The following is a 63,860-nucleotide window of genomic DNA, read 5'->3' as shown; positions in this document are numbered from 1 at the left end:
GCTTAGCACCAGGGGTGGACTGTGGGAAAATCTTTTACCAAACTGATGCATTTAAGATGCATCAGATTACAAAAAACATGCAACTGGAAATGGGTTAATGATAAATAATGTATGAATGTATGAATCTATTAAATTTCCCTGGTTATGAGTAGAAAATCAAGAAGAAATACATCAAATCAAAAATAAATACAACAATATTGAATGCAAAAGTTAACATTCTTAGATAACAGCTTTTTAACATCTGACACTAACCTGAGATAAAACATCTGACACCTTCCATGCATTGGAGAAAACAAGAAACAGTGTGCTGCAAGTTACACAGATTGATCCTTAAAGGGCAACTTACCCGTAAATAAACTTTTTTTCCCTCCAATAAAGATGGTTGTCTTATTGTGCTGTCTACAACCTGGTCATTATATTGACAAATTAGAGCATATTTGATGAAATCCTGAGGGCTGTTTCTCCAAACCAAGATAGAGGATTAAACCAGGATTTTCCAGATATTCTGGCTGAATTGAGCCTCGACTTGGTTCACAAAAGCAGTAACACATCAGTTACCACAGCGATTTATTCTGTGCAGCCAGGTTTAGTCAATACTGGTGCCTCATCGGTTCAGTCAGTGGTCACACTGACCAGACACCAATGTGATTTGTCAGTGATTTTGTATTTTGATATTTTTTTATTAGCATGCATTGTTACAGTTGAACTGTGTATTTGAAGACTGATGTTCTAAGTTTTACAGAGAGACTTTTAATAGACTATTGCAGGTGTTAAGGGGATTAGGGAATGGCTAATAAAGAAACAAAGGTGTGGTCAATAAAGTCTGGTGTTACACAATTTTCCACGAAATTCTGTGATTCTAGGGTGTTGTTTTGAGGACTCCTCCAGAACAAACATATTTCCCCTCAAGTGCACAAAATACACAATCTCACAGCTCCAAAAGGAAAAAAAATGCACAAACTATAAGGCTTGGTGACCTAATAATTGTTAATGGAAGAATATTGTTATGTCATTGGATATATTTTATAGACCATTTCATTGCATATCAGACAGGACCGTTGCAGTTAGGGTGCAAGGCACTGTGTGAACTTGAAATATGATGCCCTGCTCTTTGATATGAATGCACACAGATCGCATATTACCTTAATCTATCTCTAGATAGATTAATAGATAGGCTAAAACATGGATGGATGGATGGGATATTAAACTTTAAAACTTATCAGAAAAAAAGTTGCCAGCTTTTAAAGATCGACACTTTCTTTAAGCTGATAAGAAGTGCGTTATTAATCATTTGCCTAAAGTTAAATATTGTTTCAGGCTTTCTGAACCTTGTGTGTCAGGAGGGGCTCTCCGCTGTGTTTTTCTTGTGTGACTCATTTCTACACTATAGCTTTACATTGCGCTCTTCTCAGTGTGAAACTGAAAAATAACTTTGGTGAACTTCACAAAAAGCTCTCAGAGAATCCCCCTTCTCTGGCCTCACCCATTTAGAAACTGCTCCCCAGTCTTTGTAGTAGTTTTTGCTTTACTTTGACATAGTTTTGTGTATGCATCAAAATTTTTCGTTTTATTTTACGAGCGCAGCTGCTCATGAAGTGAGATGCATATTTTGATTGACAGTGGATGCAGCTCTCACTGACGAGGACAGCAGCTTTGCCTTCTTTATTTCAGAAAAGTGCCTGTCCAATAAGTTTTTGACTTTTCCAAATCTGACCCAGTCACACGTGGGACATTATTTGAGTTTGTGGGACTAAAATGAAAAATGAGGCACAGTCTCGCACAAATCGGGACATCTGGTCACTCTGAACCAGGCATCACCAGCCTTTTTGAAACTGTAAGCTACTTCATTGGTACTGTGTCATAAGAAGGGCTATCAAGACTGACCTTTGAACTACAAGAGTCCAAACTCACCTTAACTTAATGTTATATGAACATGTTTTTAATGCTTTTGTCATTTTTAAACCTATGTAAATACAAGTATGATTAAAGAGGAAGAGCAATTGAACAAAATAGCACTGTAGATGCAGCTCACTGGAAGATTGTGCTACTTTTGTGAACAGCCTTCAGGGCACCACATATGGTTCAAGAGGCTACCTGGTGCCCGTGGGCATCATGTTGGACATGTTGGCATATGTTAGACTCATCATAAAATATTTGTCAAGTGCAGCTACTTATTTTTTCCTCGTGAGCCTCAGTGCCCACGCTCCCATAATTCTGTTGTTAAAGCCCACTAGGCTCTGCCACTGTGTCGGTGGAAGTGTCCAGTGATCCCCTCAGTGACATATTGAATTCCTTCTTATTTCCCCCCCCTTTTTCTCAGACTCAGATTCGAGCTTGTGAAATTTAGGTTCTCTTGCAGCTGAAATATTGGCTTCCTCCCTCCTCCTTCCTCATGACGTAATAACCACTGATATATCAATGATACTAACAATAAAAAAAACACTACATTTGTCAGATTTTCTTTTAGATTTGTTATGTGTCCTTGACAGAAACAGACACAATCTTATATAATAAATGCATTTATTAAAAAAGAAAATTGCAGGCACAAGGCCTCCTAGTATCGCAAGGCCCTGTGCAGTTGCACAGTTTGCACAGCCTATGCTACGGCTCTGATATCAGGTATCCCACATTTACTTCTTTCAAATTGTTTAACAGTCTATGCTTAATGTTTTAAACAGAATGTTTATACATTAAACAAGTTTGTTGCCCAGTAGGTCTGCACTTGCAAGGAATTTGACTTGGTGTTGATGGTGCAGACAATATATATATATATATATGAAGTGAACATCATTTTGCAAAGGCTGTCTGGTGCACAGACATATATACGTAGACGCGTCATAGGGCGCAGGTTCACACGTCAACGTCACCGCCATATTGTATGTGGCAGAAAAAAGTTGAGTTCTGTTATTGTGAACGTGGATCAGAGAAGATGCCTCATTCCTGTGCTGCAATAAATACACACACACACGCACACACACACACACACATATATATATATATATATATATATATATATATATATATATATATATATATATATTATTTGTGTGTGTATGTGTTATGAATATAAGGATCAATTTGTTAAATCTAAACATTGTGGTCTTCATTATTTCATAAAACCGTGTCACATGTGAACCTTTAGGAACAGACTTTTTGGGTGAGTATTAAAGAGGTAAAATTAATAAAATTAGGAAAAAAAGGCCTAGGTCAATAAAGTAAAAATAAACAAACACAAAAGTGATAATCTTATGATAAAAACATCATATTATGAGAATTAAGGGGGAACATTTCCAGATTAATCACAGTTTGCAGAATTATTTCACTCCTGGAGTAATAGGGCCAGGTTAGATTATGTTCCATCCATTTTCCAAACCGCTTAATCCCTCATGGGGTCGGGGGGGGGGGGGGGGGGGGGGGGGGGGGGGGGGTGCTGGTGCCTATCTCCAGGCGTTCTCTAGGCGAGAGGCAGGGTACACCCTGGACAGGTCGCCAGTCTGTCGCAGGGCAACACAGACAGACAAACAGGACAAACAACCATTCACGCACACACTCACAACAGTCATGTTTTTGGTCTGTGGGAGGAAGCCGGAGTACCCAGAGAGAACCCACACATGCAAACTCCATGCAGAAGTGTACTTGAACCCAGGACCTTCTTGCTGCAAGGCAACAGCACTACCCACTGAGTCACTGTGCAGCCCGGTTAGATTATTTAAAATGTTTTATTCTTTAGGAGAATAAATTCAGGAGAATGAAGCTAAAGGGATACGAAAATAAACTTGTAATATTACAAAAAAAAAAATACTACGAATACAAAGTATATTCAGAGATTAAAGTCCCTCTGATACTGTTTAAGTGACTGAGTAACTGCAGATTTGCCACATTTAAGATGGCGGACGCTCTGACGCATCGCAGCATAGGCAGAACCCGCCCAATGACGCGTCTACTCTTATATTATGTCTATGTGCAGAGCCCTGAAATGAAGCGTTTATCTGATTCAGGTGGGTTGTACCTGATCTAAAATATGGATGATTACATGAACGTGTATAACTCTGCAGAACGTCCACAAACAGACATTACCACTCTGATAGTAAAAGATAGACATCAGATGTAATGTAGGCCCCATGCAGTAAACGGATAAAAAATGTGGTTCATAATAATTTTATGTAAAACGTGATTTAGGGGAGCATTTTTTAAAAATCACACGGAAAAACCTTTCTTAATCGCTTTATCTTTTTTAATGCCATTCAGTTTTAAAGACCTATTTTTATAATCATAAAAGCAAACGACTGTGAGTATTTGTACATATAGCTGATATACCGTTTTTCTATTCTCCTTTTTTCTATCAAATCCTTCCATAAATGTTTTACTGCCTCTGAATAGCATATCTGCCGAGCTTCACCAGAACGCACCGGAGGAGGAGGGGGAGGGGGAGATGGGGGGCATCAGCGCCATAGATCTCAAGTCACGTGACAGACGTCACGTCATGTGACAGCTAGGAGCGTTCCAGGGTGAAAGTTAAACTGAGCGCGGTGGGAGTTTTGGTAACTGTATCGTTGAAACATGAGCGCTGCATTGGTCCTCTTCACGGTGACCATAGCGGCGTTAGCTGACGCTCTCCATGGCCGCTCACACGCGTCCTTTCAGGTAAAGTTTCACATTGCTCTGTGCACCGTTTAAAACCTGTTCGGAAATCACAGTTCCGCCCCGTTTCACTCCGCCTGTAGAACTTGGTGTTTGCATCAGTGTTGTGCTAGAGCGGTGTTCACGGATGGATATGTAATGCGTTCTTTCTCTATTTGAATGTTTGCCATCATGCATGGATGATCGGTGTCAGCTCTCCTGGTATTTAAGGCCACATCTCAGCCAAACACTCGCCTGTGCGACTTTTTAAACAGAGTCATGCAATATTTTCCAAATAACGAACATTTGCTGTCCGTGTCATTGGTGCTCACAGGCGGGAAAGCCCCCCCAGTTCACCGAGAAGTACTTCACTCAGACCGTGGATCACTTCAACTTTAACAGCATGGACAACGGGACGTTCAGCCAGCGATATCTGATCACAGGTAGGGAGGTTTCTTTAACAAATGGAACAAAGCGAACAGTAAATGCTTTACGGGGATCTGTTCTTCTCTCCTCCAGACGAGTACTGGAAGAAAGGCTACGGTCCCATCTTCTTCTACACTGGGAATGAGGGCGATGTCTGGGGGTTTGCCCTGAACTCTGGCTTCATCCTAGAGATGGCAGCTCAGCAGCAGGCGCTGGTCATTTTTGCTGAACATGTAAGAGAATGCGGTCAAACAGAGTTATAACGAAGTTATAAGCAGCCAGGCTGAGGAGGTTTTGTGGTTCATGTGATGAGGAAAAAGGGGAAATCGATGTTTAAGTCCGACTCGGTTTGTCAGCTGATCTTTAGTCACCAGTGTCACCACAAGTATGCAAGACAGTTTGGCTCACACATGCAGACAGCTTACTGGGGAAAAAAAGCTGGTGGGCTGTAAAAGAACAATTATTGTAAACACCACATAAGCTTTCTTGCTTTTCAACATTTCAGTGACATTGATTATGATTAATCAAGGACATGTTGCAATATATTGTTCATTCATTTAGGAGGCGGTTAAGAAGGTAATTAGTTTAAAGGTATACTATGCAACCGGCGTTGATTTTCCAGCTAGGCTCCCCCCAGAGGGCGAAAGTAAAAGTGCACTGTCATAAAGATGCTCAGCTGTTCTGGTTTCTCCGTCAAGCCAGGCGCGGTTGTTTTGAGCTTAGCAGACAGGCAAACGCAAGGAATACAAAAGTCTAAAAAACGGCAGTACAAACAATGACTAACACAGTGAAAGTATGAACATGCAGTGTTTCCCCTAGGAATTTGCTTACCGGCGGAGCGGGGGGAGACGAGCTTTGCGCCAATGACCGGCTGAGCGGAGCGGGGGGAGACAAGCTTTGCGCGCATATCGAGTTCGTTTATTATTATTATTATTATTTTTTTTTTGGAATGTGGCGAGGCCGTAGCCTGAGAGAAACCCTACAATGTTACTTACAATCACATCAGCAGAAACGCGAGGTCCGCGTCAGCCTTGCAGCCTTCTTTTTCTTTTAGCTCTCGCCATTCGGAAAAAGCTTGCTCGATGTTCACCCGTGTACGACTCCTCTCTCTGTCCAGAGCCCTCTTCCTCTTTCTTGCCTGCTCCGACATGGGCTTTTGCTGTTTTCTTGCTGGTTCCGCCATGATAACTGCACAAATATCGCCACTGCGCTAGGAACGAGCATGCCTTTCACTGGGGGCGTGTAGCAGTTCTCGCCGTAAAGCAAGACCGACTCTCGCGATCTTGCACGAGACTTCTGAGCCTGTGGGTGCGGGCCGAGGGCTCCTGCAATAGCGTACCGCGCACGTGACGTCACCATCTCAAGAGCAACGCCCCTTTTGCCGCTTAGGTAGGGCATACAGGTAGAGAACGCCCGTAGCAACCAGCTATTACACACGCAACAGAAACAGCAATATGACCGACTTTGCAGCCATTAAACTTTCCCAAGACGATGTCCCAGGCGCACGGTTTACTGGTCGCACTGTCAAAGAACACACCAATCTTCAGCTGAAACGATGGCTTGAGTGTCGAGGGCTTAAAAAGACCGGAAAACGGGCCGAGTTGATCGAACGGTAAGCTTTGGGTTTTTTTCCTGTGCGGCGTTCATGGCGTCGTTTGTCTTATTTGAAATGTTTTTGAGTAAGCTATCCTGGTAGCAGGGTATCATGTTAGCGCCTGCTACCATGATAGCCTATATGCTATCATGGTAGCAGGCGCTTCATTATTAACATGTCGGCCACCAAAATACTCTTACCTGTTCACTACTTGATGTCGCTGGAATTGGGTCAGGATGTTCTTCGGTTGGGCCCTTTCCTCCGACAAAATGCTTGCTACATATGTACGTGAATTTGGTAACTTTTTCCGGGTTGAACTGTTGTGTAGGCCGACCGCACCGGTGTACCCAGCGCACACATTTCTCCTTGGCAGTCTTGAAGAAAACATCCTTCATATGCGGCCGATCAGCGTACCTCGAGTCGCTGTTGCACGTTCCATAGCAACAATGTTTAAAAACCATGGTCTTAGATTTGGAAAAAGCAGTCGTTTTACCGAGTAAAACCAAGGGTAACGCACGGCGGACTATGCAAGTTTGCCCTACTGCGTACCACGTGATGTGACGTCATTGTGACGTTACGTTTCTAAAAATAGCTCGCTCTCGGTATGCTATTGCAAGTACGGTATTTCCCCCACAGACCACCAGGGCGGCCGAGTAAACCTTTGTTCAACCTGAAATGACTCATTTAATCATCCAAAACGGTATGGAACACATTAATTAACTGAAGAATGTTGCATAGTATGCCTTTAACTTAACTATTTTGATTACATTATTTCAGTGTGGACAAAAATGCCATTATCAGAAATGATTGACACAAATCCCGGTGACACAGTATTATTTTCCTACCGCATACAGTAATCAGGATGGTAATTAGATAAGAGGTCTGGAAGTCCTCATAATACAGATTAGAAAAAGCCTTTCTGTCCTACCATCATGAATGTAAACGTAGAGTTTACAGTAAGTTAGGACTTAATTTGGACTACAGCTGGGGACAGAGCACATTTTTGCTGGATTTCACCCCTGATTACCGGTCAGGAGATTTCTGGGTCAGTCTGCACTGGTTGTGTTCACTCTCCGAAGCAAGTTGGAAGAAACATCTGCTGGTGTGTGAGGGAGAGCGGCCCGACCTGTCCTCAGTCTCAGGCATTTTCTCAGTCCAATCTGGATGTAGTTGGTCACCGACCCAACTAAAAATGCCTGTTGCTGACACAACTGGTGGACAAAACATCAGCCGTGAGATGTTTCTTTTCAAAAAAAAATTCTTGAAAACATTGTTTGGAACGGTGCTACATTACAAACAAAAATGCAGACATCAGTGGGCATAATGCCAGCTATCTGTTAATTAATAAAATCACGTAATGATTAATGAAAGAGGGAATAAACACACAAAACACATGAATATTTAAGACCAAAATACAGTAAATAATAGTCTTAATGAATAAACCTAATGATTCACATATTGAACATGAAGGTAAAATGCTCTCTCAAGCTGAAAAGTTTCAGTTAGATGTAAAATAAAGTGCTTAAGTTGGGATTTAATTTAAAGAATTGATATTTCATAATAAAATATTTTCCAATTAGCCTCCAGTTATTTATTATAAAGTTGTTCATGATGGCAGTAATAACATGGATATTGTGTATCAGCGCCACTTGCTGGTGTGCTTGTTTACCCTTTAAACTGTTGCCCTCTGGAGTTTGATGCTTTCATTGGGGTTTGGTTGGTTTCATACACCCTGTAGTGTGGTCCCTCTGCAGGTTTAGTTCATAACCCTCAGTCTTTTTGGCATAAAACAAAAACGGTCTGATGGTGTGAGCATCTAACTTTGCCTGCAAGATGAATTCTCACAGTATTTGTGCAAACACACGGGAATCCATCTTGCACCGCTCTGGCTTCAACGGTTTGTGTCTGAACCAAAAACGGTTCGGGCCAATCATGTATCAGTATTGAGGTTTCACTGTGGGACATACCAGTATAAGAAAGCAAGAGCCGCTGAGCCCACAGCTGAACCAACATGGCAGCGCAGGAGGACACACGCGTACCTGCTGCCATCACATCCGTTTTGTTAGAATCCACAATTTCATCTTTGATTGTAGAACAGCAAGAAACGCCTTGACTATTCAATTCAATTCAGTTTTATTTATATAGCGCCAAATCATGAAACATGTCATCTCAAGGCACTTTACAAAATCAAGTTCAATCATATACAGATTGGGTCAGATAATACAGATTGGTCAAAAATGTCCTATATAAGGAAACCAGTTGATTGCATCAAAGTCCCGACAAGCAGCATTCAATCCTGGAGAAGCGCAGAGCCACAGGGAGAGTCGTCTGCATTGTACATGGCTTTACAGCAATCCCTCATACTGAGCAAGCATGAAGCGACAGTGGGAAGAAAAACTCCCCATTAACGGGAAGGAAAACCTCCAGCAGAACCGGGCTCAGTATGAACGGTCATCCGCCTCGACCGACTGGGGGTTACAGAAGACAGAGCAAAGACACAACAAGAGAGACAAAAAAAGCACAGAAGCACACATTGATCCAGTAATCTGTTCTACATTAGATGGTAGTAGTGTGTGATCCGTCTTCTCTGGATGATGTCACAGTTAACAGAACGCCAGACCAGGTGTACCTACTATGAAGATAAAAGAGAGAGAACAGAAAGTTAAAGCAGAAATGACAACACATAATGCATAATTGAAGAACAGTAGAACTCTATAGAGTGAGAAAATTAGATCCTGATGTCCTCCAGTAACCTAAGCCTATAGCAGCAAAACTACAAAGGCAGCCCAGACTAACATGAGCCACTCCAGGCATAAGCTTTGTCAAAAAGGAAAGTTTTAAGATTAGTCTTAAAAGTCGACAGGGTGTCTGCCCCACGGACCAAAACTGGGAGTTGGTTCCACAGCAGAGGAGCCTGATAGCTAAAGGATCTGCCTCCCATTCTACTTTTAGAGACTCTAGGAACCACCAGCAGACCTGCAGTCTGAGAGCGAAGTGCTCTGTTAGGAACATACGGGGTAATCAGAGCTCTGATATATGATGACTAGCTTTCCTTCTTGTGGTTTATCACGCTTACGTTTTAATTAGATACCGTGATTGGCTAAAACCAACCATTGGTAGGTGGGCACTAGGTGTCGCTTCACCCAGTCGGCTTCACCGGGTTGACCCCCCCCCCCATCTTCAAAAAAACAAATGCAACAAGTTTTTTTATAGCCATATTAAAAGTGGCATGTTGAATCATGCTTAAATGACCAGAACACACATATCAAAAAAAATAAAAAAAAATTGCAGTTACAATAACACAACCATCATAACAAAGGTTATGGAAATAAAATTAGAACATAATTTGAATTAAATTGCAATAAAGTTACACACAACATCCATTTTCAGGTGCATCAGTGACTCGGCGAGAGAAAGAAAGAGACGCTCAGATCGCGCAAACCTCCACAGAGAACCTGAAACGTCTCTGAAGCAGAGACCATCCAGGTGGATTCATGGACTAATCTCTGATCGTCTACCTGTGCGTGTGTGTTCTCACTTTATTTAGTTAATGTACCAGCTTCTAAATCTGAGTCTGACTCCCAATTTATGCCGCAAAATAGAAACATGAACATAGAGCTGAGGTGTGTTGCTCACCTCAGCTCCCCACAGCCCCCACCACCGGTTGCCAGTTTCCCTGTTCAGGTCTGAATACGCACTAAAACTGCATCTTTAAAATGAACTGCACCTGTCTGAATCACAATGAAAAGTATTACAGACCTGTGCGTGAACATAGTGAAAAAAACGCATCTACCACCAACTTTCCCACCTGCAGCAGCGGTGTGGGCGCATCATGCGCATCGGTGTTTGTAGCCATTCAGAGTCACAGCACCATGAGCAGTGCTGTTTGTAGGTGCTGCACAATCGATAGAGACTGAGTCACTTAATTTAATCTTGTAAATAAAACTTTAGGCCCGAAATAAAATTCCCTCTACTGACGTAAGTGACGTGAAGTGAGGCGAAAGAAAGAGACATTTTGTTAGTCCCGCTCATTTTCTTCTGTTGCCTCCGATTCCTCTCTTTTTTGGTTCTTCTCCTCCTTCATCACTTACTTTGACCTAAGATGTCTCACCTGCATGACAGTTTCCCTGATTTCAGCCAATTGCGCATTTTTTCAAGAATGATTGAAGCAGAGACCACAGGCCATGTGCGCATATACAGCACAATGCGTATATTTTATCTTAAAATGAAGCGTAGAGGATTTCTTTTAAATAAATTTTCGTGTGAATCTTGTAACGTTCGTTATGACACCCAAGCACCACACCGAGGTTTTGCTGCTAACACTTTATTTTAGGACGAACAGAACGGGACAGCTTTCACCCCGCCAGTCCCTAGAAACACCACTCCTCCCCATGGAAGCCACACATTTCTTCCTGTATAACCCCAAAACAACCTAACTTAAAGAAACAGTAAGTGTGCAGCAGCACTTAGCAATAAAGTCTAATATGGATCGTTACTATACACTTTTATCTATTTATCTTGCGCACCCCATAATGGCAGCACCACACTTTGGGAATCCCTGGCTTAGAGGGTTCTACTGAAACTCCCTTCTTTCCCCAAACGGATTCAAATGAAACAGTACCAGATTGATAATGTGTAGAACTAGAGTGCTACATGTTATCAATCTAGCTGGCCAGGATAGTGAACATCAAGTCTTTGTGTAAATCTGTGAAGAACATAAGAGTGGTGTTGTGTGTTCCCAGCTTCACTTCGAGCTTTTCAGCAGCAAATGCTGTCGATGGATTTGGTGTACAAAATACAAAATGTTGAAAAGGATGTCATGACCATTGATAAGGATGATAGATAATCTATGATGCTCTGGGCCAGTTTCTCTTCTGAAGGCCATAGAAATCTTGTTGGCGTGAATAGCATAATTGGCTCTTATTAAATACTATTTACATTTACACAGTCTGGTGACTCTGGTAATTGGGTCGTCACTGCCTCCTCAAACAGGACAATGTTCCAAAACATTAGATCAAATCAACTCAGAAATTGTTTACCAGAAACAAAATCAGTCCTCTTCCATAGCCAGGTTTCAGTCTTAAATCTTGTAGTAAACGTGTGAGCTGAGCCAAAGAGAAGAGAAAATATGGAAGATCTCTGGATGATTTCGAGAGATTGTCCAAAGAGAAATAGTCTAAATGTAATTCTTAGTATTGTCCTAAGTGAATTTTTGGTAATGCCCGTTATTTCTAAGCTTAAGATTGTTGTTGTTGTTGTTCTTTTCTGAAAAAATGCCCTCTCCTATTAAAAAAATGCTCTCACACTCATTCCCTCATCATTTTTTCAGAGGTACTATGGCCGATCTCTGCCCTTTGGCAAAGAGTCCTTCAACATCCCTCAGGTGGGCCTGCTCACAGTGGAACAGGCCCTCGCTGACTACGCCATCATGATCAGTGAGCTGAAAGAGCAGCTGGCAGCCACAGACTGTCCTGTTATTGTGTTTGGTGGCAGGTAAGAAATACACTGCAGGTGGCAAACTAAAGCCCTCTAGTGCCTTGCATGGTTTAGGAGTGTCTCTGGTCCAATATGAATTCATGGCTAAATTACCTCCTCAGCATGCCATTGACTTCTGAGGAGACCAGGTAAAGAACCATCCCTTTGAATCAGGGGTGTTCAAACATTCAGGACACGGGCACGTGTCAGCTGGAGTTGCCCCCACTGACCTACAGGAATGTTGTCTGCTCACTGATGTGATAAGCTTCACATGGGACTGATCCATAAGCAGGAGATCTGGAAACTGACTCTCACTTCAAAGGAATGAGAAACGGAACAAAATAGTATTAAGACTTCTGCCAAGAAGTCTTAGCTCCTCTTCCATGAACTTTCATGGGGTCAACGGTAAGAACACTATCATGGGAAGGAAAGGAGGTATAGACTGCTGTGCCGATTTTGGACAGCCTTTAACTCTGTCGTCATTACGTGACATGGATGATTGTAGTCAAATCCGGGTTTACAGCCTTCCAAAAAAGAAGGCTCTCTGCTCTCCAGACATTTTTGGCAATTTCCATGAGGGCGCTGTGCTTACACGTCATGTCACACAAAGGATTGTGGGACTCCTTGTAGCTCCTTAAAGCCAGTAAGGGACAATGCAAGGTTCCTATGCTAAAGGAGCTATGTGAGGAAGCATACAGGCTCCTTTTCCTACCTCCTTCCTTACTGACTGCACTAGTCAGCACCTATTGAAGACCACTGTTGCGTTTCCACTTTGGCCGAAGAGCTATCACATAAAATATGTTTTTGGAGGCAGCCTTGACTCCAGAGTGGAAAGAGGTGGAATAATCTGTCTACAAATTTTGTTTTCCCAGACAGAGTGGCAAGAAGAAAAATTATGTTCCATTTTCAGTTTGCCTCAACCCATGTAAGGGACACAGCAAATATCTGGAAGAAGGTGCTCTGATTGCATGAGATCAAAACTGACCATTTTGCCCTACATGCAAAACACTAGGTGGAAAATTTAATAGGGATGCACAAGATATCGGCATTAACACCAGAACCAATGTTAATCATTCCTTTTGAATGATTAACATTCAAAAAGATTCAATTCATCAAATTGAAGTCATCTCAAGGCACTGTACAAAGTCAATTCAATCAAATCACCCATACAGATTGATCAAACAAACTATATAAGGAAACGAAGCAGATTGACTTAAAATTACCAACTGCTTATCACCCTAAACACTCCATCTCTGCTGCGACATGACACTCGCTATCCAGTCGGACACACCTGCAACTATTTTGCAGTAGATTGGACAAGAATTTAATTGTAGTGGTGTCTAAAGGACTTGCAGAAAAGTCTTAACTTCTTGGGTGGGAGGGTGTTATTGAAATACATGCTACATTTTACAGTGACTGAATGTGGATAGGTTTAAAGGTTGCAAATTTTTACAAAGCACCGTAGTTTAATCTTTTTCCTGTGATCTCTGTTCTTGCAGTTATGGTGGGATGTTGTCCGTCTATATGAGAATCAAGTATCCCAACATTGTGGCAGGCGCCCTGGCAGCCAGTGCCCCCATTTTGTCGACTGCTGGTCTCGGAGACCCCAGGCAGTTTTTCAGAGATGTTACAGCTGTAAGTCACCGCATGAGCTCCCTTTTATGAACAAAGAACTTGATACGAAGATTCTTTGCACTGCTTTGGATGCGATCAAACTATTGAGCAGCTTTGTCAATGTCCAGCTGCAGTTTGCTCTTATTGGCACTAATTCAGAGGGTTGCAATTCATCTTCGTTACATAGCACCTAGTAGCACTGTTTTACCGAGGCCAGTTTACTGCTATCCAGATTAAGTGATTAAGAAGTTTCTTTTTTAAAGAGTCAGGTCCAGAGATGATAACTTTTGTCTTGTCAGCATTTAAAAGCAGAAACTCTAAAGTCATCCAGGTTTAATGTCATCAAGACATGCCTGTAGTCTATTGGATTCATCAGGATTTATGGATAAATATAACAGAGTATCATCAGCTTAACAGTAGAAACTAATCCCGTGCTGTCTGACAGCAGGATTCCTCTCTGCTTTTGTAATTTGAGAAGCATACCTTTTATCTGGATGTGTGTGTGTGGTTAGATTAGGCTGACTGACAGACATATACATAACTGCAATAAATTATGTTGTATTATATTTTTTAATGTTTCTTTAAAGGAGCCAATAAGCGAAATTTTATTATTTTGAGCAGAACTAAAAAACTGTTTTGTGAAGAACTAAAGGTGGACTATGGTATGACGTCACACTGCATCTGTCTGTGTTGTTCTCCAGTCATTTATTTACATAGACGGGACGGCCACATTTGTGAATTTTTGCCACCTGGGGTGTAGCCCCTCGCTGCCCTAAAATTGTGTTGTTGTTTTTTGCCCAATACACAAATACACGTCAAAGCAGTGCAGCGTTGGCGCTACATGGCAGAGCCCCAGCAGAAATAAATGTTCTCTTTCTAAAAGCATTATAAAGTTATGAGTTACTTACTTCTTCACTTGAAATGTTCCTCTGAAAGGTGATGCTGTTTTGCTGTGAATTTATCCTTTACAAGTATGCGCATAGGAGGCGACGGTGAGAAGCAAAAGGAAGGGTCAGGTTGCAGCTAGAGCAAAGGTAGAGGCGCAGCTTGTCACACATGTTGTTTTGGTCTACAGACAGTGCTCAACCACTACCTAGTAGTGAAATATCACTTATTGCTCCTTTTAAAGAGGTTGTTCTCCAGGAACTGAACATCCATGTATGGTAAACTAGGATCTGTGCCTATAATCTGTGTTTTTATTCTTCACAGGATTTTGAAAAGATCAGCCCTGAATGCAGAGATGCTGTGAGAGGAGCTTTCCATCAGTTAAAACAATTAGCTGAACGCCAAGGTAAAGCTCTGTCATAGAAAATTTGTGTAAGATCATAGGTTTTCGTGTATTGGGCAAAAATCCACAATTAGTGGTTTCATTTGTGGGGAAAATGCCATTATTTGGACTAAGGAAGTGTGGTTCTGCTGCTGCCAGATTACAGTCGCATCCAGTCAGAAGTTGCTCTCTGTAAGGCTCCATCGTCTCCTCGCGACATCCATCAGCTCTATGGGCTGCTGAGGAACGCCTTCACCCTGTTGGCCATGCTGGACTATCCTTACAGCACTCACTTCATAGGCCACATGCCTGCCAACCCCGTCAAGGTAAGGTGTACAGGGAGAACATAATGCTTTTATAAGGGGGACCAGACTCAACAAGGACAAAAAATGTTTGATGTAGAAAAGAATTCAATTTAATTCTTCCAAAAATAGTAAACAAAACAAAGATTTAATGTAAGAATAAATCAAAGGATAAATAACAAATTTGGGCCCAATTTAACTGAGGTCAACTGAACTCTTACTCAACACAAACAAAACTGACCTACAAAGAACAAAAGGCTGCTTAAATAGGGATGGAGTAACCTAAGTCTACCACATGAGGGAGGCACGACATAACAAAAGAACAAATAAATCCAAAATTAACTTAAGCATTCTATCAAACAAATAAAGCAAAACTAACTTTTACTTAGCAGAAACAATAATAAGTGAATATTTAAGTGACAAAATTAACTAATTAAAAACAACTTGAAACAAGTCTCCCCCGTCAGTCTTTCAAAAAACAAATGGTATGCTCCAGGTTTCCTCCTCCAGCTGGTTTGTATCAGCAGCACCTCAAACAAAAAAACAAGTGTAAATAAACCATTCAGACAGACATTAACTAAAGTGTGCAGCCATAAAGAAAATACCCGTCTAAATGAAATAACTAACTTAAACATATAAACTGTAATATAATATAAAGAAAGAAAAAATACTAACACGATGTGGTGATGGGAGGATCATCCACCACAGAGGGGGAAATGCCTAATCTTGTTCTGAAAGCTGAAGTGAAACATGGCATGCAAATACAATGCGGAGCAAAGGCTGTGGAACTTAAGCAGCTACTCTGTTTTCTTTACCATTCCCTCATAATGTGCATGTGGCCCTTTAGAATGTGGATTGGGTTTTACAAAAACACATTGGGTTTGGCAAATTTTAAACAATGAGTTTATTTTTTTCGAATGCAACAGTAGCATGTTCATAATATATTCATTAGTCTGAATTGCTATTTCCAGACACAAACAGAGGAAGGATTTCCAGCGTCATTGATCTTTGAAATGGTTTCTCCTAGTGTCTAAAACAGAATTTCTTTTCCTGTCTAAAACAGAATTTCTTTTCCTGTGAGCTGGTGTGAAGCTATGACTTTCCTTTTCAGGTGGCTTGTGGAATCATGCTGAGTGGATCGGATCTGCTGGCTAACCTTAGAGACACCGCAGGTCCGGTAACACACATCAGCTCTTGACTGGACAGTTGTGTGTGCAAACATTTACTGTTAAATGGGTTCTTGTGGGTTAAGGAATGTGTTGACAGAAGTGGCTACACAGCAGCTAGACCCGTTATCCAGAAGATAGATTTCGGCATCAGAAACAGGACTCCACACTTTGGTTGTGTTTGTGCTCTGAGAGAGGAGGGGCGAAGCATACCCGACCCACCTGAACTCGGCTTTTTATTAACCACACCACGTGACAAAACCAATTCATACATTACTTCCTTTTACAAATTTGTGAAATAAAAACATAAATCAGAGCATAAACCTTAACAGGATGCATTCTAATCTGCAGGGATCGTGTACAACTCGACCGGGGTGCTGACTTGTTTTGACCTGTACAACCTCTATCTGGAGTGTGCTGATCCCACTGGATGTGGACTGGGATTTGACAGCCTGGCCTGGGACTACCAGGTACTGCAGAGTCCACTGACACGGCAGCGCACCATTACGTCCAATCTGGGGCTGATGGTAAATAATAGGTGTGGAACTAAGTGCTTCAATCTTGAGCAGTTCGGTGTGGCATAGGGCAGTGTGAATTGATTCAGGGACAGGTAAGTTTATTTCCATAGTCAAATGTCATCTCAAGTCACTTTATAAAACAAGAAATCCAGTAAATGTCGTAAATATATATTTGACTGTACCGATCCGTTGTGGTGAAGAGAGAGCTGAGCCAAAAGGCGAAGCTCTCGATTTACCAGTTGATCTACGTTCCTACCCTCATCTATGGTCACGAGCTTTGGGTCGTGACCGAAAGAACGAGATCCTGGATACAAGTGACCGAAATGAGTTTTCTCTGTAGTGTGTCTGGGCTCTCCCTTAAGCCGGGCGTACACTGTACGAGTTTTTCAGTCGTGGTACTTATATACATCTCAAACTGTGCGACGGAACCGCGGGGTTTAAAAAGTTCACCGCTCATGATCTGTGCGGCGCGACGCTCGGACGAGACCGGACTGCTCACACTGTACGTCGTGTCCCCTCTGGGACCGCTCGCTGTGGGGACAGAGGCAGGCGAGCGACGGTAGGTGACAGGGACCCAGAGCAGGGGTTCGAGCCCAGCTCTGGCGAAGCCCGCAGGAGGCACCGGGCGTCGGGGGAACGGAGGGGAGAGAGAGGAGAGAAGAGACGCATCGGCGGCTGCGCGGCACGGCAGGTCGCCTGGCCCGCAACCCCCCCCCCCCCTCAGCAAGCGGAGGAGTGCCGAAACAGGCGGCCAGCACGTTGCGCGGACCGCGGAGGAGTGCCGAAACGCGCGGACCGCGTTTGAGTGCCGAAACAGGCGGCCAGCGCATTGCGGACCGCGGAGGAGTGCCGAAACAGGCAGCCAGCGCGTTGCGCGGACCGGACGGCTCGCCCACCCCAACACCGGCCGGAGGTTGCTTCAGGGACGCCCGCTTCCCTCCCTCCGCTGGCGGGGACGGAGAGGAGGGGAGGGCGCCCCCTCGTAGCTCTGCTTGAACAGCAGGATGCGCTCACGAAAACCTCACGACAGCCGACTGAATTTCAAACATGTTTGATTTTCACGATCGTCCGATTCCTGATCGGGAGGTAGTCGTGAGAAGCCAGTCCCCCCTCCTCCCCACCTCTACGATCAAGCTGAAATTCGGCCCGATTCAAAAAATGCTCGCACGACTGAAGAATCGGCCCGAAAAGGGGAAAAACTCGTACAGTGTACGCCCGGCTTTAGAGATAGGATGAGGAGCTCAGTCATCTGGAGAGGACTCAGAGTAGAGCCGCTGCTCCTCCACGTCGAGAGGAGCCAGTTGAGGTGGCTTGGGCATCTGGTTAGGATGCCTCCTGGACGCCTCCCTGGTGAGGTGTTCCGGGCACGTCCCACCGGGAGGAGGCCCAGGGGAAGACCCAGGACACGCTGGAGGGACTATGTTTCTCGGCTGGCCTGGGAACGCCTTGGGATTCCTCCTGAGGAGCTGGCCCAAGCGGCTGGGGAGAGGGACGTCTGGGCCTCCCTACTGAAGCTGTACCCCCGCGACCCCGACCCCGGATAAGCAGAAGACGACGGACGAACAGATATATTTAACTCAATCCAATCACACACAGATTTTAATTTATTTGCATTAATTCAAGTTGGATCCCAGATGTAAAATTATGCACTGATGTCCAGTGAGTGACTAGTAACCTGTACGACCTGGAGTGGTGAAACTTTAGCTAACAAACAGGATGTCTGAAAAAGTAAAACATTTATGTAAAGAAATTGGTTCCTATGAATTCTGGAATAGTATGATAATTATTATTGGAAAAGTATGTAAAAAATTAGGGTTGAAAATGTGTTTTTTTTTTTTTTTTTTTTTAAAGTCCAACTTGAAATTTTGTTTTTATGATTTATTAATGGGCAAAAACAGGATTTAAAACTCTGGAATTCTATCTGTGGAATAACACGGAACTTTGATCTTTAAACAACATATAGGAACCACGTGTATAGCTACGTTATGTCACATTTATTTAAAATGCATGTCAGTAGCTCACTCTGGTTGCATACAAAGTTTTTATGAAAGATTATCATGTCCTGCTGATGTATTAGTTGTTATTTTGGGGTGTTATGCTTTGTTTTCGCTCAATTTGTTAGTAAACAGAAGTACGACACTGCGTCTGTGCAGCAGGGAATAAAACAAGTAAGCGGCTAACGGCTATTAGCATCTCCCTGCGAAACAATGCAGGGATAATAGTAACAGCAATGCTGTTCTTAGCCTCTACAGTCTTAAGTACAAACAACATTATAAATAGATCGATTGATTGATTGGTTCTTACCGTGATGCTGTGTCCCCTTTTTCGTTTATAGCTCGTTAATGACTCATTTCTTATTTCAGAGGGTCAGGCTCAGTCTGCCATTATCTAGTAATCATTTATTAGTTGACATGTGGCTTTCTGATAGTACTACGATATTGCCGCTAGATGGCGCCACGTCTGTTTATATCTGCTCATAGCGCCCGGTGCTGGGTTCTATTTAGGCTCAAAAACACTATCTGGATGGATGATTGGTGTAGCATTGTGTTATCATGATAAAATGGTTTTTGGTCGTTTTTTATAAGCATATAACGTGGCTATATACCTTTAAATGAAAACCCTGGTGAAAACAATGTTTAAAATCCTTACTGACAAAAACAAAATGCAATTCTTTGTTCTAGTAACATCCACAATGAGGAGATGGGGAAGTTCTAAAGCAGCATGACATTCAGAGCACTGTGCAGAAATCACTTTGCGTCAACACCTGCTGTGGGCCCTTGCCATGCCTTGTTTTTACTAAGCAATCAGATTTCTCTGGCCCGTACCAGTTTTAAGTCAGTTGCTAGGTGCCAGCTGAGGCCACCCACCTGGGGCTCGCACGACTGTGTCCCGGACCGGAATTGCAGCTGGGAAGAACCACTAGAAAGGCCAGACATGCCTCCAGACTAGCCGTTGACCCGTCTTCCACCGGGTGTTGGACAGCGCCCCATGAAAACCCATGCCCACATGGGGTTTGCGAGGCGGGCCGAGTTCCGTGCTTCCAGCTGTGGAGGGGAGAGTGTGATGGGGCAACTGCTCCCCAGCCACGGTACAATTACGATCCCAGGCCCATTTCACACCCCAGCCAGACCGACCCATCCCTTGGAGCCAATCTTTATCCCGAAGTTACATATCTGACTTGCTCACTCCTCTTCACCTCTTTGATACAACACGCCAGAGGCTGTTCACCTTGGACACCTGCTGTGGATATGGGTACGGTCTGGTGCGAGATTCACACCTTCTCCTCTGGATTTTCAAAGGCCAGCGAGAGTGCACTTGATGCCACCAGAACCGCAATGCTGTGCAGTTACCTTCACAAAGAAAAGAGTACTTCTCCTCGGGGCTCCCACCAGCTTCTGTTCAACTGCTGTTCATATGAAACCCTTCTCCACTTCAGCCTTCATAGTTTTTGTATTTGCTACTACTACCAAGATCTGCACCTGCGGCGGCTCCACCTGGGCTCAGGCCATGGGCTTCCATGCCCACAGTGGCAGCCCTCCTACTCACCACGACCTAGTGAAGAGTATGGACACCTGTATTTTAGTGTGGTCAGAACAGCCCAGTGGTCCCACATAGACCACAATTTCTGTTTTCCAATGAGAACAGAAAAGGGCAGATTAGTCTGGTCCGTTTGAGGGATTGCTGCTAAGTCATCGACACAGTGCAGACGACTGTCCACTGTGACAAGCTCATCTAGAAGTAAATGCTGCTTGTCAAAGACTCAATGCAATCTGCTGGGCTTTCATAGATGGAAAACTTTTTAATCAATCTGTCTTTATGATCTGATTTAATTGACTTGGTCAAGTGCCTTGAGATAACGTGTTGTGGTGCTATATAACTGCTATATAACTAAACTGAATTGAAATCTTTAATTGAAATCTTTAACTGATCTTTTAAAATACTCACTTCCTGCTTGTGTGCACCTGCAGGCATGCACAGAGGTTGAGCTGTGTTATGAGAGTAACAATGTGACAGACATGTTCCCCCCCATGGCCTTCACCGAGAAGGACCGGGAGGTCTACTGCTCCAAGCGCTGGGCTGTGGTTCCAAGACCAGGCTGGCTCAAAGTCCAGTTCTGGGGTGACGGTAAGTTTCAAACACTCCTGGCTCTTCAGCAATGACAAAATGAGTGAAAAGGCAGAGTTTCATCTTGCTTTAAGTTTTTGTATTTGGTTTTAAAAAGTGTGTGTGTGTGTGTGTGTGTGTGTGTGTGTGGGTGGGGGTGCATTGCCACGTCTTTTAATGGACTCTTTGTGTTCCAGCCCTCTCTACAGCGAGCAACATTATTTTCTCCAACGGGGATCTGGACCCATGGGCCAATGGAGGGGTGAGTGTCTAACTCAAACAGGAAACCTCAACTGAACTGTCACATCAGAATTAACAAGTTTTCTGACGTTCAGGTGCGTAAGTCCCTGAGCTCATCGCTGGTGGCGCTCAACATTTCTGGAGGGGCTCATCATCTGGACCTGAGGTACAGCATGCTGTTGGGTCCTCAATTATTTCTGGTTTTATGTTGTTTAATTGCAGTGTTGTATAGTAACAAAGTATAAATACTTCACTACTGTACTTAAGTATATTTTGGAGTACTTTATACTTTCCTCGAGTATAATTTTTTTTGATAACTTTCACTTTTACTTCACTATATTTTCGAACTTAATTGCATACTTTTACTCCAATACATTTTCAATGTTTGGTTTAGTTACTCGTTACTACAAAAAAAAAAAAAAAAAAAGAGAATTTGTATAGCAATGACCTTACTTGAAGAAGAAAAACTGAAAGCTTACAAAAAGGTTGTATTTTCTGTCTAAACTTGGTCTAAATGTCTCCTGCACTTGGTTGTTTATATTATTTTAAGTGAATTTGACCTTCAAAGTTTACCAAAATGTAAAAAATGTCATTCAAACTGCATTTGCTTTGTTTTACTTTTTACTTTTCATTACATTACTTGAGTACATCTATTTTTACAGTAATTTTCATACTTAAGTACAAGACATTTCAGATACTTTAAGACTTTAACTCAAGTAACACTTCAGTCAGTGACTTGGACTTTTACCAAAGTCATATTTTGGAGAGGTACCTATACTTTTACTTGACTCTGAGATTTCAGCACTTTATACAACACTGTTTAATTGTCCAACCAGAAATCAAATGAATTTTTTTTCTGTCCTGCAGAGGATCTAATGAGGCTGATCCAGAGTCAGTCATCAGTGCCAGAAAGACTGAAGCAGAGCTCATTGCACAGTGGGTGAAGATGGAAAGGACTAAGACTAGATTACGAAAATCAGACACACAGCAGAAGGGCTTCATCTGACAAATTCTCAGTTGTCTTAAGAATTTAAAAGATTACAAAATCAAAGCCCATTTAAAGCTCCCCGTCTTGTATAATCTTGCATTTTCCCCTTTATTTCTTTTTAATGAAATGATAAAAGGAAATGATTGTGTCACTGTGCAGCCTGACTGGCAGCACTGTGAGCATTGCCTGCCTCCTTCTTTCCCAGTGCAGCCCTGATTAGGATCACCTGTCAGGCTGCAATTAACTATGGACTGGCTCCACCTCCTCACACCACTATATAACTCACCTCAGTTTGTTCCTCGTCGCCGGCTCATCTTCAGTCAATTCAACACCAAGCCTTTCAAGTCCTGTTCGCTTCAGTCCCCTTCATCTCCAAGCCTGTCAAGTCCAGTTCTCGTCCGTCACGTCTTTCTTCTTGTCTGCTAAGATAAGTACCTGTTATGCTGCACTGCTGGATTTTTGCTCCTTCGTCTTCGTTGTCCGCAGTCCTGGTTCCATAGCAGCCCAGCGCCTCCGGATTCCTCTCTACTGCCCTGTGGGATTTACTGCAGCATCTGAGACCAAGGAACTCTGGGAAGCTCAGTTTTGGATTAACTGTTGACCCAGCGTCCAAGGAACTCACTTAATGCTGCACCACGGGGTTTTCAGCAGTCTGTCCTCCAGATCCTGTCAGTCATCTCCGGTCCGTTCCAGTCAGACAGCTCCTGCACACTTCATCTCCCGTCTTGTAACCGTCTCTGGTTTTTGTCATCTACAACCCACAACTTGCAATAAACTCTCACAAGCAGCTCTTTGTGTGCGTGCTCTGTCTGGGTTCATCTAGATAAATCATGACATTTTGATTTCTGGTCTGATTCTACGTCAAGACTTTCAGCTGCTTCCATCCACTGTTTTAATACGGCAGATTTACTGCTGTCCAAACTGTCATGCCGTTATAAGAATAGTGTAACTGTCCCACAGAGGAAGTGAAGATGAGCCAGCTGATAATTATATTTAATTTGCTGTTATGACATTGCCTTACCTTAAACTGGACATTTTAGACAGCCAACCAAAATACCAAGAACGTGTGTTTAAACTTTTGAGGCCTTGCAATGAATTTTATTTTGGGGTGTCAGAGTATAAGGTTAAATACAAATAAATACAAACCAGTTTTTAACTAAATGATTGGCACACAATTACTTCCCCAATAAAATCTCTATCAATATTTTATTCAAGAATAAAGAAACTCCAGCATGTGTGACATAAAAAGCTTATGCTTGGAAAGTTTTCAAAGGGAAAAAAAAAAGACAACTCTTTCAAAACAAAAATAATGAACCACAAACTAATTACCAAATACAGAATAACCAACATTTATGACCTTTGTTTGGGGATAATTATAGAAGTGCAACTCAACAATTTGAATATTGTGTAAAAGAGCAACATTTTATGCCAGTCATTTCAGAAAGTGAAAGTTATATTATAGAAATTCATACCACAGTAAAATATTTGAAGCTTTTCTTGTACATTTCATGCTTATGGATTTCAGGTAAAGAAAACCCAAAATTCAGTGTCTCAGAAAGTTAGAAAATCATAGTAGACCAATGAAAAAAGGATTTCCATGCTGTCAGTACTTAGGTGGACCTCCCACATGAATTACTGCATCACTGCTCCGTGGCATAGAGGCCATCAGCCTGAGGTTCTGCTGAGGTGTTCAGGAAGCCCAGGTTGCTCTGATAGCTGCCTTCAGGTCATCTGCTTGTTGGGTCTGGTGTCTCTCATCTTCCTCTTGACAGTTCAGAGATTCTCTGTGGGGTTCTGGTCAGCCCAGTTTGCTGGCCAATCAGGAACAGGGAGACCGGGGTAATTGGATCAGCTTCTGGTACCTTTGGCAGTGTGGGTCGGTACCAGATCCTGCTGGAAAATAAAATCTGCATCTGCAGAAAGCTTGTCAGCAGAAGGAAGCATGAAGTGCTGTAGACTCTCCTGGTAGATGCTGCAGGACTGTGGACTTCAGAAAACCCAGTGGACCAGAACCAGCAGATGACATGGCACCCCAGACCATCACTGACTGTGGAAACTTCACTCTGGACTTCAAGCATCATGAATTCTGGGCCTCTCCACCCTTCTTCCAGACTCTTGGACCTTGATCTCTAAATGAAATGCAGAACTGACTTTCATCTGAAAACAAGAGTTTGGACATTGAGCAACAGTGTCAGGGTGTGACACCAGGAGTTTCCAATAATGAACCTTTTCACAGTATTCTAACTTTCTGAGACACTAAATGTTGGGTTTTCATTATCAGTAGCCATTATCAAAATTACAAGAAACAAAGGCTTGGAATAGATCTATGTGCTGTGATTCTATACGAGTTTCACTGTGAGATGTCTGTCAAAAAATATTGCACTTTTACACAATGTTCTATTTTTTCATTTGTACCTGTATCTATTCAGCCCATAACATAATGGGTGTAAATGAACAGTCTCAGTACTTTTAACACAATTTAAAGCATCATACCTAAAGTAACTAACAGGTGTTGCATTAAAGAACAATCGGCATAGGACCCTGATCATCTGGTTCTGTTCCATCTGCAGCTCCTTGGTTTGACCACGGTTCCCGTTTTTATTTCAGCTGATGTCTACCCAGCATTTAGCAAGTGTATTACCAGTCAAAAGTCTTTTTTGGGGGGGGTCTTCACAAGAACAGGAGCCAAATGCAGCCAACTTATACCCAAGGGCATTTATTTGGGAGATGGCTTTAATTACAGGCTCACCAGGGAAAGGTCAGGGTCTAGTAAGAAAGGAAGTTAAACCAAAAGGGAGATGCTTTACCCAATGCTAGCCCTAGCATCACCCCTACCAATCATCACTGTGCTACATTCTCACCGCTATAAAAAACAATGGCCATTCCACCTGTATTGTGACCTACCTATTATATAGCTTTCCTCACATTTGTCCTTATAGAGGTGGGAAAAAAAGGACATGTTGAAAACTTTCTGACAGTATGGCTGGTATTTGTACTTGAAGTCAGATCCACCAAGGGTCATGGCAACTATTTCCACAGCAAAGTCCCGCCTGTGCGGTGTGGGCATAATGACCCTGCTCTGTTTCAAGTGCCTCAGAATCAGGCTCCGGTTAAAATAGAAAACCCTTTATCTGGTGAACCCTTTATTGAAAATGCTAAAAACAGATTATTCCCAAGTGGCACCTTTTGAAGAATGGCTTTTCATCATTTCAGTCAAAAACAAGCAATTGAAAAAAATAAAATACAACAGGAAATCTGCTGAAATACATCATTCAGGGAAAGATCTGAGTTTTTATAGGCAGGAATAACATGTAAACCTTATTGATTTGAAGAAAATCCTTACTGCATAATTCATCCCTAATGGGAAAATAATCTATGGGTATCACAAGGACCACGGTGAAGTGAAGGAGCTACATAAGCACATGGAAAACCAGTTTGAATGGACTGAATGTTGTCTGAGGCAAGATTAAAGGCACACGTGAGAAGGACAGGACAAACACATGGAGTACAGAAGAGTTTGGTCTCAGTCAGAACTTCAGCAGTTGTTTAAATCAGACGCATATTCTAGATATAGTGCGCTTCACTGTACATGAACCACATGTACCCCGAAACCAAAGGAAATCCACAGAGCTCACCGTTAAAACGAAAACAGTTCAAATTTTAAATATTAACAATAAATCAATATATTATTTAAACTTCATAGATCACATTTTCTCATATATTAAAAACAGACAAATGTACTCTTACCCTCCTAATTATACATAAAATCCCAAGTCTCATGAACCATGTCCATTTTGCCTTCAGTCAAGTTTTAGCTTGAGTTTGTGGGCTTCCCCACGGCGGCTCGTCACAGCTGGAATACGACCGTGTGACAGCGGCAGCTGCTGCACTCAAGTCGATGGGAATGAAACAGGAAGAGTCCAGAGGTAAACAGTGTTTGCAGCTTTTATTAGCTGAACCACATCTTCATGGAAGTATTATAAGAAGCCATCCAGAGCTAGGCAGAAGTACCAGGAGGACCTGGCTACTCTCAGATTTTATATGCATACAGTACATCTTTTAAGCCAGTTTATGACTAAACAAGATTCCTTGTTTGGCTCATTCACAAACCACTGAAGCAAGTTGGTGCCGTAGATCTAAATCTGGCCTGTCTTAGGTAAACAGTGCAGGGGTTCATGGAAGAGGTGAAACAAGCCTCTGACAGTAAAGACTGGCTCATCTAGCCATTTGATCAGTGAGCTAAAGAAAAACTTGGGGTAACTCGACCCGTTTCCTAAGTATTGGTCATTTTGCTTCTTCCCCATTTTGTATTTTTGCAACTAAACATCTTTTCTATATTACTTCCAAATCTGAAACGGAGCAGTCCGTCCGTTCCTGACCTGGCATAATTTCAGACTCATCGTGGAGCCATTTCAGTCTCCAATCTACTGCTGTTTACGGTCAGGAACTGCAGTTATGTGGCTCTAATCAATACGATTTAGCAGCAGGACGGTGTTCGTAGCTGAAGTGGTTTGATTGGGGCTCATAAGTTTCAGTCAACTGGAGTGTACCGGGATCAGAACCATAACAGAAATACTGTGGAAAATGAAGACTTCAGGACGATTTAATTATATGGATCTAAAATAAAAGTCATAATGGATGAACTGGAGGTAAATATTGAGATATAAAATGGTGAAAGGGTGAATTGACCCACAGCCTTGCAAACTACAAATGACCTCACTGCAAAAACGGATCTAAAAACAAGTAAAATGTTCTCAAAGTTAGTGTATTTATCCTTGATTTAAGCATGTAAATAAAATTATCTACAAATGGAATGAGTATTTTGAACCCTAAAATAAGATAATTAGACATCCTGCACTTGAACTAAGATGATGGAGATGAGTTGTTCCTATTTTAAGTGCAAAAATCTTATTCCATTGGCAAATCATCTTATTTACCTGCTCAAATCAAGGACAAATAAACTAATTTTAAGAACATTTTACTTATTTTTAGTTCCGTTTTTGCAGTGCGCTGCTTTCATTCTGAGCTTTGCAACGCAGCAGTTTGACTTTATTTATTTTATTTAGCATCGGGACCTACTGGATGCTACTTCTCACAGATATCTGTATTTTCGATTAAATGGAGATTTAAGAACGACTCAGTCTTCCAATAAGGACACGTGTTTGTGGTGCTTACCAGCTGCATCTTCTGGAAGACATGAATGCAGCATGACTGTGTGCCCTGTCAGGAAGCTGGGCTCATTTTTATCTGAGAGGCCATCTGACAACAGTCGCCCGTGATGAGAACTGCTTCCTGTTATTCTGAGAAAAACCCAGAGGCCGGTTGGCTACTGCTCCCATGGAATGTGAAGAGGATGAACCTGCAGCCGTTCACAGCTGCAATGCTGATACTGATTTTGTTTCAAAACAAAAGAAAAAAAGTGTAAAAAGCATTTTAGAAACAATAACTGTCAGTTGGGTCCAAACTGGATGTAGCAAAACTTGGCCCCAGCAGCTCCAGCATCACAGGCAACCTTCCAGTTTCCCCTGCATCCCGATGTCAACAGCACAGATCCACAGAATGAAAATCAGCCAGTCTAATAAAATAAAAAAGGCTTAGCCATGACTGTGACCTTTTAATCCCAATGATCTTGACAGTATGAAGCAGGGTCCCTGTTCTGATGCCATTCTGCTGCTTACACAGAGAGATGCTTCTGGTGTCATACCAACCCTGAGAAGTGTTCTGAGTCGCGGTGGCCATCACTCAGTGGGAGGCCATATGGGCAGCGGGTGAGCCTCAGTGTTGAAGACGTACTTGTCAAGGCTGATAAAGTCGTGGTCCTCAGAGAAGAGCAGGTACAAATATTTCAGGGTCTCACCCAGGAAGAAGCTCTCCATCTTGTCCCTGGGACCTGGATAATCTGGATCGCACACGTTGTTGATGGACGTGTAGCCGCCGGAGGAAACCTGAGCGCAGATACACAGATTCAAAACACTGCAAACTGAAGGTTTCAGCTGGAAGGTGCAAAAGAATCAGAGAAGATGATGTTAACGTTCTGCTGAGAAATGATGAACTGACTGGACTGAAACAATAAAAACAGCGGAAATGAGAAAAAAGAAAGCTGGAAGGGATCATATAACCAACACTAAGATGATGTCAGACATTTTAATTTAACACAGATCTCACATTACAATAATCAGTCTGTTATTGCACAGCAATTAATTATCACAACTCACGAGTTTATAAAAAGGCATTATTTAACTTTTTTGAAGTTTAATAAAACTGTTAAATCTGAGCCCAATGACAGGAGACTGGAGCACCCCCCCCCCCCCCCCCCCTCAACCCTGTGTGACGTCCGAGCTGCGTTTCCCCATCAGATACGGCTTGACTACACACCTGTAGGGAAAAGCCGGTATAGAAAATCGATGAAAGATGGGATCTTAAATTTTTAAAAAGTTTAATAAAATTGCTCAAGGTTTATCAGAAAAAACATAACCTGCTTTTAAATATGAACATTGTTAATTAACAAAATGTTATTAATGTATTTCGTAAAGTTAAATATTGTTGAAGGTAATCTTGGCTGCAGTACTGTCTGTTTGGCAGGTGTTTTGGGGTTGGAGTAAAATGAGTCCATAGATCCATAGACAGGAGGCTTTTTCAGCTGTTACTAGTGCAACTTGCTCCTACAGTGAAGCTTTACGTCGACTCCATGTAAAAATAAAAAAAAATAACTGGCCTCACCCAGTTAGAACCCGTTGTCCAGTCCATGTTGTAGCTGCAGTTTATTTTTTTTTAATATAGTTTCCTTAATAATCTGTACACATCAAAATCCTTGTCTTTTTATTAAGTGTCGTGGTGTGCAGCGGCTCATCGGGTGGAGCTGTTGCATATTGACTGATAGCCGCTCTGACTGCAGCCCTGCCTTCTTTGGTTCAGAAAAGCACAGGTGAAATTATTTATTTTATTTTATTACTTTTTCCAATGCGGACCCAGTCAAATGTGGGACATTGTTTCACAATTCCGACCCTTCTTAAAAAAAAAAAAAAAAGCGCGTCATGCTAAATTAGCCTGAGCTAGCGCTTTACTCTTCGAGTTTTAAAAGGAGAAGTCCGGTCAAAATCAGAATTAAAACTGCTGAAAGTACTTTAAACAGTGGCGGCTGGTGAAAAAAAATCTTGGTGGGGCTGGCCAATAGATTTCCCTGCCTAACCCACATGCATTCAAATTAAAAGTCAGAAAACTACTACAATTCCACAATAAACATTTAATTCCCTTCTCAAATTTAGCATTTTACACATACAGTTAACCATTTACAGCAATTTTAAGTCTTATTTTTGAAATGAACAGTATGAGATACAACACTTACACATGACAAAATGTGTGTCTCTCTTTCTTTCTGTATGTGTGTGTGTGTGTGTGTGTGTGTGTGTGTGTGTGTGTGTGTGTGTGTGTGTGTGTGTGTGTGTGTGTGAGGCTTCTCTTTTCGTTGGGCCATCAAATGCTTCTCCGTTCCGGATAGTCTGAAAACACTTCACCAGCTCATCCTTGTTCTCATACATTGTGTTAACAGCACGACTGTTGAAGTTCCAACGTGTTGATGATGCACTTGGAAGTCGGTGGGCCACCACGTCATCAAGCACAACAGTCCTCTTGCTTGATTTTGTAAAAAAAGAAGCAAATTCCCCCAAGTCGGAAAAGAAATGACTGATTTTAGGGATATGGGAGGTTGCTTGTTTTAATTGATGGGCATAACAGTGAACGTAGTGAGCGTGTGGATAGATGTCCTGCACCTTCCGCTGCACTCCTCCCGTGGCACCCCTCATTACCGCAGCTCCATCATAAGCCTGGGCTATCAACTTTTTTTCTTGTCCCTCCGGAAGTATGGTCTGCAGCCTCTCCAATAAAGCACTGGCTATTGCTTCAGCACAGGCGCTGGATAGCTTGATAAACTCAAAAAAAAAACGCTCTTGTATATTGTTGCGTTCATCGATGTATCTTAATACCAACACCAACTGACAGTGAGTGGAAATGTCGGTAGTTTCATCTGCTTGGATGGCTAAAAATTGAGCTGACTTTACTTCATCCATGATCCGTTCTCTCAGAACAGCCAGCATACAGTCCAGGAGCTGGTTCTGAACTGTCTTGGAAGTGCCTTTAAAAACGGTTGCATTTTCAAGATGTTCCCTCAAGTCCTGATCAATGGATGCCATCAAGTCGACTAGACATCTGAAAATTCCGGGATTGTCTGAAAAATCAGTTTCATCATGTCCCCGCATGGCCAGTTCAAAAGCACCACAAAACTTAATACACTCAATGAGCTTTGATAAAATGTGCCGGTTTCGATCTACCTCTTCATAGTGCCTTCTTACCGCAATGCGGTGTCCATCGTCTAGCTGCGCCGCTATGCTAATCTTTCCAACCACGGACAGCTTAACACAGTTTTCCATATGAACTTTTAATCTTTCATGTTTCTTTATACGTTCAGAGAGGTGTTTTAAGTCTGTCTGTCCAGACTGTGTCCACGTTAAATCACTCCGGTCATTTTTAAAAAGAATGCAGGGAAAACAGAAAAGGGCATTAGCTGTCCCACAGGCTGTCAGCCACGACTTACGCTGGAACCAACTACTGCTAAAAGTCCGGTTGTAGGATTTCAATTTTTGCTCGGCTCTCTGCGTTAATTTTATTTCGGGCTTGTCAGGTCCCAGCTCCTTTACATGGATTTTTTCCACCATAGTCCTTCTCGAGAAAGGGTAACTCAATAAAGATCTCACGGAATTCTGTGGAAGCTGCTCTTCAACTTGAACTGTCATCGTCGCCGCCATGTCTACCTCACTGTCACTGTCACTGCCTGGCTGACCACTAGCGATGTAACGTGACGTCACCTATGTTACTGTTGCTACGCTACGGCATGGGGCTACTTTTCAAGTAGCCCTACAGCCAGTCATTTTGGCGATGCTGATTGGCCAAATATTTATTAATAATCCATCACAACATTATATGATTGGTTATTTCGCTACACTTGTAGGGCTCCTTGAGTCACAGCCCCACAAGTGTAAATGAAGAGAAATTATACGTTCTGTCGGTGGAAATGCACTGTTAAATGAGAAACAATTGTTAGAGTCTAGTTGTAGAAGTGTTTTAATAATTCATATTACATGTAGCCGCATAATATTACATAAAAATTGACGTTTATAATACTTTTAAAATCTATATATATTATGACTTTTCCCCTCCACATCTAGGGAGGGCAGCGCCCGAGCGCCCCCTATGGGCCAGCCGCCACTGACTTTAAATATAAAATTATTACATCCTGTTCAATAAATGATAAGCTTTTTTAATTAAGAGTAATTTTCATTTGAAGTTCCTTTTATGAGGGCCGCCATCTTGGTGAAGAACAGTACTGCCACCTCCAAGTTTGTGACGTCACTGTGCGGTATCGGCTGTAGAGCCGATACCGCACAGTGTAAGTCCCGATGTCTTATCTGTCCCCTTCTAAATAAATACCCGTTTTCATGCCAAAATATATTTTTTAACCTCTTAAACAAAGATAGACATGGTATTAAAAGTATTTAAATACTTTTAATACCTTTTAATACTAAGTATTTAAATTTAAAGTAATACTAATTTTACATTTAGTATTAGAGACATAAAAAGACAACAAATAAGCATTAAAGTATGGTTTATGGGTTGGGTTCTGCAATGTTAGAAGATGAGTATAAAACTCATCTTTAGAACCAATCTTTGCTCAAAATGGTGATCTGCACCGCCTAATCTACTTTCAGCAGTTATCATCAGTTATTGCAACTGTAAACTGCAGAAAATACAGGCAGAGCAGCTCTTTCTGAGTTTTCTCTCTGCTGCTGTCAGGAGGAGCTGCAGTGCGTTATGAGGCGGAGGGATATTTCGGCGTCACTTAGTTTAGACCTCAAACAATCGACTTCACTTTCAGAAACAAGCCCAAAAAAAACTGCAACCCCACAACTCATGAAATATACAAGTGACTTTAGAAAAAATAAGACCAAAGTTGCATAAAATAAGTGGGCTTCACAACAGTGAGCATCCTTTCCAAGTGTGTTGTATCTCTCCGCCTCGACAGTGAGCATACTTATGCTCACTGTTGTGGCGGAGAGATACGACACAAAAGTGTGTCGTATCCCTCCGCTCTTTGGTCGGTACACAAATGTTCCGGCAAATTCTACATTATGAAAAAGAAAAAAATCCTCGCTCTCATGTCATCTTGAAGAAATTCTTCTTCCAAATGTTGGCTGCATATGACGTTTCTCTCTGGCCAGAAGCACGATGGAAAATCTTCTCTCTTCAAGTAGGTAATCCAACAAAAGAACCCGGTGGATCATGAATCGGAAAGGTGAAAAAACTATTCCACTTTTACCCGATGTATTGGAACATCAAACTGCCATGCATGTGAGCATTGTGGCTTCAGCAATAGCTCTCCGCGAATTTCAATGGTGAAGTCCTCTGGAAATCCGAAAGAATTGTTGATTATCGCAGCTGTGTAGAACGGCTCCTATTGACTTTGCTTGGAAAGTGTGGAGAAATGTTGTCGGCTCTCCGCTTATCCACGTCACAGGATGTGATGTCAGGCGGCCCTTACTGCCCATATTTGGGCAGTATTGGCCGCCCCCATACACAGTGATCCAGACGACAATTTATGTTTTTATTTTCTTAATAATTAAAGCTAAATTCATTAAATAACCACAAACGTATTAGTTTTAGTTATAGCTAATGATCCCCTGATTTTTCCTTGTTGACCGGACTTCCCCTTTAAATAAAAACATAACAGTAAATAATGAGAAAGTCCCTGGTCGGTCGACGCGTTTATCAGCTAAGTTGCTGGAAGCCAGTGAATAAACGCTGAAAGGCGACATGGCCACAGGTGGAAATAACTCATTAACTGCAGAGGCAGCGACAGACACGCTTACCGAGAGAAGTTGTCAGATGTTCTATCCACTGAACTTCCTGACCTGCTGGTTCGCATAAACCCAAAGAAAACCTTTGACCACCGCTACTTTCATTCATGCATCTGTGGCCAGTTTGACATGTTCTTCCAAAAGTTAGAATGATTGAACACCGATGAAGCTCAGACTGGCAATGTCCGCTTTGCAAAGACCCGTCCTACTCTCTTTCTGATTGGCTAATGTCCCGGCTCTGCCAGATTTCATTGTTTGAGGGCAGCTTCAGTTTAAAACCTTAAATAAAAAGTCTAGACGGAACAATTTGCGCTCATTTTCCAAATGACGGAAATACGTCGCAGTGACGGAGAACTTTAAACCCTGATCTAACAGCATGTTTTATGCGTGAGGCAACCGGAGTTTGGGCTGATGATGAATATCAAACTTTCCAACACAGATTTTGGACTTTAGAGGGCGGTCCAGTTCATTTCCCTGATTGTAAACCTGGAAAGTCCATCTTCCAAGAGGAAATGGAGCCCACAATGATATCCATGTGAAAAACGGGTCAGAATGTCATGATGCATTCATTGTGCCCTTCGTCAGTCTCACCTGATAATACTCTAACAGAACTTCCCCTCTCCATCCCCCGTTTTCCTGGCTGCTTTTATCAGTCCTTTATGGAGCCTCTTTTTACATATCTTCCAAACTATAAATTATGTGAGGGATATGTCTGCTACCAGCACTCAGACTGAAATGCTGTGTAAGCAGAACTGCAAGCCAGCTGTGGTTTCTGAACTTGCTGGCAGAATGGAAACAATCTTGGAGAAAGCTGGAAGCTGGACCGTGGCAGAATGACCGCAATTTTGGCTTTTTTGGAATCGCCATTGAGATGTACCAGTGAGACTTTAAGGCAGACAGAAAAACAAGAGTCTGCCTGCCAAAAACAAATGCTGCTATCAGAATCTGACCACCCCGTCAACTTCGAAAGGCAAACTTGATTTTTCCTGGATGTTACGTAAACAAGATGCTCTGGGACCTGAACAAAGAGCTACGGAACTGTCTGATAACGTCATCACTTTCAGACTCTGGCTGCGAGAGCTATCTGCCAGATCACAGATTAACACACGCACACGCACACGCACACACACTACTGTGCTCCCCCTTACTCTGCTGCTTTCTGTGTTAGCTGTAGTGTCAGAAAGGTCAGATCAGAGACCTCATGGTTTATGAATATAAATAATTAAGCTTTGAATTTTTAGTGATGAAGCTCGTTTCATTAAAACTTTACTATGAATATAAACAATTCTCCCATTTTAGCTGTGGTTTAGAAAGGTCAGATCAAAGACCTCAAGCTGTAGCTTTATGAATATAAATAATTAAGCTTTTTTATTGATAAAGCTTTTTCCAGTGAAACAATGAAACAAAAGAAGTTACTCTAGTTGTAGTTTTGGAAAAGTTGGATAAAATTACTTTAGATCAGAAATCCCCAAGAATATAGTTGGCTTATTTCTTATTATTTATAGAAACAATTAAGTCTTTCTGTACGTTTGTTAATTTATGAAATAAGTCTAGTCAATGATTTACTTAGCTTATTCCTTATTTTTTTCTGTCTAATGTATTTCTGTTCATGTACAGCACTTTGAACCGTCTTGTTACTGAAAAGTGCTATATAAATAAACTTGCCTTCAGCAATAGAAAGCTGCAAAGGTACGTTTTGCTTTTTCATGAAATGCATCACCATCAGCAGCTATTTTCTACCGTTATTCCTGTGGAGTTCTGAGAGTATGAACTAGTCAGAATGGAAATGCCGAGAGGATAGGTTGAAGATAAAGCTTCTTCTCATTACCAACACAAGATTCTCAATATTTCTCTCTTCAAGTTCCAGCAGACCCATTTAGAGCTACAGCTGGTATTTAACAACAGCAGTTCTATAGAAATAACAGCTCATTGGATCTCCAGGGTTACACTTTTCTCCCTTTTCCTGATTGTGTGTTTCATTTCCCACTCTGCTGATATGATGGTGTCTGAGTGCTGTTCGTTGTTGTGATTCATGACGACCTCCTCCAGTCAGGACTATAGCTGTGCATTTAACAGCCCACCCTGCCAGATATGATTTAGTCTGATGCTAGCTAGCTTCCCCCCCTGCATGATGCATAGACCTGTTGGATATTCCTTCCAGCACACTAACCTTGGTGTATTTGTTAAAATTGAGCAGAATCTCCCAGCCCCAGTCCTGGTATTTGCGATCCTTTGTGAACCTGTACAGATAGAAGAGGCTCTCCACCGTCTCTGGTCGAAGAAGGTTGTGTCTGTCTGCAGGCTTTCATAAAAAAAACAGGACATGATCATTAGAGCCAAAGACAAATGAAAAGAGAACAGAAACAATTCTTGAATATTTTTCATTGGTAATCATAACTGTAATTTGCCTTCAGTTTTAAATCTGATTTACTCCTTTCTTCCCCAATTGCCTTTTAGGTTTTCTGACACCTAACAGTTGATAGCACAATGTTTAAACGTGCCACCAGCTGAAATGGCCAATCTGAAAACTGAATATTGTGCTTACAAATTGAAAAAAAAAAACAATGATATTTTATTTCAGTAATTCAATTCATGAAACGAAACTCTCAAAGGTATACCACACAGTGATATCATTCAAGCCCTTATTTCAGTTAACATTGATGGCTATAGTCTACAGGTAATGTAAACTGAAAATTACATTTCTCAGAAAAGAAAAAAGGGAGTTTTAATATAGAAATGCTACACTATGGCCTACACAAACAGAGAAGAGTGCTGGGTTTGCAGATGTGTAGTAGACAGATATTAAACAATCTCCACATCAAGGGTAAACCATAAAAGATCACTGCTAATGATGCTGGTTGTTTACAGTGGAAAGTCTAGTGGAAGAAAAAATAAATTATGCACCACCAGCAGGAATAGCTGCAGCCTTTAGATGATTATGAAGCTAAACCCATTCAAGGCTTTTTGGGAGGTTTACTCAGATGTAGCCGATGCACTTATTTTAGGCTATATTTTATCCTTGTCCAGTAATTGAGAATATCACAAGTGGGGGTGGAATGTAATGAGACATATTTACCTTCACATCAATGTCTCTGGTGCTGCCCTGGTGCATATTGAAGTGAACAATCTCAGGACTGAGGCCAGTCTCCATTTGGATGTACATCTGGTAGCAGGTCTGCATCAGCTCTTTGGCCAAATCCATGTGATCAGCAGGCAGTCCATTATGAGCACCGAGGGCCAAAGTGCCGGGCAGGAAACACACCAGATGATCCTAAACAAGAGGAAACCCCAAACAGTTCCAGTGAGTGGGCCCTGAACAGGTAAAAGTAACAAGAGACTCAAAAAAACCCATCTACTTCTAGATGTTGTCACACTATAATAACCTACTGAAGACAGAAAATACTGATGGGCAGTGGACAAGCTTTCCAACAGTAGAAGCTCTTTAAAATCTCAAAAACTAAATTTGGATAAACGATGTCCGCTTATGTTAGATTAGATTAATGATGAAATACTACAGGCATCCGAGGATCTATTGCATCTTGATAGTCAACTTGATTTAACCGTCTTTGGTTACTCATTGGAGATAGGGGGTGGGGTTGGGGGTAATATCTCTAAACTTCTAACTTTTAACCCTTAAAGCCTCTTTCAACATTACTTGAATTAAATAACCCTAAAAAAGGAACTTCAATTGCTCCTCAGCAAAACAGACAGATTTTTTCCCCCTTACTTCACTTAGTGCACAATATGTCTTTCACAACAGGATGTAGTCAGCTACAGTGTAATGCAGGTTCTCCACAGCACTAAGAAAAGCAGATTCAACTGTTACTAACCATTTTAGGACTGAACTGTCCATGTGAGACCTCCCCAACAAAAACAAGACCTTTTGGTGAAGATTTCTGCAGCAAGTTCTTCTTTACACCCTCGATGGCCTGCAGATAGTCTTCCAAGAACCTAGGGATCACAAGGACCAAAGCAGCACTCAGGAACAGCATCACTAGCTGATTGGGTCCCGTTTCTCCGTTAGCCAAAGGCTCTACAGCTCTGTTAAGGGTGGAACGCACAGAGAACTCATCTCATAACAAATTAACACATACAGTCAGATTCAACAAACTAGAATATTATCAAAAAAGATTTCTTTCACACAGTGAAGCATTATATTAATTACAGACTCATGCTGTCCAACCATTTTGTCAATTATGTTTTTCTGCCTACAATATAAAGCTTAAATCTGAACAAATACATAAAAGCAATATTTAAGACTAGAAAATTCCATCAGACAAACATTTTTAAACAGAATGTGGAGTTCCCCTGGTTCAATGAACAAGTAATATATAAAGGTATTTTCAAAAATAGACTTTCAATCTGACATGATTCTTTATCGTCACCGCATGTTACTGTGGTGAACTTCCTTTCAGGACATACTCCAGCTTAGAGTACAAACATGTGTACAGCTTTTTTTTCACATTAGAACATTAAAGATCAAAAAAAAAAAAGGGTAACTCACTGGTCCTCCTTCTTGCCCCCCTGGATCCACTGCTTCAACAGGTACTCATAGTAGCTGTCTGCTCTGGCTCCCAAAGTGTAGATGCCTTGATGGGTGAACTGTCCACTGTTTGTGTTGATGAACATGGGCACAAGACCATCCAGCTTGCCGTCCAGCTTGTGGACCTGGTTCATGACTTCAGCTACTGCGGCCTGGACGGAGGTCAGGGGAAAGCAGCTGTACGCTGGACTATGTCGTGCGATTTGTGTTACACTTTCAGAACTCTGCATGGGTTTTGGAATGTAGTTATCTTGGCACGTTACTAATCGAGCTCCACACAACAGGCCCCTGGTTTTGGAGTAAATAATGCCAGCAGGGTGCCATCGTCAGTGCTTGGCAGTCTATGCTTTGGCTGCCACATGGCTGGCACTAATCAGAAACAACATTTGAGGTAAAGACACAGACAAAACACAGCCTGACTCATATTCCACAGGCAAAATAAGTACTGATCATGTCAATAGTTTTCCTCAGTAAATGTTTTTGGTTTTTTTTGGGGTGGGGGGGGGGGGGGCTACAAAAACGACAGCTCAAGGAAATCCTCACATATGAAGAAATAAAAACAAGTTGGTTCATAAATTAGTCCAAGTACTGAACACGTGAAGAAAAATAGTTGCAAGTAATCGGATGCAACATTATGTGGGTTATTGTATTCCAGCTCCATTTATTCAAACTCCTGTCAATAATACATTGGACCAGCTGTATGGAAGCCTACATCTTAGATCCAGTGTTGGGAGTAACAGCGTTATTTTTTTCAGTAGCAGAGTAATCCAACTTTACTTTATGTTACTTACAATCAGTGTTGAGGAGTAACGGATTACATGTAACGACGTTACGTAATTTAATTACAAAAAAGAGTAACTGTAATTCTTTACAGTTACAATGAGAAAATATGTAATTCAGTTACAATTACTTCCGAAAATATTAAGAATTACAAATTTAGTTACATTTTTTTAAAAATATAAAGAAAAACCTTTGCAAAATATGTAATGATATTTTTATTGCTTCGCGCCCTGTATCGCCGTTTCCCGCTACGGCTCCTTGTCTCTATCACTCTGATGATCCATCCTGTGCTGGTGGAGCCTTCTGAAAGAACAGCAAGCGAGCGGACGTTTCACGGTTTTATTTCAGCTCAAGCAGCGCATCAAAAATGACAGCTTTTAAGCTTGTTGACAGCCACCTCTTGTTATTCACACACAACAATAAACCGTGAGAGCCGACGTGTGTTGTGAAACTGCAAAACTTTGTCTTAAGCGGAAAATCAAACGCGCGTCTACACAGCTCAGCGTTCACAGTGTTGCGTTCGTGAGCGTCGGAAATCTATGGTGCATTCAGGAGCATGGGACATTTCAGTTTTACAACGAAAAAGGCAGAAAACGGAACAGAACTTAACTCATACAATAATGTATTTATCCAGAAACAGTGTGGGCTTTCTTACAATACTGAATGCTCTATAATTGTATTTCTGTTATTTTTGATTATGCACATCAGCTAGCTTTTATATTAAAAAATCTATAATATTACAGCAGCAAATTCTCAAAGTTTTTCAAAGCCTGTTTAAAAGCTCCAAATGGGGCTTCAGATCATACAGCAACAATTGTTGCTGTCATTGTTTTACAGGGCAGAATTTGCATTTGCTGACTCTTGTCCTTTAACTACTGATGGATATACAGGAATAGAGTCATACAAGTGTCAATTCCCAATTCCGCTTTTTTAAGGTTCACATTCAGTTCTCAAAAATTAAAGGTTGAACATGGGTCAATACTCATTAAAACCTTAAAGTAATCAAAAAGTAATCAAAAGTTATTAGTTACATTACTTTTTAAAAGTAATCGAAAAAGTTACACTACAATTATATTTTAAACAAAGTAACTTGTAACTGTAACGGATTACATTTTTAAAGTAACTTACCCAACACTGCTTACAATATAATGCGAGACTTTTCTCAAGTGCAAACTCTGCTGCAGAAGAGATCTTTGTTTGTGCAGGAGAAGTGGAGGGTGGGGAGATAGAAGCATACATGACTCTAATTGGCTGGGGAGGCTTAAGGTGGGCGGGTGTTCACCATGCATTGCAACACACAGAGCCGACCAACACACCACCTGGGAGGACAGCCTCGCAAATTCAAAGACTGCATTCAGAAGCTGAAAGTTTAGGCGCTATTGTGCGTTCCTTCAAGTCAAACGCAGAAATGTGTTTGGGTTTTCAATATATGGTTAGAAGTAGGCAAATACTTATTTTTCCAACTGGGTGCCCTAGTTTTTCCACTTTACTTCTTCTGTGGTATGCTGCTATTGCTTCCTGTAATAACTTTAAGTTGGTTCTACCTGGCTGTTGTCTGGAGTGGTACGACTGCAGTGTTTCCCCGCAGGAATTTGCTTAGGCGAGGCGGTGAGTTGTCGGCCGGAACAAGTTTTGCGCGGATGACTGGCGGAGGGGGGGCGGCAGGGCGGGCGACGCCGACGGTGAAGTCGACCTGCCTCTCGCTTCAAAGTATCCATGTATTTTTGCCTGTTTTTTTCCTGCCATTCACTATATGCACGCGAGAAAGCAACAACAACAAAAAACGCGTGTTAACGTTGCCATCAGCAGGTCTGATGGCAGCTAAACAGGAATAAATGAAGGGCTAGAGACGTGAAGACTGGTAATACAGCCTGTCTGTACAGCTCATAGGGATCTATTTTAAAAGAAATGTAAAAAAAACAAAAATTGCTTTACTAAATACAAGATGTAAATATGTAAATTGGCTTTACATACTTTGGGTTGTTGCTTTAGACTTTATTTATGCTGCAAGTGGTGGAAACAGAAGTCAAAATCCGTGTTTGTACCCACAAACCTGGCCAAAGCAGGCCAATAATGTGTATATGGTGTTTTCAGACACAGAATGAACAATAACAACATAGCATTTAATAAAGTTGTGCTGCTTGAAACGTCTGTGCCATTTGATGTCAGTACAGGAGAACTTGCTCGGCAAGAACTCCTTTGAATCCCCCTATTTTCAAATAAATTTGCACGTGCGCCCCGCTGCAAATTACAAAAGTTCAGAGGTGCAACGAATAACATTTACTTAGAAGTTTGGGTTAACATTTTAGAATTTCATGTTTATAAAACTTAAAGGTGGAATCTGCTGCTGTTTTGGTAAATATCAGGAGAGCACAATGTGCTTAGCTTAGTTATAGAGGTGCGTTTAGTTACCTGGTACTGAGGTTCCTGGGTGAGCCGACTGAGTTCTCTGAACTCCAGCTGAATGCTTGTAACTTCAGCTACAGTGCTGTCAGAGGTCCAGCGGGGGGGGTGGGCCGTGCCTTTACCAATGTTTACATCGGAGTAGGGAATCTTGGACTGTGTGTTAAAGGCTGGCATCAGTCTGGAGCCAATGTCTTTCTGTAGAAGAACAGAAGCTGTTACATGCAGCTGGGCGCAAGACACCTAAAATTATGAAGCTACGTAAAGGTACAATTAAACAATGAAGGACAATTGACGACCAGGTAGGGCTGGACGATATATAAAAAAAAAAAAAAAAAAGTATATAATCGACAAAATATAAATCATATTGATCGATAGTCATCAACAAATTCAAAACAGATAAGCAACACACAAACACCGAGTTCAAACTAAACCCTTTAATCAACAAACGTTTTACCAAAACTGCAAGTTAAAAAAACAAACAAAAAAAACTAACATGTGCTCTCTAAACTCTTTGAAGGGGGTGGAGCTTGGTGATGGTGTGTTACTGGGTCTGTGTTTGTGAGCGTTTGACTGGGAGTATGTCATGAATGCAAAAGGAAGAAAAACTTATTCGATTAAGCTTTTTATTGACAGTTTTTTTTCCCCATCATCAATATATATTTTTATTGAATTACCGTCCAGCCCTAGTACCAGAGGCACCCAGTAAGCTTCATTCTCTGTCATTTTTGTATCCACTGTGACAGAAAAGACCAATGTGATGTGCAGTGCCCTGCAAAAGTTTTCACCCCTCCAGATGTATGGAGGAAGGTTCTCTGGGCAGATGAGACTAGAATGTAACCAAAGAAAATACTGTGTCTGGCCCAAACCCAACACATCCCTCCACCCTAAGAACACCATCCCCACAGTTCAGCAAGGTGGTGGCAGCATCATGCTGCGGGGATGTTTTTCAGCAGCAGAGCAGTCTCTGGTCTGAGTGGACCAGAGACTGGTCCGAGTGGAGGGAAAGATGGATGGTGATGGTGGTTTACGGAGGAACAATGCATTGGATTGGCCTGGTCAAAGTCCAGACCTCGAGCCAGCTGAGAATCTGTGGCTAGTTAAAGATCGCTGTTCACAAGCGAAAACCATCCAAGGAGCTGCAGCAGTTCAGCCTTGAGGAATGGGCAAAGATCCCAGAGGCCAGATGTGGCAAGCTCAGAGAGACGGATCCAAAGCCACTGGCTGCAAAAGATGGCTCTACAAAGTACTGACTGTAGGGGGGTGGACAGATATGCATGCTGAACTCTTCTGTTATTTCCTCACATCTGCCGTTTGCTGCACGATAAAAAAAACAACAACAAAAAAACATCCATCTTCAAAGATGTTGATATGTTCTGAAGAGGAATTGGTGCAAACTCTCAAACAATCCATTTTAATTCCAGGCTGGGAGGTGTTGATGGAAAAATTCTTAAATAACTCTGTAGCTCCAGTTGAAGAAAGGAAATCGATGAAGATCGCCATGACAGCACTTTATTGGTCTGTGGAGAGTAGGATAAACAGTTCCTCCTGTCTGAATCGTCTGCTTCTAACTAGACAGAACTTTGGCTATCTGCCATTTAGTCTTCCACACAGCAGAAGCAAAACATCCAGACAAAGTTCTTGAAGAACGAATGGTTGAAAGGATGAGCGTATACGGAGCCCAAGGGAGTGTACTGCCTTTGAAATGCAAAACAGTCTCTAATGGATAAGTTACAAATACCTAGTCAGTTAATTTGACCTTGCAGGTGTAAAGCTGCCTGAGCAAATCATTTCTGTGCAAAAAAGTTCATCTAATGGCTACACATGGAGAATCATTTGAACAACAAAGGAATTTTTCACATCACAGGAGGCAACAAAACATGCAAAATCCCAGTGGGGGTGAATACTTTTGCAGGGCAGTGTAGCTAGTGCAAACCAAAGATGCATATCAGGCCAGATCCCAGCTTTTCACTAAACTACTGCAGCTGTATGTAGCTTTCATGAACAGTATTTTGGCACTTCACATATTCTCCTGTGGAACTGATCACCATCCCTGAATGACTCATCAAAATGCAGCATATTGCAGTGGCATCTGATGCCCACCCACCTGCTGAGAGTAATTAAATACAATTCAGGATTGTTCTCCAGATGAACGTGACTGAATGCTGGCATTACCACGTAGTGTTTGGTAGAACCAGGTGCACAACTTCATGCAACCGGTGTGTTGAAGCGGCCGGACTGGGCATTATTTTTAGAGCAGTATGTGTTGTTGAAGCTTCAGACTGAGGATAGTGATAGAATAATAACCACTGTTAAATCTGACAAGACTGTTTAATGGTATTTTATGGATTTTGTTAACATTACAATAAGTACCACAAAATAACGGGATACAAGTTCTATATGGCCTATTCTAATACCTGGAATAGGCCATATGCATTTCTACTTTTTATAGCTGTGGATAACGGTGTAGTTATCAACCAGCTTCTTTCCAAATGCTAGTCAGAAGATCTTTCTCAACGTCACCTCCAATTTCAGTAAACTGAGAAATACAACACTTTGCTCACTGTTTTAATGAGATGCTGAAACCAGTGGTTGGGAATACTTTGATCTGAAAGTTGAAGCAATGGACAGATAGGGTTGGGAATTGATAAGATTTTCACGATTCCAATTTCCTTATAGATTCTGTGAAACGATTCGATTCCTTATCGATTCTCTTATCGATTCCAATTTGGGGAAATTTTTTTAACCTCTTAAAAAAATTTACATGGTATTAAGCATTTAAATTTAAAGTAATATTCATTTAATATTTTAGAGACATAAAAAGACAACAAAGAAACATTAAAGTACAGTTTATAGGTTTGGTTCTGCAATGTTATAAGATGAGTCTAAAACTCATCTTATATTAGAACCAATCTCTGCTCAAAATGGTGATCTGCACCGCCTAATCTACGTTCAGCAGTTATCAGTTATTGCAACCGTAAACTGCAGAAAATATGGCCAGACCGGCTCTGAGTTTACTCTCTGCTCCTGTCAGGATGAGCTGCAGCGCGTTATGAGGCGGAGGGATATTTCAGCGTCACTTAGTTTAGAGCCCAAACTGCAACCCACAACTCATGAAATTTACAAGTGACTTTAGATAAAATTAGACCAAAGTTGCATAAAATAAGTGGGCTTCGCAACAGTGAGCATTCTATGTGTCATATCACTCTGGTCGGTATAAACAAGTGTTCTGGTGTTGTGCGAAATTGAAAAACCTTCCGAAAAGTCTCACTCTCATGTCATCTTGAAGACATTCTTCTTAGAAATGTTGGCTACGTTTTTTTCTCTCTGGCCAGAAGTTCGGTGGCAAGTTGGCAATCCAACAAAAGAGCCTGTGGTGGACCATGAATCGGAAAGGTGAAAAATGATAATGATAATGTTTTTTCCACTTTTACCCGATGTATTGGAACATCCAACGGCCATGCACATGGGCATTGCTGCTTCAACAATAGCTCTTGTCAATTTCAACGGTCAAGTTCTCTCGAAATCCGAAACAATTGTTGTTGTAGAGCACAGTGCCTTACATTACGTCACAGGATGTGATAATAATAATAATAATAATAATAATAATAATAATAATAATAATAATAATAATAATAATAATAATAATAGAACTTTATTGATCTCACAATGGAGAATTTTCCTTCTGCATCTTAACCCATCCCCTTGGGGAGCAGTGGGCTACCACTGTGCGGCGCCTGGGGAGCAATCAGGGGTTAAGGTCTTGCTCAGGGACCCAGAGTGGCAGTCAGTTGGGATCGAACTGGGTACTTGCATCCTTCTCAGAGCACAAGCGCGCTGCTCTAACCACTAGGCCACCACTCCCCCTCTGGGATGTCGGGCAATAATGGCCGCCCCCATACACAGTGATCGAGACGACAATTTATGCTTTTATTTTCTTATTGATTAACGCTAAATTCATTAAATCACCACGAACATATTAGTTTTAGGTATAGCTAATGATCCATTGATTTTTCCTTGTTGACCGGACTTTTGATCACTTTACCCGATGGGGCGCCGTTTTGTTTGTTTTGCTTTTCTAGACAAGTACGCCTGGGGTCCGTTCTTCGTACGTTGCTTAAAACATCCGAGATCAAATGACACATCCAAAATGATTTCATCCGGCTAATCATGATCCGGCTAATTGGGTTCTTCGAACACACCTGTTGTTTATGATTAATATGGCTGGATTGAGTTATCTGAGACAACTGCGCGTTCATGCGTTTGTTTAAAAGGGGAAATGTATCGATAGTAGAAACATTGATCAGCAGCGCTGCTATTGGCTGTTCAGCATGGACAAAGAACGCCCACAGTTTTTCTCTCAAACAGAACACGAGCTTTCAATGGAAGGTTATGCCGAATTTGAGTCATTAATTAAAACGACAGTGAACACCTCAAGGTCTGCTTAAGCCAGAAGAAAGGGCTGGCAATAAGTAACAGACAAATTAATGCATAAATACTGTCCATGGTAGATGTTTCTATCACTTTCTACAGTATTAATTTTTGCATTTTAATAATTTGATATTTACTTTGTTCTTTTATGTCAGAGCCTCCACGGGAGCTTAGAACATGGGAACAAGTAAAAGTGAAATACAAGAATATTCTACAAAATTGTAGCCTTTAATTTTTATACTTTATTTTAAAAAGGCACTTGTTATGTCAAGAGATCCAAATTTCGGTGTCATTCCTTAGACACTGGAAGTAAAGAACACGTGCAAACTGGGATTTTTAACAAAAAAATTATTTATCTATAAAAAATGAAGTTCTTCCTTTTCTAAGTCATACACAGTTTACACGGTAAAACTGTATTGCTCCGTGTCTAGATAATCCATCCATAGTTTTTTTCTAATACAATATACGGCTCGACAGGAAGCAAACCTTTCAAAGTAAAACTAAACTTCAAAATAAAGTGGCCCTAACAAATCTTACCGAATATGATAAAAATAAAAAGCAAACCATCATACAAATAACTTAAATATTTTCTATTTATGGCTCTAACACCACTTTTTCCTCTTTAAAAGCCACTGTTAAATTATGTGTTTGTTTATAACAGCCACCAAGAAAAATCTCTCTACAATTACACCATCGTGCTGCGCTAAAGGATCCTGTCTATTGCGCAATACGCAATTCATTCGAAAAGCTCTAAAATTATTCTTGCACCTTCCGCAACAGGTTGCTGTCGTAAAAATGGACATGGATACGACAGACTTCCCTATCTCCTCCGCTTCTAAAGCTGCGATCTAATACTGTTTACATGAAATAAGCCTGCTCTCGAGCAGGTTTAAGATGGCGCACATGTTGCTATGACAACAAGTGCAGGAAGTCTTTCGAAGAACCAAACGATCCAAGATCATGCCAAATCGTCAACAATCAAATCCAGCTAACGGAGTTAGCGACGTACGAAGAACGGACCCCGGGTCACGTCGTACTTGCTTACTGAATCTCGTGTGCGTAACTTGCCTAAAAAAAGGTGACGTAAGTCGTGCTGCCCAGCTCTGGTGCTGCCTGGAATCGATAAGAGAATCGTTAAGCAAGCTGCCAAACGGTGCCATGGAATTGGAACACACGGAACCGGTTCTGAACAGGAACTGGTTTTCGATTCCCATCCCTATGGACAGATCGATGCCACCTGCAGCGCTGTGACTTCTAGATATGGGGACTCACAGCTTTGTCCAGGAAGAGGCTGTCTCCGGTCAGATGGTAGGTGCTCAGCAGGCCTCCCAGGATGCGGATGGTACTTTCAAACAGATTAACGTCAACATTTTTGTTGAAGGTGAGCTCTGTGGCAACCCATGTCCTGGCTTCTTCAAACTCTGAAAGTTTACAAAAGTTGTTTGAAAGGGTTTGATGAATGTCATTCCCTCTGACATTTTTCCTATAGTTTATTCTCTGCATTTTCCAAGCGTTCAAAAACAGAAGCTCAAAACACATTAACAGATGGATGTTTTGGTGCAGCAGTTAGCGTAAACATCAGCATACCTTGCTTGAGCCCGAGGATCCACATGGTATCCAGAGCATCAATCAGTGTGAGACCGAGACCGAACCACTCGCTGTAGGACCTGGAGATGGGCCTGAGCTCGTCGTGGCCCCAGGCATAATCTTTATAACCCTTCCAGGCATGTCTGAAGGCTTCCTGCACTGCCTCTAACCGGCTTGGTTCTGGAACACAGCCCACAGGTCATTGGAGTTGACTAATTCACAGAACGATTCAGTAACATTTTTTATTACACTATAGACATTTTTTTATTACTTTTTTTAAATGTCTAGAACAAGACCGACATATATGATGAAAAATGCAACACATGGTGTACGGTTTGTAAGAAATGTTTAGATAGAAACCATGCAGCAAACCTACACCTACCTAAATCTTTTGAATGTTTGACTTGATTGTCAGGCAAGTCCTGCTTGTTTTTCCCATCCTTTGCGCCTTCTGTGGCCTGATCAGTGTCGATCACAGCCCCACGCCAGCTGAAAGTCAGCATAAATGAAAAAAAGAAACATTCATTTCTGAACTAACTTCTGTTTAAACATAATGAATAAAATCTGATGTTTGCATATTATCAAAGGGTCCATTGGGCCAATGTGGTGTGACCCTTAGACTGTATGAGCGGCAGAGAGGCTGTAGGGCTAACGGCACAGTTAACTCTTACCTGTTGACGCTGTCCCTCTCTCCTTCCTTCCTCAGCTCAGCTGTCTTGTCTTCAGAAATTATATTAGAAATGTTTCCTTTCTTCTGAAGACGGCTCTGAAGGACAGGAGGTCCCCTCTTATTGGATAATTTCCTCTTAAATGAAGACAAAACCAACAGCTATCAGCAAATCACATCTCTACTTTAGAAACCTGTTAAAGAAAAGCAGACAAATCCAGACTATAGCTTCAACTCCTGCATGCTCATACTGGAGCTATTTGCTGTATATACTACGGCTTTAGCAAACATAGATGACATAATTATATAGTCTGTTCATTTATCATATACTGCTTTGTCATTTAAATGGCTTGTTAACAACTGTACTACAAGGGGGTGGATAAAAATCTAGGTTTTATGCACTGAGATCCAGACATGGGCCATTGTGGATCGACAGACAATGACCTCATTTTTGTTTCCACCCAATAAGCCGGTACTTCAACGGAGATGTCTGTGACAGATACAAGAAATAAAAATGAACATGTTCATTATGCAAGTGAGCACAGGGTTTTACTGTTTGCAGGTTTCTTTATAAGACATACTTTGGTGTCCAGTTTAACTCAAACTTCTTTAAAAAGAAAACTCTTAAGATGTGGAATACATGAGATTCATTGTTTTGCAAAAAATATTTGTTGTTCTAGAAACAATGGGTAATACTTTTAAATAACTTACAAAAGCACTCTGCTGAACCCTAAGCCCTTTGTCGTATGTGTGATAGCTGGCTACCAAGTGAAAAATTGGTTTTCATTTTACTCCATAATTACTTTTCTGCCTTCATAAATACAGATATCAAGGGAAAAGTGGAATTCACATAAATAAAGATCTCCCATGAAATTCTGGGATTTTCTTTGGACTCAAAGTCTCCCGACATGGTGCCATGTGCGGGGAGCTGTGATTCCAGGCCAGATGTCCAACCTGAGAGAGCTGCTCAGGCAGCGGCTGCTGGCCCTGCTGCACGGGCTCAGGCAGCACATGAGGATTGAGGGGCATCAGACGGACGCTTCTCCCAGTGTCCTGCTCTCCCTCTGTAAGGCCTGAAACAAAGAAAACAACATTCACTGTCCGGCTTATGAGAGAACAAACCAAATGTGTCCAGGTACATAAGACTCGCTCATTAGTCAATAAACATCCACCAATAACAGCTCCCCCACCACCATGTTACGTAATCACAGAGGAAAGCTTACTTCTGAGGTGTTTGGCTACAGTGGGATAGGACGCCATTCCACAAATAAAAAGCAGTACGAGCACGAAGAGTAGGAGACTGCGCTGCAGCCTGGACAATTGCTTCCATCTCTGAAGGCACACAGGAAGGGAAACATGAACAACATTGCGCTCACGGTCCAGAAGGGTGAATGATTTAAGATGTGCTGTCTTCTAACAGAACGCTGCTTCAAAGTGTTGACGGAACCAAGCCTTTCCATCCACTCCTGTACAATGATCAAGCAAGGCAGGACACAAGCAAGACCTAAACAAAGACAATGCTATGGTGTGTGTTGGCTCTATGTGATAAGGGTAATATTATTAGATACTTTCATCTTTAGACTGAATCGTTCATGTTTGTTCAGCAGTTTTCTTGAGACTAAATTGAGACATAATAGAAAACCATCTGACATGCTTTAGATTCAGCTGCAGATGAAAACTATTTAAAAAAGCCCCAGATACCCATAGAAAACTGGTTTATCATCAATTTCAGATCGATATAGTGTAATATGAGGACTGGTAAATGTCATGCTGCCATGGATGGCTGCCTCTTAGGCCGTGGGCCAGAATCTGTAGGACGCTTCCTTAAGAAGTTTCGTATGAACTGTCAGGGGGCAACTTTCTTCCACCAGGATAAGTTGCTACACATAGCAGTGATCTCAAAACACCAATGTTCCCACGTTTTCGCTTGCACATTAATAAGTTATAGCCGATAAAAAATCTAAACTGTGGCGCTCCGGTCCAAGAGGTCACGTGATTCGATTTTTGCTGCTCAGCCAATCAGATCGCTGTATTGTCAGCTGTGCGCGTTCATCAGTTCATCATGGCTGCGCTCGTAAGATGTTTGTATGCATTTGTTTCCAGATGAAGAAAGCCCAATAATAGCATTTTCTGGCGCCAGCTGGCAGAGATCTTGATGGCAAGAAAAAAATAAATAGCCCAGACCATCTGTCCATCCATCCATCCATCCATCCATTTTCTAACAGGCTTATCCCCGCTGGGTTTGCGAGGTGCTGGTGCCGAGCTCCAGCTGTCAATGGGTGAGACGCGTTGTATAAACTCGTTGTGCCAAACGAGTTATCCCCTTCGGAATTTGTAGAATTTTGTATTGTATTTTTGAAATCAATAAAAGTTTTAACCTCCAGCTTTGTGAAGTCTAAATATTTTAAACATCACATTCTAGTAAAATGAAATTTATTTTTTTTAAACTCCTAATACGTTGTTCTATTTTTAAAAGAGACATATCTCGTTTTCTTAATACGGTTAATATCTCGATAAGGTTCTTGGTTGAATTAAAATCTTATTAAATCTGATAATTTTGGCTGTGCCTTTATTCAGTGTTCATTTGATCACACGTGAAATCCGCTTTATATAATCTATTCATGCGGGTTTAGCTACCAAAAAAGAAAAAAAGAGAACCAGCAGACAGCTGTGATGGACTTAGGAAGGTGGATTTTGGTTTCAGCAGACAGACATTCGACAATCTAATAACATAAAGCTAATATTTTCGTGACACATCTGGAAATGACCGTTTTCTTTCTCATAACGTATTATACTGGATGGATGGATGAACGATAATGTAACGACACCATTGCTATATTTCGTTAAGAAAAGTAAAACATCCTCATTTCCACGCCTAATAGGTTGGAAATGAGGCGGAGTTGACTAGATTCATTCTTCCAGCTGAATGCGCTCTTGGCGCAGGGAATACAAATTCTGGCGGGGATAAGTCGTTTGGCACAACGACACCTGTGCTATCCTAGCGCAGCAGGTCTTGGTGATATCACAGTAAATTGGGCAAAAGTCTGGACTATTTCTGCCCTGCGATGGACTGGTGACCTGTCCAGTTTATACAACGCCTCTCGCCCATTGACAGCTGGAGATAGGGACCGGCACCTCGCGAACGCAGGGATAAGCGTGTTAGAAAATGAATGGATGGATGGATGGATGAATGGATGGATGGATGGATGAATGGATGGATGGTCTGGGCTATTTATTTTTTTCTTGCCATCAAGATCTCTGCCAGGTGGCGCCACAAAATGCTATTATTGGGCTTTCTTCGTCTGGAAACAGACACAACAGAAACAACCATCTTACGGGCGCAGCCATGATGACGTGGTAAACTCGCTCAGCTGACAATACAGCGATCGGATTGGCTGAGCAGCAAAAATCGAATCACGTGACTTATTGGACTGGAGCGCCACAGTTTAGATTTTTTATCGGCTATAACTTCTTAATGTGCAAGTGAAAACGTGGGAACATTGGTGTTTTGAGATCACTGCTATGTGTAGCAACTTATCCCGGTGCAAGAAAGTTGCCCCCTGACAGTTCATACGAAAAGTCACCGTACAGATTCTGGCCCACGGCCTATCTGTACTTTGCTCACTCTTTTGTTAGGTAATTTTTTGTTGTTCCCTGCTTCTACACTACAGCCCCTTTACCAGAGAGCAACTTCTAACCATCAGAGACTCTCCTCTGGACAGTTTCTCCCCATCTTCTTTCTTTTAACCAGAGCTTCTCTCAGATCCTGGTGGAAAGTGCAGCAGCTCTCTGTGGGATCTACTGAAGACGCAGGCATGGAAACCTAGTCAGGTTCCGCTGACGGGGACTATGTGCTTCGCTTCTATCCATCCATCTGGTGGACATCGGCTCCCTGGTGAACAAAAGGGAGGAATTGCTCCTTCTTGGCACAAAGAAACTCAGCCTTTCGCTGATCTGCCGCACCCTGCTTTACTGAGACGTCGCTGGGTGGAGTATGTCCTAGATGGCGCCCTACTGCCGGGTTCCTGCTGATTCTGAAGCTGTGTCCATACTATGAATCTCTGACATTCAAAGAACAACTTCGGACAGCTTTGGCCTTCAGTAAACCTCCAAATTTGTTGTTGTTCATCGTGTGAATTTGGTGACCATTCCAAATTGTTCTGGGGCTTTAATGGGGACACATCATGCAAATTTCACTGTTTTAGTCCTTATTTATACATGCTGTTGTGTACTTGGAGTCTGTATGAGTGCAGAAAAATGTAATCTAGTCTCTCCAGATGCTGTGCAGATATCTCTATATTCTATATGGGTCATATTTTTTATCCATTCAGTTTTCTCTGTTAAGTTTTTGGAACAATAACATCACAGCAGTTGCTGCAGAGCTGCTGAACAAGGTCATGGACTTTCATCTACCAGTTTAGCCAACCCGCCATTTTGTAATGCAAGCTGAAGGGTGCCAAAGCTACAAGCAGATAAATGAAAAAGTTCGGTTGTTGGGTGCATTAATAGGCCTGGGTTCAAATTTCAAGAATCAATTTGATTCCAATTCTTAAGATTTAGAATCGATTAATTTCTATCTAATCTGATCTCAAATAGGATTGCTGGTATTAAAAACATTTTTAGCTGTTACCTGAATTACATGACTGTGTCGTTTTGAAACATATTGATGATGGTATTATATCAACATTCAACAGCAAATGAATAAAGTTATGGTAGTTAATGGCGGCTATAAGGACCAAACCCTGCATGAATGTTGAAAACTCAGACATGAGAAAAACTCATGTCTGAGTTTTTCTCCTTTCAAACCTAGAGTTCTAATTCATCCCTACTGACCGCCAGAGGCGGTGCTTCAAGCACTGAATGATAACTCTTGCACTTGCGCAGGTCGAGAATTAGTATCAACAAAGTCACCTGTGACCTACCGGTGATCAGCGGAAGCCTATATAGGCACGTGACACTGGTAGTTCAGTCCCTTCTCATCTTCTCGCACGCAGGTTTGTTGTGAGCGGTTCCTTCTACAGACACGTGAGTTTTCTCTGTATTACCGCTTTCTCCGTCAGCTCGCTGCCAGTAGCCCCGTGATCATTTGCGGTCGGAGCTGCGGGCGTGCTCGGCCTCCAGGGGCTGCGCGAGCGACAATTGTGCCTACGGATCTCATCTGGTGTTGGGTGAGTTTCCCTTCATTTCCTGAACCCCGCGGGTAGCATCTTGCCCCGCTGGTGTTGCTTAAGTTAGCAGCTGGTAATAGCTGCTCATTTTGTTTACTCACCGGTGGAGTTCTTTGCCCGCGCTGAGTCCTTTTGTTTAACCTGATTAGAACAAATCGGTTACTGTTCGTTTTTACTTCGCCTGTGGCGTTTTTATGCCCGTGCTGAGTTTCTTTGGTTGAACCTGATCGAAACAGGTTGTTACGGTTTACAATTACCTCATCAGTCGCGTCTTACGCCCCATGTTGAGCCCTTTGGTTTAACCTGATTAAAACGAGTCGGTTACTGTTCTTATTTACCTCGCCAGTGGCGTTTTCTGCCTGCGCTGAGTCTTTTTGGTTAACTTAATTGAAACCAGCTGGTGGCGGTTTTTTCATTATCTCGCCAGTGGCGTTTTCTGCCCGTGCTGGGGTGTTTTCAGCGCAACATAATTGAAACATCTATTTCACTGGTGGCGATTTCTGTCCTGTCAGGTGGGGGACGCGGCTCCTGAGTACGGGCTCCGTCACCGAGAGATGGAACGTCTTTGTTGTTCCACTTGCTTAAACCCCTTTGCATCCTGAGGATGGTCATGACCTGTGCCCCCCTTGTCTAGGTGTTGACCACCTCAAGGAGGCGCTTACCGAGGCTGCCTGCCCCAATTTGCCACATGCGGCGCGGTTGGCCCGGCTGTCCTCAGTCGAACAGCCTGTTCCCTGGATGGGCTCTCGTCAACAGGAACAGTTGCCCCCTGGCCAGGGGTTATGCTCTAAACGCCCTGCCTCAGACGCTCTGCTAACAGCTGGGAGAAAGTCCCGCCATTCGGGAAGTGGGCTGTCCTCTAAGGTGGATCAATTATCCTCGGAGTTAGCCCAGATGAAGGCTCTACTCCAATCTTTGCGACCTCCCCCTGTTCAGGGGTTGGTCTCGAGGGACAGCGTCTGACACCCTCTTTCGGGGGGAACCCCAAGTACATAGCCCACAGGTGTCGGATGTTGAATCCAACATCTCTCTGGGGGGTACGGGAGAGTCAGTGGCAACTGCTATTAAAGCTGCCCTGGCACAGTTGCAGTAGGATTCTCCACCGGTCCAGCCCTCCACCTCTAGCGCCTTTTTCAGGTGTCGTGAGACTGGGATGGCCACCTTCGCTGTACCACCTTCAGAGGAGTACATTAAGGAACTCCACACCTGCTGGTCTGGTACTCGGGCTCATTCTCGCCCGACATCAGACAGAAGAGCCCTTGCTGCGATGCAGGAGGCCCCAAAGTTTGGGTTAGGGCAGATGCCAGTGGTGGAACCTGGCATTGCCTCCCTCATTGTTCCTCCGGAGGAGGCCCTACGAGCTAGCGCCCGCTGTCCACGGCCACAGTGTCGCATCACCGACGATCTGCTCTGCCGGTCCTACGATTCAGGGACTAGGATGGGGCGTATTGGAAACTCCCTCTTCCATTTGTTGCTAGGTCTGGCATTTTCCCTGGAGGCACGGTCGCTTGACCAGTCGACTTAAGGCATGCTGGATGCGACTCTCCAGGCTTTTGCCCTGATGTCAAGGGAGCTGGGGCGTACATTGTCCACCCTGGTCCATGCTTGGCGCCAGGTGTGGCTGGCTCAGTCACCACTCACCGAACCCTGCAGGCGGACACTGCGCGCCTTGCTGGTGGTTCCAGGGGAACTTTTTGGCTCTGCTGCAGTAGAGGCTCTAGAACGCACTGCCCAGGCTTCTCGCACCAGGCAGCAGCTCGCAGGGCTCCACAGGCGTGACTGTCGGCCTGTGAATACTTGGGAAGCTTCTGGCTCAGAACCGCGGTCATCCCGTCTGCCCGTTGCTCCAACTTTGCCTCGAGATCCTGCTTCCAGGGTGACTCGAGCCCAGACAGTCCGGTCAGGGGCCCGGGCTTCGCACTCCTTTCGGGCTGCAGAACCAGCCCACCCCCCCTCTAGGCCCCCAAGAGGCCGAGGTACCCATAGGTGAGGCACTGGGGCCGGTGGTTGGATATTTTACCCCAGGTCAGCTTTAGTACTGGGGCGAATGCACCCCAGATCCTTGGGTACTCTCCACTCTGACCAGGGGAGACCGTCTCCAGTTCCACCGCCGGCCCCCGTCTTATGGAGGGGCTCGAATGACCACCATCTGCAACCCTCTGAAGGCACAGGCACTGTCCAACGAGCTACGTACCTTGCTGGTCAAGGGTGCGATAGTGCCTGTGGACCCCCTGCTGGACCCAGGGGGCTTTTACTCAGTGTATTTTCTGGTCCCCAAAAGGAATGTGAATCTTCGTCCAGTTCTGGACCTAAGGGGGCTCAACACCTACCTGAAGGACATGCCCTTTCATATGCTGACAACCAAGGGGGTTCTGCAGGCAATTTCCCCAGGCGACTGGTTTACGTCAATCGACCTGCGGGACGCGTACTTCCATGTTCCTTTGGCACAGGCTCACGGGTGTTTTCTCCGCTTTCCGTTCCAGGGGTGCCATTATCAGTTCAGGGCACTCCCCTTTGGGCTCTCCCCGGGTGTTCACCAGGGTGGTGGCAGCAGCTCTGCCCCCCCCTTCAGGCACGGGGAAGTCAAATCCAGCCTTATCTGGACGATTGGCTGATCTGTGCCGCAACCCGCAGTCAGGCGATCAGGGACACCCAGCTGGTGCTCTCCCATGTGCACCGGCTCGGCTTGAGGATAGTTTTGGAGAAAAGCAGCCTCACCCCCTCCCAGGCGACAGTTTTCCTGGGTATCCTCCTGAACTCTGTCTCCATGACCGCCCGTCCTTCTCCCCAGCAGGTGACCAGTATTTTAACCATGTTGCCTGCCTTCCATCGTGTCGCAGCGCCACGGTTCTTAGATTATCTGAGCCTTCTGGGCACGCTTACCGCTGCTTTCAGTGTGGTTCCACTGGGGCTTCTCTCCCTGCGCCCCCTGCAGATGTGGCTGAACAGCCTGGCTCTGGACCCCACCCATCGGGAGCAGAGGGAACACATCAATGCCCTGGAGCTGTGGGCTGTAGCCCTCGCACTCCGGACTTTTCTTCGGGGACTACGGGGGAAGCATGTGTTGGTCTGGTCGGACAACACCACAGTGGTCTACCATATCAACCACCATGGTCCCCGAGACTGCTGTCCCTAACACACCAGCTCTTATGCCTTTCTCCCATTGGGTCTGATTCCCCAGACCCTCCTGCGGGTTCTCCAGGAGGGGCACAGGCTCCTGCTGGTAGCCCCATTCTGGCCAGCGAGGACTTGGTTTCCTCTGCAGTGCAGGCTTTGTTACAGCTTGCCGATGCGCCTCCCATTCAGGAGGGACCTCCTATCCCAACTGGGAGTTCATGTTCTCCACCCCGACCCAGGCCGCCTGCGCCTTTGGCCTCTGCAGGGTCCGACCCAGCGTTCTCCCGCTTCGGGGGCGATGTGGGCCACACAATAGCATGTGTATGGGAGCCATCCACCCGGGCTGCTTACATTGCCAGATGGGCAGCTTTTGCGACCTGGTTTGTCGATAAGGGGCTGGACCCCATACGCTGTCCCATTCGACCCTTGCTGGCCTTCCTTCAGGAGTTACTTAACCGGGGGCGGTCCCCTTCCACCCTGAAGGTCTATTTGGCTGCCATTTCCCATTGGCACACTGGGTTCAATGGCTGCTCCGTTGGAAGGTGTAGGGACATAGCGCTGTTTCTCAGGGGCGCTAAACGTTTACATCCTCCGAGACGCCGGGTGGCTCCTACCTGGGATCTTAATTTAGTACTGGAAGCTCTTCATTCCCCACCCTTTGAGCCGATTGCGGCAGTGGATCTGGAACGGCTCTCAATGAAGACTGCCTTCCTGCTGGCCATGGCTTCTGGCAGACGAGTGGGGGAACTGCATGCCCTGTCTATAGCTGAGCCTTGTTGTCGGTGGAACCCGGATGGCTCAGGGGTTACCCTGTGGACCAATTCTTCCTTCGTCCCGAAGGCCCCCACAGTGGCAGGCACAGTCTTGCCGCTTCAGTTATCCCGCTTCGAGTCCGGGACCCCTTGTGAAGCTCTGTGCCCAGTCAGAGCGCTGGAGGCCTATGTCCGCGCCACAGCGAGCATGCGACTGACCAACAGCCTCTACGTATGCTATGCTGGCGAGGTCGTGCCCTGTCCAAGCAACGGTTGGCACGTTGGGTTGTGGGGGCGATATCTGCGGCATACTCTCTGCAGGGTCAGCCCCTACCTCAGGGAGTGCGGTGCCACTCCACAAGGAGCCTGTCAACCTCGTGGGCGGCCATGATGGGGGTGCCGCTGGAGTCCATCTGCGAGGCGGCCCCATGGTCTGTACCGACCACTTTCATGAGGTTCTATAGGATTAACATGGCTACGCCTCATCCTCTCCAAGTCATCCTGCAGCAACCACCTGGTGCGTCCCGCTAAGGTAGGTGCTGCCGCCGGTTCTGGTGGGTTGTTCCTTTCTTTCTGCATCCCTCGGGACCTTGTTGGCATATGTCATTCAGTGCTTGAAGCACCGCCTCTGGCGGTCAGTAGGGATGAAATAGAACGATAGTTACGTATGTAACTACGGTTCTATGAATCCCGGATGACCGCCAGAGCGTTTGGTCCCTCGGTATTGCTGGCTCACGAGAAGATCAAGGGACTGAACTACCGGTGTCACATGCCTATATAGGCTTCCGCTGATCACCGGTAGGTCACAGGTGACTTTGTTGATACTAATTCTCGACCTGCGCAAGCGCAAGAGTGATCATTCAGTGCTTGAAGCACCGCCTCTGGCGGTCATCCGGGATTCATAGAACCGTAGTTACATACGTTACTATCGGTACAATGCGGAACTACTTTAGTTCAGAGTGTAGCCTGTGTTTACTTCCTGGTTTCTGAGCCAATCACATGAGAGTTCCCAGGGTTCTCAACACAGAGGTAGCATTTGGTACTTTATCTTGGCAAAAGAGCAGCAGCCTGCAAGTTTGGGTAAGAGAAGCATCTTAGACCTATCCTGCGGAAGGTAAGATTCAGAAGGGTTTCACGCGGTTTAAAAACAGCATATTAAAACGTTCTGATTGGCAAGCTGTTGTACTGATTTGAGCCATAAAGTGCCAGAATTACTTATAGCTCCTATAACGAGGAATTCAGACCAAAGCATTGTTACACTTCATATGGATCCCAACTGAATGATTTCAATTTTAAAGAAAGGATTTAAAAGCATGACAGGTCCCCTTTAAATGACAGGGTTTGTTTGTTTGTTTTTCCACTCACAGTAGTGTGTACGTTTTCCCTTAAAGAAAGCTACAATGGGTATCAGAATGCTTGAAGAAATTAAGAAACGAGTCCTCGTCAGGCTGGGAGGACCCAGAACAAAACAGAGCGGATGGAAGCGACCTAGTTACCCTCCAGCAGGACTGCCTCCTCCGCTGCTTGCTGTTGTTGTAGTCCCCGCTCTGCGCTCCAGTGAGGTGGATGGAAACGGAGTCCGGGCGGCCGGCCGCCTGCATGTCTGCAACCAAGCATCGCGGGCATATTAATCCAAACAGGGCAACATTCATACTAGAATCAGACAGGAGCGGCCGTGACGTCATCATCTAAAACCCCAAGCCACATCCAATGACACCGTCTGGGCCCAATGCTAGTCATTTGCTGGACCCCAACATAAGCCCCGAGCTCTGAGCGCATATGTGTGGCTAGTTAGCATAGCGCAGCTAGCTCAGGGTGAAGTCGGTGCAAACCGGACGCTGTTAACATCACTGCTACAATACATGGACCACCACTGCACTGGGGAATTCATTAATACAATAGCTTCTTCCACTTCTACTTGACTTCCTAACTGCACCGAGCCATAACCCGGGGCCCACACCCACCAGAGGCAAACAAGGGAGCTCTTTGTAGGTACAGCTCAGACACCACTGCTACAGCAGGATCCGGCTAAGAGTTTAGCAGAGACAGATAGGAAACTTAATTTTCCCACCGTAAAGTGCTCACAGATCCAACACTGTGACAGTCACATCAGTCGGTGTGTCAGTAGCAAACAGGCCGGGGTTGGTGGAGGCAGTTCGCAGGTCTTCTCATGCCTTACAGCGACAGAAGCAGAGAGCGGAACGAAAAGTAGCTTATCTTCAAGCCGACGGTTCAAATGCTGGCTCAGCTGGATGTCACCCACTTGTAGCTGTGTAAAAAAAAAAAAAAAAAACGCAGCCCACTGACATCTTTACTATGCTGCTTTCAAAGGCCTACCCAAAAAAGCGGAATATTCAAAGACAAGTTCACAACTGAATTTACGCAAATACGCCGTTCTCTCTAGGTTTCTTCGGTGCGCTCCCACAGTGGAGAAAACGCGATTTGTAGGTTTATTGGTTGCTCCCAATGATTACCCTTCGGTCCAGCAAATAAATATCTGCTTAGGGCCGCAAATTTCTGGGTCTAGATACATAGGGCATTCAAATTAAATTAAATACGCCAACCTATCAGATTTTCTTTAGGTTTGATTTACATTCTTCAATGGGACAGAAAAGCACGTAGTGTTAATTAAAATTGCTTTAATTTATTTTTTTGCTGAAAAGATTTAATATTACTTTATTTGTGAAACCGATACCAAAGGATAACTTTAACATAGGGGGATGGCTGCACTTTTTATGTATGAGTCCTTATAAAAATACAATTTTATTCTCATAATTTTGTGACTTTATTCTCTTTATTCTCCTTAAATGAAGAGAAAAAAAAACACGCCAAAAGGGGGTCGTCAGTCTCCGACACTTTAATTTTGGGGGTCCCAGACTCAGAAGTTTGGGAACATCTAGAATAATAAGGGCTACAATGAAAACACCTTCAATAAAAACATCCAGGTCTGGCAAAAAAAATTTCAAGTCCCTGTAGGGCATTATCATTTGATAAAACTGGAAAAACCTAGAAGTTTTGGGCCATAAATACAAGGGGAAAATTGCTTGTTTTTCACATTAATTCAAGTATCAGGGATGGTTAGTTTTTGCAATAATGGAACCCTGATTCCTGTTGTCATTGGACACAAGGTGACATATCCCTGGACAGGTCCATTTTCGAGGTGTGAAGGTTTAATGGATGGTTCAAAAACATGTATAGGTCCTCTAGAAGGGCTCTTTGTTGAAATATTTAGTCTCTTCTTCAGTGTGTTGAGTTTCAGGTAAACCCAGCCTTTTAAGCAGTACCTTTGCATGGTGGATCAACAAGTTTATGTGTGACAATCAAAACTGGTTGCTCACATGATGCAAAGGAGGACCATCAGCCTAGCAACCAATCGTTAGTGTTCTGATGGGCGCTTATTGTTAACCTGTAACTCTTCAGAGTAAAGCAGTCTCTTGTAGAAGAGATGAAACATTTGAACAAAGAAGAACCTGACCAGAAGACACCTGAATTATTAAGCTGCATCATGTCCATTGATAATTATATTTGTGAAAAACATAAAAAATACAAAATATGGTAAAAAAAAAAAATGTTTGCCCACTTCCCGATTTCTTACGTCTATGGATGTTTGTCACACTTAAGTGTTAAAGAACATCAAACTGTTTTAAATATTAGTCAAAGATAACACAAAGTAAACACAAAATGCAGGTTTAAAATGAAGGTTTTTATTATTAAGGGAGAGGAAAAAAATCCAAACCTGCCTGGCCCTGTGGGAAAAAGTGATTGCCACCCCTGTTAAAACATAACTGTGGTTTATCACATTTGAGTTCACCTTCTCTAGTCACACCCAGGACTGATCACTGCAACTCCTGTTCTCAATGAAGAAATCACTTAAACCAGCCTGACAAAAGTAAGTAAGAAAGAAAGAAAGTCATTGAGATCTATCAGTCTAGAAAGGGTTACAAAGCCATTTCTAAAGCAATGGCACCCCAGTTAACCACAGTGAGAGTCATTATTCATAAATGGTGAAAACATGGAACAGTGGGGAACCTTCTCAGGAGTGACCAACCAACCAAAACGATCCCAAGGGTGCAGCAACGACATATCCAAGAGGTCACAAAAGACCCCACAACGACATCCAAGAACTGCAGGCCTCACTGCCTCAGTTAAGGTCAGAGTTCAGGCCTCCATCATCAGAAAGAGACTGGGCCCAAATGGCCTGCATGAAAGAGGTTCAAGACGAAAACCACTGCTGAGCAAAAAGAACATTAAGGCATGTCTTGTTTCTCCAGAACACATATTGATGATCCCCAAGACTTTTGGAAAAATGCTCTACTGACCAGACAAAAGTTTAACTTTTCTGAATGTGTGTGTCCTTTTACATCTGGTGTAAAAGTAACACTGCATTTAGGAAAAAGAACATCATACCACCAGTAAAACATGGTGGTAGTGTGATGCTCTGGGGCTGTTTTGCTGCTGCAGAAGACTTGCTGTGATAAATGGAGCCATGAATTCTGCTGTCTACCAAAACATCCTGAAGGAGAAGCTTCAGCCATCTGTTTATGACCACAAGCTGACACAAATGTGGGTTCTGCAGCAGGAAATGATCCAAAACACACCTGAAAGTCCATTTCTGAATAGCTGAAGTAAAACAAAAATAAAGTCATGCTTGGAAACCCTCCAATGTAGGCCGTGGGCCAGAATCTGTACGGTGACTTTTCGTATGAACTGTCAGGGGGCAACTTTCTTCCACCAGGATAAGTTGCTACACATAGCAGTGATCTCAAAACACCAATGTTCCCACGTTTTCACTTGCACATTAAGAAGTTATAGCCGATAAAAAATCTAAACTGTGGCGCTCCAGTCCAATAAGTCACGTGATTCGATTTTTGCTGCTCAGCCAATCCGATCGCTGTATTGTCAGCTGAGCGAGTTTACCACGTCATCATGGCTGCGCCCGTAAGATGGTTGTTTCTGTTGTGTCTGTTTCCAGACGAAGAAAGCCCAATAATAGCATTTTGTGGCGCCACCTGGCAGAGATCTTGATGGCAAGAAAAAAATAAATAGCCCAGACCATCCATCCATTCATCCATCCATCCATCCATTCATCCATCCATCCATCCATTCATTTTCTAACACGCTTATCCCTGCGTTCGCAAGGTGCCGGTCCCTATCTCCAGCTGTCAATGGGCGAGAGGCGTTGTATAAACTGGACAGGTCACCAGTCCATCGCAGGGCAGAAATAGTCCAGACTTTTGCCCAATTTACTGTGATATCACCAAGACCTGCTGCGCTAGGATAGCACAGGTGTCGTTGTGCCAAACGACTTATCCCCGCCAGAATTTGTATTCCCTGCACCAAGAGCGCATTCAGCTGGAAGAATGAATCTAGTCAACTCCGCCTCATTTCCAACCTATTAGGCGTGGAAATGAGGATGTTTTACTTTTCTTAACGAAATATAGCAATGGTGTCGTTACATTATCGTTCATCCATCCATCCAGTATAATACGTTATGAGAAAGAAAACGGTCATTTCCAGATGTGTCACGAAAATATTAGCTTTATGTTATTAGATTGTCGAATGTCTGTCTGCTGAAACCAAAATCCACCTTCCTAAGTCCATCACAGCTGTCTGCTGGTTCTCTTTTTTTCTTTTTTGGTAGCTAAACCCGCATGAATAGATTATATAAAGCGGATTTCACGTGTGATCAAATGAACACTGAATAAAGGCACAGCCAAAATTATCAGATTTAATAAGATTTTAATTCAACCAAGAACCTTATCGAGATATTAACCGTATTAAGAAAACGAGATATGTCTCTTTTAAAAATAGAACAACGTATTAGGAGTTTAAAAAAAATAAATTTCATTTTACTAGAATGTGATGTTTAAAATATTTAGACTTCACAAAGCTGGAGGTTAAAACTTTTATTGATTTCAAAAATACAATACAAAATTCTACAAATTCCGAAGGGGATAACTCGTTTGGCACAACGAGTTTATACAACGCGTCTCACCCATTGACAGCTGGAGCTCGGCACCAGCACCTCGCAAACCCAGCGGGGATAAGCCTGTTAGAAAATGGATGGATGGATGGATGGATGGACAGATGGTCTGGGCTATTTATTTTTTTCTTGCCATCAAGATCTCTGCCAGCTGGCGCCAGAAAATGCTATTATTGGGCTTTCTTCATCTGGAAACAAATGCATACAAACATCTTACGAGCGCAGCCATGATGAACTGATGAACGCGCACAGCTGACAATACAGCGATCTGATTGGCTGAGCAGCAAAAATCGAATCACGTGACCTCTTGGACCGGAGCGCCACAGTTTAGATTTTTTATCGGCTATAACTTATTAATGTGCAAGCGAAAACGTGGGAACATTGGTGTTTTGAGATCACTGCTATGTGTAGCAACTTATCCTGGTGGAAGAAAGTTGCCCCCTGACAGTTCATACGAAACTTCTTAAGGAAGCGTCCTACAGATTCTGGCCCACGGCCTAATGTGGCTGAATTACAATAATTCTGCAGATATCAGTGGACCAGAATTCCTCCACAGCACTGGAAAAGACTTATTGCAAGTTGTCATAAACGCTTGACTGTAGTTGTTGCTGCTAAGGCTGGCCCAACCAGTTATTAGGTTCAGGGGGCAATCACTTTTTAACATAGAGCCAAGTAGTTTTGGATTTTTACTGTCCCATAATAATAAAAAATCTTAATTTAATATCTATCTATCTATCTATCTATCTATCTATCTATCTATCTATCTATCTATCTATCTATCTATCTATCTATCTATCTATCGCAGTGTTGCCTAAACTTTTCCCGTGTAGACTATCTCTAGATATCTTTTTAAATTGTGTTTCAAACATAGTCAAACATTTTTAGAACATTAAGGAATAGTTTTATGAATGTTAAAAGGCACAGGCTCAATGTCAAAATAGTGACACGCACACAATGAATTAGGATATATTACCATTTTGCTGTCTACATGATTGAGATGAATGTATAGTAATTTGACTCTACCATTCCTGCACAGGAGCCTCAATTCAGCTGGTGATACTTTGGTGCAGCTGAATACAGTGTGGCTGTATTCAGCAACCCTCACACAGCTAAAACAAGCATCATTTGTGAAAGTTGTATCGATTTTTTGTCTCACTATAACCTATTAATTCATTAGTTTTAAGTACACAACAATCACTACATTACTT

At 42.9% G+C, this 63,860-nt stretch overlaps 2 protein-coding genes across 2 annotated transcripts; one reads left to right on the top strand and one right to left on the bottom strand.

The window, feature by feature from the left end:
* The first annotated feature begins 4,475 nt into the window (after positions 1-4,475).
* Positions 4,476-23,101, top strand: dpp7 (dipeptidyl-peptidase 7). Its single transcript, XM_012856482.3, has 13 exons — positions 4,476-4,644; positions 4,955-5,063; positions 5,140-5,279; positions 11,970-12,133; positions 13,615-13,750; positions 14,939-15,020; positions 15,156-15,322; positions 16,410-16,470; positions 16,816-16,934; positions 20,951-21,107; positions 21,284-21,348; positions 21,422-21,492; positions 22,194-23,101. Exons 1-13 carry the CDS (start codon positions 4,561-4,563, stop codon positions 22,330-22,332), a joined length of 1,494 nt encoding a protein of 497 aa, XP_012711936.2. The 5' UTR covers positions 4,476-4,560; the 3' UTR covers positions 22,333-23,101.
* Positions 23,102-27,237: 4,136 nt separating this feature from the next.
* Positions 27,238-58,944, bottom strand: man1b1b (mannosidase, alpha, class 1B, member 1b). Its single transcript, XM_036144704.1, has 14 exons — positions 58,741-58,944; positions 58,166-58,272; positions 48,856-48,964; positions 48,587-48,705; positions 47,637-47,770; positions 47,348-47,454; positions 46,966-47,145; positions 46,651-46,799; positions 40,957-41,145; positions 37,726-37,916; positions 37,052-37,172; positions 36,298-36,492; positions 35,392-35,523; positions 27,238-28,259 (listed from the first exon to the last, which is right to left on the bottom strand). Exons 2-14 carry the CDS (start codon positions 58,268-58,270, stop codon positions 28,053-28,055), a joined length of 1,938 nt encoding a protein of 645 aa, XP_036000597.1. The 5' UTR covers positions 58,271-58,272; positions 58,741-58,944; the 3' UTR covers positions 27,238-28,052.
* Positions 58,945-63,860: the final 4,916 nt, after the last annotated feature.

Source organism: Fundulus heteroclitus, chromosome 12, assembly GCF_011125445.2.
Source record: "Fundulus heteroclitus isolate FHET01 chromosome 12, MU-UCD_Fhet_4.1, whole genome shotgun sequence".
Taxonomy (NCBI): domain Eukaryota; kingdom Metazoa; phylum Chordata; class Actinopteri; order Cyprinodontiformes; family Fundulidae; genus Fundulus; species Fundulus heteroclitus.
This window is presented reverse-complemented; position numbering and strand designations above follow the sequence as displayed.

Coding starts and splice junctions, on each gene's coding strand:
- dpp7 (XM_012856482.3), top strand. CDS start 4,561: ATGAGCGCTGCATTGGTCCTCTTCACGGTGACCATAGCGGCGTTAGCT. Junction 12,134..13,614: donor GTTATTGTGTTTGGTGGCAG/GTAAGAAATACA, acceptor CTGTTCTTGCAG/TTATGGTGGGATGTTGTCCG. Junction 15,021..15,155: donor ACAATTAGCTGAACGCCAAG/GTAAAGCTCTGT, acceptor TGCTGCTGCCAG/ATTACAGTCGCATCCAGTCA.
- man1b1b (XM_036144704.1), bottom strand. CDS start 58,270: ATGCAGGCGGCCGGCCGCCCGGACTCCGTTTCCATCCACCTCACTGGA. Junction 41,146..46,650: donor GCCTCTTCCTGGACAAAGCT/GTGAGTCCCCAT, acceptor GTTCTTCTACAG/AAAGACATTGGCTCCAGACT. Junction 28,260..35,391: donor ATTTTAACAAATACACCAAG/GTTAGTGTGCTG, acceptor ATCTGCGCTCAG/GTTTCCTCCGGCGGCTACAC.